General features: G+C 43.1%; 1 protein-coding gene across 1 annotated transcript; it reads left to right on the forward strand.

The window, feature by feature from the left end:
* Positions 1-24434: 24434 nt before the first annotated feature.
* Positions 24435-51873, forward strand: PXDC1 (PX domain containing 1). The gene is made up of 5 exons (XM_065629646.1): positions 24435-25131; positions 38227-38318; positions 38599-38716; positions 42186-42297; positions 49137-51873. Exons 1-5 carry the CDS (start codon positions 24876-24878, stop codon positions 49252-49254), a joined length of 696 nt encoding a protein of 231 aa, XP_065485718.1. The 5' UTR covers positions 24435-24875; the 3' UTR covers positions 49255-51873.
* Positions 51874-71734: the final 19861 nt, after the last annotated feature.

Genomic DNA, 71734 nt, shown 5'->3' on the forward strand with positions numbered 1-71734 from the left:
ACAAGAACCACCTCAGCAAGCCCAAAGTAAAGAATTTGAGAATGGTATAATCTTGTCTGCCTGATCAGAGACTTATGACAGAGGACAAATGCCAAAGGCTGCTGGTTGCAAGACACTGCAATGCATATTTCTTTTGGCTTTCTCTCTGGAACTTGCTGGAGAGCCATGTTGCAGCTTTTGAACCAAGGGATGATAATAATGAAATTACCTGAGCAAGCTGGCTGCAAGCCAGAGGAGGAGGAGAAGGGAAAGAAACCTGCGGCGATGTAAAACCTGCAAAGAGGAAAAGCTAGTACAACAAAGACAAATGCTGGTGCAGGCACTAGTGCTATTTCAGAGACTCCAAACTAGGATCTGAAGTGAAACCTGGAAGCTTCTCTTTCCTTTTCTGTCTCAGTGCAGGAAAGCTCCAGGGGAGCTATGCAAGCAATGGTTTTTCTGATGGAGGCTTATTAAAGAGATGATGTTGCCTGAGGAAGGCTGAAAGGCTATTTTAGACCATGAAGGGCCCAAGTGGAATTGAGCCCAGAGACAGAGGGAAGGCTTCTTGTGAACTTTGCAGGTTGTCTTGAAAGGCAGACCTTTTGGGTTGGAGAGATGAAGACAGAAAATAGTGGCTTTCTCAAAAGACAGTAAGCATGCAGCTGTGGGTAAAGAGGCATGGTGCTAAAGAGGGTTTCAGGAGGGCAGTGGGTCTATACCGATGGATGCTGCTTCCTTCACTACAAGGTTCCTTTAGTTTGCAGTCACAGAAAGAGAGCTGCATATTCTAGTTGCATAGAGTTGAGGCTTGAAATGAACACAGTTATTTTTGTAGCATCTATTTGGTTCTGTTTTGAGGGTTTCCACATCATGTAAATGTAGATTGGGCATGGGTTTGGGAGAGCAGCTGTCCTTGATATTAGTGCCTGTGCTGTATTCTGTAACATTTAATTGTTCTAATGAAATGTGCTGTCTTTGTCTTCTGTCCCAGACTCCAGTGCAGCATAGTGAATTTGACATGAGGTGTTTGGAAATCAATCTTTAACAGAGACTGAGGTTTCCAGGTAATATGTTGCAGCAGGAACAAACTCCATGAGGAACTGTCAACACAAGCGAGACATCCACTGAGGTTATTAGGCCGAAGTTAACCCTGGTGTGAATACTGTTCCAGCAGGTGCAGGGGAAGTTACATAAAACCTGTGATTCACCCTGGCATATGCAAAGTCCCCATTGTTCTTTATTCAGTAAACTTGAAAATGTCTCAAGGGAGGGAAAGAAAGGAAATTCAACACTTTCCTTTGCAGCTCAAGGAAATTACCATAGCTTGCCATAAAGAAACCTGCAGCAAAGGCTTGACTGCACTGAAATCAGTGGCAAAACTCACATGATTTTGTGAGCTGGTGCTTCACATCTGGTGTTTTCCTTCTTGGCAATTAACCTCTCTGACTTTCTCTGTTATGCGTCGAATCTTGTTCATGACATCTCTTTATTTTTCTTGCCACCTGTTATTTTCTTTTCCCCTGGAGAGAAATTAAAGTTGCACATTGTGCTTCTCCCCTGTTGCATATATGCATGTATTTTCCAGATGTCTGTCCCCAGATGCAGATGGTGTTTCTAGGTAGAATCTGAAACTCTATGAAGATGGTCCACTTTCTCTTGGAGCTGGCATCTGACCTGAGAGGAGCCTTGACACAGCCCTGGAAGTCTTTGCACAGTGGCTATTGAGGCTATTGCCACCTCAGAAGAGTTTTCTGGAAGTTTTTCTCAAAAATGATCTAGAACCACGTTCAGATTTAATCTTTGGTTTCCAGCTCTACAGCTCTGTGGCCTTTATAAGATTAGATGGACTGCAACAGCTTACCCTAAAAGCTTGTTAATCTAAACCTTATCTGAAACAAATGCCTTATTTCAAAAAGACTTGTCATTTTATATCTGATCACTGGTGCTGGCTCTTCCTTTGCACACAACTGTCTCATCTTGTTATGCATGCGTATGTACATCTAAGAGGTCGCCTACTAAGAAATGGCATAACTTGGTTTTGTATTTGAACTACAAGGTTACACATTTTGTGGCTCCCGTAGGCTGTATTTCATGGCACTTAGGAGGTTTTTTCACTGCAGACTACGAACTTTCTGTGTGTCTTACCATCCTCTTTCTCAGTGTGCGTGTCCTGCAGCTGCCTGGCAGGGCTTGTGAGTGCTGCCCTTTGCTGTACAGCAGCCTCCTCTCTGCTCTCTTGGAGGAAAATGTTTCTGTCTCTCACTGTTCCTTTCCTCCCTTCTCTGCTGCATCCTGCCAGGGGTTTCTGATGTCCCCCAAACTCTGCAGTTGTCCCCATGCCATCTGGCCTTGCAGGGTGTCACCTTTTAAAACATGCTGGGAGACAAGCAGAGCTGAGGTAAGGGTGGGAGCGCTGGCAAACTGGAGTGTTAGTGCCTGCCACTGTGTGACCTGCACAACTGCAGTTGTGGCTCGGACTGCCAACAAGGTACTAGCCATTCTTCATCTGACCGTCTTGTTGGGAGGGGACCCTAAACCCATCCCAACTCAAACTGATAGGTTTCTGCTCACAAATATCTCCAGCTTTCCTTACAGTGTTAGGGCTGATCACATTCATCAGTGAAGGAAGTTACGGAGTGCCCAAGGACATCAGCTTGAACATGAGCAGATTGTTTCTGTGGGCCCTTCTGCATCAGTAGCACTTAGTCAGTCTCCGTTATTTAAGGTATCCAGGGCCTTCACGGAGACCCTTTTGGTTTTAAAGCAGGAATAAGAATGTAATGCATATGGGTCATAGATCTTAAAAGGACGTGCTGAAAGTATTAGAATAAATGCTTTGCTGTTAGTAAAGTTTTCAGGGAAGACATTTCTATGGTCTTCTTCTTGTATCCTACAACTAAACTGTCCCATTTATGTTTGCAACAAAAGTGTAGGTCAATGTTCAGGTACCAAAAATGCCTTTTAATTGGCTTGCATTGACCTTCTGTGTCTTGTGTTCTAGGAGTCTTCTCTTTCCTACGTTGTAAGCTCTGATGCTGCTTTGCTTTACTAAGTTCACCAAAGCCAGGTTTGCAATTGGTGGAGTTTGCAGTCCTGTGGCTTGCTGAACTGCCCAAAAGCAGTAGGCCAATATCCAGCAGTATGAAGAAATCTTTTTTATCTGTCTTCGTTGTTCTGGTTCCCAAATGTACTGACCAGCAAGCCCAGTGCACAGTATTGTGCAGTATTTCCTATTAAAAAAAAGCTTAAGATTATAACTACAAATGGTCTTTACATGATGGTATAGCAGTAGTGTCCTCTACCATTAGAGTCAGATTTTCAGAAGAACTGACCTGAAAATAAGCTCTTTTTGAATCAAGTGTCCAGAGCTGAAAGCTAAGTCTGCCACTGTTGCAAGCCCCAGAGCACCAACTGTCTTTGGTGGCAGCAAGTTTGAGCTGAAATTGTAAAAGGTTGTTCTTAAAAACTCCAAACTTTCTACATTATTTTATTTTTATGCTGTTTTAAATTGTATGGTATGTGATGGCTGGATAGGAATTATCCCAGTTGTGAGTATGAGTTTGTCAAAAAGCATCAATTCATCTTTTACTAGACAAGAAGGAAGTGACATAGCAGCTATCAAAAAAACCTCCCAAACCTGTACTTGTGGAGTGTCCTGAGAAGAACCCTTTTCAAACGATAAAAATCTTGTTTGTATATGTGCAAAGAATTTCCTTTCACTCTCCCCCTCACAGAGGCATTCATTATGTCTCGTTGCACCCACGCTGATTCCGTACCGGACTCCTGATGTACCCAGATACCTCTCTTGTCCCCAGTAACCAAGATTCAACTTGGGAATAGTTTTATTGATGTACGCAGACTAAATCCTGTTATCCAGCATGGGATGTTAATGTGATTCCAGGGATAAATGGCATTCCTCTGGATTTGCATCCATGAGTTAAAGGCTGCACCTGACTTTGAAGGTGTCCCAGGCTACTTTCTGATGTGGGCAACTATCACACTTGGCGAGGGTGGAGACACCTCCTTGCTGCTGAAGGCAGAAGTCACCCACTAGTCATGGACGTACACAAACCAACCCTTGAAATTTCAACCCTTCAGTTAATTTTATTGAAGAAAGAAGTAATGGGCAAAGTTGAATCTCTCATTATGGAGCTGCCTACAGAGCAGGGTCACGCTGTGCGTGGGACTGCTGTCTGACTCCTCTGCACAGGAGCAACTTCTGATAAGGTGTTCTACTGAAGGAGCTCTTAAAATGCTCATGGTCTTACGGAGTGCCGACTGAAAATAGACTTCATTTTCTGCAAGTGTGAATAAAATCATGAAGAGAAGTGAATAGGGCAATAAAATGTTCTTAAATGTCCTAGATTTCTAAAGGAGAAGATAAAAGAATCAGTGTATATATGTGTGTAAAGAGACCATCATTTTTTTTCCTCTTTTTTTTCTTTTTTCCTTTTTTCTTTTTCTTTTTTTTTAAATTCCTGATGGAGAGAAGAGAAGCTAGTATTGCTTTCTATTACTTTTTGTGATCTTTTTCCTGGAAAACATTTTGGATATGACATGGAGGAGAAAAAACTCAATGGATTTCAAAAAAACCAACCAAATAGAGAAACTTGTTTTTCTGCTCCTTTTTTTTTAGACACATTTCAAAATGAAAATGTAGGCAAATGAAAGTGGGAAGAGTTTCAGTGAAAACTAATTTTTCAACATTTTTCTTTGGGTCTACAAAGTGAAGGGAGGGCTACTTCTTTGTGGGGAAAATACTCGCTTTTATCTTCCTTTCCATTTTTGAAGGGCAAGGTCTTTGTAGCATTTACCACACAGAAGGGAGTTATTATCCAGACCTGAGCACAACTGAGAAAATAATTTTGACCTGATATATACAAGTAGTGTCTAGACAGAGAGCATTTGAAGTGCTTAAGGGGAAACTCAGAGTAGGAACCACTTATGACAAACTGAGCTTTTGAAGTGACAAATAGAAGCAAACATATAAACGTAAGATCTGATAAAGTAAATGTGAGATTTGCTGCTGACTAAAATGAAACTAGAATACAGGACTAGCTAAATTAGAGTGTGGTTTGTTTCTGCTGCCGTCCTCTTCCAAACAGGAGCCAGAGCAATTGCTCATGGAGCCCTGCTATGCAACCAGAAAGGTGAAACCACCTTTTCTTTTAGAAATCTAGGGCTTTCTTCTTCTATCTGGTCCAGTCTGCAGTCTGGATTGGTCTCACAAGGAGTTTCATCAGGACGACCTATAGGCATTCAGGTTTGGCCTCTGCTAATGAGTGAAGAGCCTATGGCACTGACAAAAAAAACCCAGGGAAAATTACTGAAATTCTGGAGTTTCTTAGACTAGAGACAATAATTTCTCAGATAATGCTTATTAGAAGAGACAAAATCTTCAGGAGAAACTTCTGTTGCTTGGGAGAATTGGAGGTGGATCTCCTTGATCCTAGTTCAGTGTTTTATTCTGAATTAAACTTTTGGAGTGTCTGTGTTATACTTGAACTACTTAGTGGGTAGGAACACTTGTCACTGCTAAACTACATTATTACATTTGCTTCCCAAGTATCTTCCCTCATATTTAAACAGATGTCTTCTAATTCCTTGAATGGTTTTACAAGAATATAATATGATTATTGGTATATGTGTAATTGTTAACCATTATTTATCTATTTCAATTTCCTTCTGTCCGAATCAATAACATAACGATGCTTTTATGAAATCACGATCAGCTACTGTGGAAGTGAATCAGATGTCATCTTCCATGCCAGCATTTATGACTCTGTTAGGAAGAACAAATAAGCTGACTAGAGTCAATACGTGAGATAAAGAAAAGCTCTGCTATTCCCATGATCTAAAAATACTGTTCCTATTTGTATTTGCAGGGGGCACACCACAGTGAAGGTCCAAGGTGGCACCAAGAGGTTTTTGGGGCTCCAGAGCACCTTCAGCCTTGCTGCTGTTCTCTCCTTTTCTCTTGTTTCCTTAACCACAAAATGCTGATAATCCTGTCATTCTGCTTTAGCCCTCAGTTTTGCCTTTTGAGTTATTTAGTCCCCAATTAGGAAAGTGTTTTCTTCAAGCAGGATTTTAAAAGCGCATAAGCCAAAGTCCAGGGATGTCAGAAAGATGAGGAAAGAGCATGTGTAAGCAGGGGTTTTGATTATTTATCTTTAAATAGACACACCAAATCACAACTTTTTTTTCTTTCTTACTTTAGGCCCTGATGTTTTTATTACTATTTTTTTCCTAGAATCTCTAAACATACAGTAAGACAAATAATAAATCCTCATGATCTTAATAAAAATGAAAACACGGAGCATGCAGTAGATACTGTTCTTCCCTACCTTCTTTTGGACCACATTTTTCTGCTGCCACGTGGTATAAGGACAATTTAATTTTGAACTACGGTAGATTATTGATGTTTTTGAATTCTGACGCTTTGTCCAATATAAACTTTAAGACTATGTGGATACATTCTACATAGTGGAATATCATGCATCTAAGCTTTTTGGTCCCTTCTAAGGGAACTGGAGCAGCAACAGGACAGATCAGCACGAGTCTTGAAGAATTAGGTGATCCAGTGCAACATACTGTAATAATATTATATTGTGCTTGTGCTTGTCTAAAAGAATTTTTTCTTTTTTCTTTTTCTTTTTTTCTTTTTTTTTTTTTGAGAAGAGATGCCAGGGAAAGATCTTACTTAATTTATTAGTCCAAATGACCCTGGAAGAGTTAACATCGTCTATAAATAGGACTTATTGCCACTTTAATGACTACTTTGTTACTCACAGTCAATGACCATGAGAGTTATGCATCATTTAAAGCATGGCGGTAGTTCAACAGAACCTGTTTCCTTCTATACTGTCCCAGCCTGGCTTTCGGGGCAATGACTCCACCAAGTATCACAGGACAGGGAATGACCATAAACATGCAGAAGAGAAGATGATGATATTACAGGCTTTAGCATTTCCTGTACATTTAATTTTCTTTGGGTACATCAAGGACATTTGAGGCTTAATCCTTGAAAGCAGATTGAAATGGAGGTAAATTATGGGGCTTGAGAACTACCTAAGGAGAATGTCTTTGGGAATAAATCTAAAATTGAAATATTGGTTGTGTCTTGCTGAGATGTACTCAAGGCACAATAGAACATAACAACAACATAATATTGCCTGTTGCATAACAGTGGGTAAGCTACATGCCAACTGCAACGTACTGTATTAACAATATAACATTTCCCAATAAGTGTTCTTGGGTTCTAGCAGTAGTCCTATGCCAGAAGTGATGATACATAAGAAGGAATGACCTAAGAGACTTCTAAAACAGCTCTCACAAAACTATATTGCTTCTGGGCAGGTTTTGGTAACAATCTGTGGCAGATGATCTGATCCAACCAGAATTACAGGGTCACGGGCATGATGCAAAACATAATTTGCAAGCAAGATATGAGTGCTTAATAAAACATATGTGATAAGACTAGATAGCTGTTAAAATGCACTTCCTTTTGAACCAAGAGGTAAATATTTACCATGTCTGACCTGGATCATTGATCTTCAGTGTATCACTATGCTTGCCTGTACAGCATGACACATGCTACTGCACAGGTATGACAGTATGTTGTAATGAGACGCTGTTTATCCAAGCTTTCACCCATCATGAATCAGTGTAGTGATGGTGAAATTGCTCCTAAATGCAGTTAAGAGCTGCTATTATTGTGCTTCAGGACAGTATGCAAGGGCTTGCCAGCAAATACACCAAAGGTTTCCTTCTGCTTCCCACCACAAGAGAAACTGTCGCCTTCTCTTTCGACTTCCTTTGTCTTCCTTTGCATGCAATACATTTCTTGCAGACAAGCAAAACCAAGCAATGGGATTTCCCTTTTAAAAATGTTGTTCCTTATTCTTCTTTCTGACACTGATTGTTAGCAGGAGCGCCAAAAATTCACACTGGAAACATCACAAGAAAGGGAAGCATTAAACCCCCTGAGTGCTAACAGTTCCTTCTTATATTTGCTAGCATGTGTGTGCCATGTAAAAATACTATTTTTAATATTTGTTTTACACGATCTTTTGTGATCATTTGTCTTCTTCCTCATCTAATAAACACTTGATTGGTTTCTGGGACATCTTTCCCTGAGTAGAGAGGTATGTCAGAAACATGCAGCTTCCTCCTGACAAAAAATGCAGGCCATGCACATAACAAAATTTATTACTTTGGTTATAGTAAATTATATCATATTTGCTTTGAAGGAAAAAGTCTAATTATCCCTTGTGTTTTGCAAGAAAATACTTTGTAAACTTCTAATTACAGGCTTCTGAATATTACCTAGAATGGAAATTTTTGTGTGTGTGAGGCAGAGGAAAAGAAGAATTTCGTACCCAGGCTTTTTCTCTTTGAAATGTGGGAGTTGTACTTCATTGCAGTCCATCTTTAAAACAAGACCTACACCAGCACAAGACCGGGTTCAGGCTCTTGGAGTGGAATCCTAAGGATGAAATCTTACAGTAGAGCCCTTGTCAACTTCAGCAAAAGTGGAATTTTTTCCTGAGGCTTTACTGTCTCCTTCATGGTCATGACCATTACAGCTTTAGGACTCAAGGAAGCATGTGCTTTTTATTCCCCCTTATTTTGAATGATGGGGTATAATTACAGTTCCTATGCTCCAGATCCCATTTTTCCTATTTTGCAAAAGTGCTAGGACTTCAAAGCAGAGAAGATTCATGGGCAGGGCTTTCTACCACAGAACTTCCAAAGAAAATGCCACTTTTTGAAAAGCTGGTTTCTGAAAAGGCATTATATGATTTTAGTATTTTATTTTGTGTGTTGTTGTTAAAGCTCTAGTCCTCCTATAAATTCCCAAAAGCCTTTTTCTTGCAGGGTGGAGGGAGTTCATTCTGGAATGCTTTTTAAAATACAGATGTATATGAAGGAGTATTTAAACTTGTGTTACCCAAGCAGGAATGGGAGTTAATTCGAAAACAGAATGTAGCATTTCAAAGCATAGAATGAGGTATATTTTCAGCACCGAGATTACTCTTCACCCTTTAAATTGCCATATAGATGGCCTTTCCAGATCAAAATCCTATGATACACCTAGGATCCAGTTAAAAACGCTTCTTCACGTGGAACTTGATCCTGCACATCTTTCTCAAGTTGGTTATCGCCAATCTACGTCATTTTGAAGAATGAAGCCAGGCCCATGGTTTTTGACGTTAAAAGAGCGAATGCAGCAGCATGAGCTGCAAGTGGTTTCCAGCTCCTTTCATTTCTGTGAGAAGGTGGTATTCTGTCTGGCCCTTTAATGGGATGTACAATAACAACTCTGGATATTTCATGCTTATCCCTGTATAGCTGAGAGGACTTTAGAAGTCCTGGTGCAGATGTGGGGGCAGCCTTCCCTGCTCAGGTCCCACAGGCCCCTTTGACCAACTTAGATGGCATGTAAATTTAGGAGCTGGGAGTGTTAATGCAGCTTCCTACCTTTGCAAACAAAGAATGATACGTACCAACTGCTTTCTTTTGGTGTCTTTTCATTCTTCTTAAGCAATATCCAGCTTGATTGATTTTTCTCCTGTACAATCATTAATGCTGAGATTCAGCGGGGTGTGCATTTCTCGGTCCCCATGCTGTAGATCAGGAGGGATTTCTTTCTTGGGAAGCTGTTCAGACTCAGGCCAGTGTAAACAGGATAAAAATCTCCCTGGGTGACACTAGTGGCTCTAGTCTGGTTTTATGTTTGTATAGCAGGGGAGCAGGGATTTTCTTGGAAGAAACAGGCGAAAGTCCTATTTCAAAAGCTTCAACAGCAGTTAAGCTTTAATAATACACTCCCTTCTTTGCTTTGCTAAAAATACCTGCCAGAAGAAAGAATTTCTTTTTTCCAAATCCCAAATGCATTCATCTCTGAATTGACTGGTCAGAACAAAGTCTAAGTGTCAAATAATGTTATGTGGAGTAGATTTCAGCATAATGGCTCAATATTACATGTTGTTGAGGAAGTGGGGAGGTGTTTGGTATTGGTTTTGTACATTGCATCTGAAAAATCCTGTTTTGGAAAACTTTGCAGTTCTACTGTGACAAGGGGTGATTTTTTTTTTTTTTTGCATAGATATCTTGCAACTTTTATTGCTTTGTGATTTTTATAAAACCATTTAGGTTAGAAGGGACCTCAGGGGCACTGAAGTCCAACCTCCTGCCCAGAGTAGGATTAGTGAGGAGATCAGACCACATTGCTCAGGGCTTTATCCAGTCTGGTCCTGAAATCCTCCAAGGATGGAGGTTGCACAATATCTCTGGGTCACCTGAGCTACTGCCTGACTGTACCTCTTCTATCCCTGTTTCAATTTGTGGCCATTGTATCTCCACTGTGTACCTCCCTCCTTATCTCTTCTCAAATGGATGTCTGCTGTCAGGTCCCTGCAGTCATCTCTTCTTGGGGCTGAAGAAGCCCTGGTCCCTCAGCCTCTGCTCGCAGACCTGTGTACCAGCCCCTGGACCTCCCCTGGACTTGTCCTGCGTGGCAGTCCTTGTTCTCGCCCTGGGGGCCAGAACTGGATGCTGCATTCTAGGCGAAGTCTCAAGAGTGCCAAGTAAAAAGAAATAATCTCTGCCCTCAATCTGCTGCCCATGACATTGTTGGCACAGCCTGGGATACTGGTGGCCTTCCTGGTTGCCAGGCAGGCTGTGGCTGGTGCCCAGGTCACTGCTCACCACCACCCCCAGGTCCTTCTCAGCAGCGCTGCTGCCCAGCCAGGCAGCCCCCAGATGGCACTGAAGCCAGGTGTTATTCCTCAGAGTATCCCTCCCTGGCACAGAAGCAAGCCCTTGATCTTTCTGAAGACCATTTCTTTAAGGAGTTAAGAGCTCCATGACCTTTTCTGAGCACAAGAAACCTGTGGCCTAATAACTGTGATGAATTCCTTCCAGCGGTCTTTCCTCTCCTTGGGAACAGAAAGGTGGTGACGGCACTTCCGTTGAACACGTGTGACCCAGTAATGATCTCTGTGTGAAACTGAGATGCACAACAGGGGTTTCTACTGCACACCGTGCTTCTTGAATCCTATTAGGGAAAGCAAAGCAAAGTGTTGCTTCTATTTCTAAAAGGGTCATTAGTTGTCACAGCCACTGTTTCTTTTCAGAAATACCATGGTGCTATTAATAAGGCAAAAATTACTGCAAAAAGACCCCTTCTATTTACTGACGTGTAGATGAACTCTTAATTCTGTAACTGGCATCTACACTTTAATTTGAAGTGGGGAGGAGGCTGCGTGGAGGGGAATGAAGAAGAATGAAAGTCTGAATACCGACCTCAGTTATGCCAGCCAGTATGCAGGGCAGCTTGGGTCCAAATCTGTTTTAGGAAGGACTTTAAGATTTAACTTGTTAAATCTGTACAAAGTGAATTACTTTAACAAAGGAAGAAAGCAAGCCTTGTAATGATAGGACAATAAGGGTTTTATTCCTGTTTTTCACAGAATTTCCTTGGTGATCTTGACATTTTTAGGCTGTGTGACTTGGTCAAGCTTCACCGCCTGTGGGTAGGCACCAGACATTCATATGCAGAGATGCTTCTAGTAAGCAGTCTGATTTTGAGAGAGTTTGATCATCAAACCTCCCAGTTCTCAACAGCACAGAGAATGTTGTGCTCTGCTTGGCTTCTTAATTTATCTGATGCACTGTGGTCTGACTGGATCTCCCCGAGTAACCTGCTGGTGGTTACACAACCACATCTATGCTTCTTGCTTTCTAGCAGAAAAAAGGACCGATTGAATGTGCAGTTCTGCCTTAAAGCCAGACAAATGGGATTTGGGGCTCCTGTCCCGTTCTCTGTTTTCAGAACTGATTTTTCAAGTTTCTGAATCAGTGGGAACAGCTGATATCTTGAATGTTTCCAGTGCTGAATGGGAGACTCAGCTGAGTGTCAGTAACGTGAGAGAAAAATAAGAGATGACACTTCACCTTCTCAAACAAGTCAGCCTCAAATCTACTACTTTTTTTTTTTTTTTTTTAATGTCTTCTGCTATCAGAGGAAATTGGAGCAGGATTTGAAGAGGAAGACATTTATAGGAGAGATCTTATCATGGGTATTGAAGCAACCTGAAAAGCATTATGTATTTTCAATAGTTTTACTCTGACAATGGTGGGAAGTAGGCTGGAGACAATAGCAACTTTATAGAAGGACGTAGCCTGTTATTTCTTTTGATATTTATTTCCCTTGGTCACGTGCTGGGGTCTCTTCTCTGGTAGTGGCAACCATGTGAAGGGCTAGCTCCTTAGGATCTGTCTTCCATTCTGACTAACTCTGTCATTGCTCTAGCAGGCAAAAAAGGGTTGCTTTTTCTGGGAAAATTAGGCCAACTCATCTGAGTAACAAATATGGCTCTGGAAAACTTCTATGAGATAAATGGCTTTTGGGCTTCTACCGTAAGAAATTGCTTATCAGTTTTGAAGGTTGTGATATAGTATTGAGAAGGATATGAAGATATGAAGAATAATGACTCTAGGGCCACCTTGTTTCACGATCTCAGGTGTTATGGCATCACCAATCCTTGGAACTGAAATCAAGATGAAAAATTGTGGCATTGGGGAAAAATGAGCTCTTCTGTTTTAAACCACACTATGTCATGGTTTTGGGTTGTACTGTGGTAAGTTTCTTTGTAGACCTTTTTATTCCATCCATTTGGTTTTCTTTTTAAAGGGAGATAATTCTTGCTAGCAATCATCAGAGAAACTAAAAGATAAATTAGTTGGTGATTTTCAGCACTTATGATTACTGATACTTTTCTGCTGTGATGGCTATGTGCTGCTGTTATGTACTGGCACTTCTCAGGAGAAGACAGCAATGCAAACATGGATTTTGACAAGTCTCTGCTGCAGCACCATTGACTGCAGCCAGCTTTTGCTCTCCCGAGTCCTGCCTCAGACAGGGAGTGAGAAGTTTCCTGGGATTTAGGTCCAGAGCTTTTTGACGGGAAGCTGGGGAACAATGAGGGGCCAGTTGAATCTCTCTCCCTCGCCCCACACACACTTTTTAAAAATGAAAACTGTGGAGAAGAGGAAGTAGAGTTTCCCTTTTTTTACTCATCTGCTGCACAAGGGGCTGGCTATATATAAAATAGTTATATTCTTAACTACTTTGGAGACAGAGTTTTTTTCTGGCATGTGGTGGAATCAAACCACTCTGAAGAGAGAAGTTGCTCAACTTCTTGCTCGAAAGAAGGTGGCATTTGTGAGCTGAGACAAGGCAGGAACAAAAGCTTGTTGCTGCCCCACCTGCCAGAAGGACAGGTTTGCATCTGTCCATCACCTCTTGGAAACCGTGCAACTGGCAGCTCCCCCAAAGCAGATGGCTGATATTTATGCTCTTTTGCCTTTGTGTTTCTTGTTTCCTTTCAGGACAGGAGAACACAGGGCCCTAGCACTGATTTTTCTGTGCAGTTAAAAAGACAAGAAAGCTGCTGTGCTTTTGAAGTTTTACACTGTTGGGTTTCTTATTCCCTGTAGGTCTTCTCAAGATTCCCTACCTCTTTTTCATCTATGCAGATGCCTCTATCTTCTCTAGATACTTCCTGGTGACTCCTTTTAGGAAGGAAAAGAAAACTGAAATCCTGGTCTCATTGAAGCACTTTGCTATGCAGCTCTGATTCTGTGCTTAATTCTACATGGGCTTAATTGGCATCTGTGTTTAATTGTGCTGACACATAGTTGTACATGGGAGCACTCAGAGCTCCTAGTGATTTGCACTGATTAAGATATGTTTGTGTAGTTATGTCAGTCCAAAATGTTCAGACACAGAAAATCTTCCAATTCTTATGGGGAATATCTTCAGGGCTGAGGGAGAAGGCATCTCCCATTGTCTTTAGCCCTCACAAAGACTCTTTCCCCTCTATTCCCATCCAGTCTTGCAAGCTGAATTATTAGAAATTTCTTGCTTTGCATTTGGGACTCTGTGAGCAAACAGCATCCTTATAATGTTAACGGTGCTTTTAATTCCAGATCTTTTTGTTCAGAAAGTTCACTGCACAAGCAGCATCATGGGTTTTTGGTCACAAATGCTATGAGAAAGCAACTGAAATGCAAAGAAAACAGATCTTCAAAAGGCCATTACCATATATATATATATTAGTCTTTGTTTATTTAAACTGAGCACGCACTGGAAATAGACACTGTCAAATGGGTTTCCAAAAGTAAATTAAAAAAAAAATTGCACATAAGAGTGGAATGTGCTCTTGTTTGGCAAAGAAACGTCTAGCTAGCTCTGTGTACCTCTCATTTAATCTTAACTTTTTTTAGTAGGCCGAAGTGCAGTAGTTACCATGAGATAACATAAGAACTAACATTGGGTGTTCACTAAAGATTGGAGGAGAAAAAATATAAGTACTAGTTTAGCAGCTACAAGTAACCATTCTAGGCAGTTTTTGTCACCTCAGCTTGAGTTAGAGTAATGGGAAATAAGACAACTGAGAAACCTAAGAAGGAAAACAAGCCTTAGTATTTTGCAAGCAACAACTGATGAGAAGCAGCTTTATCAATCAACTATCCAGTAGATGCAATTTTTACCATACTTAGATTAAGATAAGGTTGCATTATCTTGTCTCTTTGCCTTATATAATTAAATCATTTAATGTTAGTAATGACAGTGTTAGGGTTTGACATAAAAGAAGAGTCTGGCTCCAAGATGGTGTTCCTGCAGTTCATGCAGAGGTTCCTATCTATAGAGGTTGTGAAAATCTCTCTGATGGTTAGTCCCTGAATTGAAGTTAAGTAAGGTTTTCAGCTCTCATTGATAAATTCCCGACTCGAGTTCTTCAGAAACCTTCTTCTTCTATCTTTAGTATCTATGATTTCTTCTTTTTTTGATTTTTGGTTCTACTTAGACAATAGGTGTTTTCCATAAGAAGTCTGTATTGGACCATTCTTTGCTTACTCATTATATTGCATCTTAAATTTTTTTAAGTCAAATTTTTAAAACTATTTCCATTAAAACCTAGTTCTTCTAGGGCAGGGCTCCCTGAACTCTTAATTTCCAGTTGTTTTTTGGAGACAGTGATTGTATGCACAACTGCCAACTTCCAATATAACTAATTTTTCTTTGTATAAGTTTCACTGAAGCAGCAGAAGAGATGGTCTTGGACTAAGGACTGCATTGGGCTCATATAATGAAGACTAGGGGTAAAACTGTGCTGGGGAGGCCTAAAGCAAGCATGCATTTCATTTACAGTAGCCTTGCTGTAGGGTATTGCAGCAATTTCTGCTCCGTAGCCTCCACTTGCAGCAGAAATTGAAGACTTGTACTGACAACAGCTGTAAAGACCCTTCCTCTCCCACAAGATAGGTTGGTGCACCACGTTGCAGTGTTTGTTGGCTCTGTCCCATGGGATGTGACAACATTATGTGCTGAAACCAGGAGGCTCCTGTAGAATTTTTAGCTGGTCTAATTTGGGCCTGACTGTGCTTGAAACTTAAGCTGGTGTGCAGTGGGTTGAGCACAGGAATACAATGAGCTTTTTACCTGAACGATACGGAAGCAAGAACCAGACAACTCCTGCTGGCTTTTCATCCCATTTTCTCCCAAATAAAGCAAACAAAATGTCATTAATGCTGAAACCCAATGGATTTTTGTGCTTGGAGCATCTTTGCAATCAAGCCCAAAGGTTTTTAACATGAGTAGAGGCTGCTTTTCCAGCAATCTGTTCTAAAACCACTGTAGGTCTTTTTCTTCATTCTTCATGTTCCTCTGAGGCTTCATAGTGTGTTGAGTTGACAGTCAACTGTTGGTTGAGGTAACTGACCGTATTTCTCCTATGCAAACAAAAACATTTTGGAGGTTCTTTGTTAACCCGCTCATATTGAGAATGATAAGCGTTGTCCATCAGATCTTGTCCTTTATTTATAAGGAGAAGGTGCTGTGTTACCTTTCATGACCTTTTTCAGTGTGTGCTAAGTATACATGAACCAAACCATATTTATGTTTAAGGTAATCTGGTCTTTATAATATGACAAATAATAAAAAGGGCTTTAGGGAAAATACTTATCATATGTCTGACTGGAAGGGAAAAAATGCATAAGGCAAACACAGTAATTGACTTAGAACATTATAAAGAGAAATATCTTTTCTCATAGAGAAAAGAGCCTCAATTCACACATGAGCTGCACCAAGTAGAACTGACGAATATAGCACAATAATCCTAATAGATTCACTACAAGCCCTGTTCTGAATAAGAAAAAAAAGAAACAAAGAGAAAGGGGGCAGGGAAATGGTTTCTTTCTTGCTCTTAGGAAGAGGCAGAAAAATAGAGTGCTGAGCAATATAGGAAAAAAAAAAGAAACATAGTCACATATTATTCACGCTTCACTCGTATTTGGTACATTCACACAGGCATATTAGGCATGAAAAGAACTCTGAAATGTAAATAGAGACATTCATTGTGTGGTTTTACTTTATGCTTTAAGAAGGAAGGGAACAGAACGAATGGACTCCCCACTCTGCTGTTTCTCAGAAGGAATCCCTTCTGAAGCCATTCTGACGAAAGAATAATTAACCTCGTTTTCGTTAATGGGTCCTTCCTTTGTGGCTCAGATAATGAAAAATGGGGAAGAACATGGGCCACCCTGGCGATCAAGGAAACATCATAAAAATTGACGATGAGGTGGTTGTGCACAAACTGAACTACCAAAGTTATGATGGGCTTGAATTTAATTCCCATAATTATACTGATGATGCAGAATGTAGCCAGACTGAAATATCTCAGGTAATTAGTTAGCATACTGCTCTAGTTTCTGCAATGACAGTCATTGTTTACATCTCTAATTATGCCATGTAGACACATCAAATCACTCACGCTTGTTTTGACTTGAAGTATTTGAAGCAACAAACACTGATGAGCTGTATCTTATGGGTGCTGCTACGCGAGGGAATGCAATTCAGTAATACTTGTTCATCAGGCTTAGGGTCCATCCTGCATGTCTTTCATATTCGGCATTCCTGTTGCTGTGACTTCCTGATGCGTTTCTTTCACTGACCGCTTCTCCTTGCCTTGAGCAGATGTTGAAAGGAGCCTTTCACAAAGCTAAGCGCTTGGTGTGCCCTTAATTTTAAGCGCAAGAGTAGTCTACTGTGGGCCAGCTGGACTGCTTGTATGTTTTAAGGGAGGGTTACCACTGATGAGGATACAGCCAGAGTTTTCAGCATCTAAAACAAGGCCAGCTGCTTATCATGGGGTAGTGCAGGGAGAGCAAAGGAAAAATTAGTTCCAATTACTAGCAACAGTAGCAAAAAAAATGACCAACTTGAAGTTATTATCTTCAGCCAACCATTTTTGAACTGGGTGATTTTTCTTCACAATAATGAGAAAAAAAAATAACATTAGAGAAGCTTCATCAGAAGGAGAGGAGAGGAGAGGAGAGGAGAGGAGAGGAGAGGAGAGGAGAGGAGAGGAGAGGAGAGGAGAGGAGAAGAGAAGAGAAGAGAAGAGAAGAGAAGAGAAGAGAAGAGAAGAGAAGAGAGAAGAGAAGAGAAGAGAAGAGAAGAGAAGAGAAGAGAAGAGAAGAGAAGAGAAGAGAAGAGAAGAGAAGAGAAGAGAAGAGAAGAGAAGAGAAGAGAAGAGAAGAGAAGAGAAGAGAAGAGGAGAAGGGGAAAGGGAATGGAAGGGAAGGGAAAGGAAAGGAAGGGAAGGGAAGGGAAGGGAAGGGAAGGGAAGGGAAGGGAAGGGAAGGGAAGGGAAGGGAAGGGAAGGGAAGGAAAGGAAAGGAAAGGAAAGGAAAGGAAAGGAAAGGAAAGGAAAGGAAAGGAAAGGAAAGGAAAGGAAAGGAAAGGAAAGGAAAGGAAAGGAAAGGAAAGATTTCTTAGCATGTGCAAATGGTTCTGTCGTGCCTTTACGGATATAGTGGATATATGCAATGTGATTTTTTTTTTTCCTTCTCCAAAACAGTATGTTCCCTTATGGCTGTATACAAGTCCTTGTGCCAGGTGCCACAAATATTTCAACCTTTAGGACAGCCTCTTTCTGTAATCCTAGGCAAGCTGCTTTCTCTACTCTGTGGCTCTGTCTCCCCTTCTGCAGACTCAGAATAATAATGCTTGTATTTGAATACTTTAGGGCTTTCTCTTTCAATGTGCAATACAAATTTGCAGTTTTAGACCATACAAGGGTTCATTACAAACCATACTGAAGGCCAGTAGTGTGGACCTTTTATTGCCCAACTGGTTGGTTAGACTAAGAGTCTGAAAATGCAAATAAATTTTGTCTTGCATATTTTTATGCCTTTTTAAAAAAAGTTATTTTAGTAACCTACAGGTATATTTAATTTATTTTGATCTGCTGGAAACATAGTGAAGATGTGCTTTCTATGTTGTCTCCAGGAAAAAGGCTTATAAAGGGTAAATTGTTCCACTAGAAATACTCTCCTATTAGATGAAGCTAGTTTACCCTTTGGCAGGAATATACCTAGCTTTCAACTGCAGTTACAGCTCTTTGAGCATTCATAACACACTTTTTAATGGAAAGAATTTCAGGCTCTTCTATTAAATCAAATTCAATGTCAACTCTAAGGGAGTAGAAGGGGTCTTTCAAGCAGTTTTTTTTACCCCCAAAACATGTTACAGATTCTAAAAATAGGCTGTGCATACATTAATGACTATATTATGAGGTAGCCAAAGCTGGAAGGATATAGAACACTTTTTAAACTCCCACTGGCTCCAGGAGGGCTTAGTACATCACAGAATCAGCCTGGGGGAGAGAGGAGGAGAACAAAGTGGTAATACACAGTCTCAGCAGTGCTCTGGCTGTGCATGCAAACGTTTTGCAGTCAAACCGCCCCACAGGAGCATGAAATAATGTTTTTCAGTCAGTGGCTCATCTAATCAAGGGCTTCCTCTCACCAGAGGTGTTCAGAAGGAATAATCTTGTCATATGAACTAAAGACTAAAGCACGAGGAGCTGCTTTGCCTTTGGATTGCACATTAAAAAAAACCCCTTTTAACAGAAGGGTGCACATCATGGGAGAACAGAAAAAGTACCCACTCCATGTTGTTTGCAGGCATCACAGGGATGTGGGCTGCTTTTTAAAGGTCATTATCTATCTTCCTTTCACTGTTTGTGTAAGTGGATAAAGCTTCAATGCCTCTTGCTTTCCAAATTATTTTTGGTACTGTTGAGCAATAGGTGAGCATTCTGTTTATTCCAGCACCACACTGGCAACAGAGCAGAATGAGCTGAGTGTCTTTGCAAAGGCTCTGGGCCCCCATTTGACAAATCTGCTAGCTGAGGCTGGAAATGTGAATCTGTCCTTCAGTGTGGAGTGCTGGTGGTCTGTGTTTTCACTGCAGGAATGATTTTTTAAAGTCACCTGGCAAGAGGCCTTTGGTGACTCCAGGCTTGGGAGCTGTGACTGCTTTTTGACTTGTTAAGTGGCTTGCTGCAATCTATGAACCTCTAACACTTGTTCCAGGAGCCAGGCACCTTGGATGCAGTTTTTGCTTATATACAAGAATGTAGAAAGTCAGCTTCCTTGAGCAAAGGAAGACTTGAACAACCAGAGCACCTCTTCCCCCAGGACAGGCGTTTATCCCCCTCCTGCCCCTCTCAGACTCTTTCCAGAGTGATGCACCAAAGCTATTCAGGCTCCTTCCTCAGATCAGCATTTTCCAACACTCGAGTTTTGGTGGCAGTATCAGCTAAAGGAAATACCTTCCCTCGCTACCCCTGGCTGGTTCTTCCTGCTCTATGCCACAATACTGTGGTTTTTGCCCAGATCGCCTGGCAGTTCCTCCGCAGGGGTAGTCACTGTGGTGCAGAAAACTCAACCTCCTTCAGATCACATCCTGCCTCTGTCCTCCAGCTCCAACTTGGCTCTTCCATGAGAACCATCACCTTTACGTGTGCCTGCCCCAGAGGGGCTCCGCGACACCTCTCACCTCTGTTTCAGCTGAGGATGCGTGTTGGCTGGTTAGTGACGGCTTCTATTTCAATAATCCATTTCCTTTAAAGAGGTTAATGATCTAAACTGAGGTAGTGAAACCTGCCAGTTTCACTGGTCACACTCAAAAAGATACGATGTATTTTTTCTTTAAGATGAAAACTATTTTCTGTATCCCTTATTTGCAGTAGTGGATACTCCTTGTTACTTACGGTAAAGCCTACTGCCAAAAATGGGGACTTTAACTATGAATATAGTATGGAAGCCTCTTCCCTATTCTGTGAAGCATATAGTCCATGGATGTGAGCAGAAAAAGGGTGAGTCATTGTGCCTCTCTGCTAAGGGAGTTGAAGCCATAATGGCAAAAGGGAGCCCTAAAATTAGTTTCAAACAATAACAGTGAGAGATCTCCAAAGGTGTTTAGATGAACTTCCTCCCAAATGCAGATGCAGTCTGGGAGGTTATAATTATTAGGGACTATGACTGGCATGGACAAAAGAAGGTGCTGCAGTGGACTGGAGAGTGTAGGACGCATAGAGAAAATGTAGATAGTATGGAGATGGTTTTCAGAAGTCTTCATAGACTGCTGGTATATGACAGAAGATAAGTATCCCTGTCATTTCTACTACACCAATGAAGAAACCAGAAATAACAGGGCTGACAGGTGTCATGACATAGCACAAGGTTAGAAACACAGACTCATTCATCTTCATTTGTGTTTCTAGCCGTGGTTCACATCGCACGTGTGAGAGGCCAGAGTTACCTGCCCTTGGACTTCTTAAACTCTGTGATTTGGCTCTGGCCTATTCTCAAATTCAGGCAATTTTGCTGCATCACTTTGGTTGCATTTCCTTCAGTTGAAGACCTGAGATTGAATTTTTGGCCAGAGTAGCCATCACAAGGCTGAGGTCCTTTCAGCAAGCTGATTAACAATATGTGATAGGTATTCTGCATGTATTTTAAATGAATTAAATTGATTACCAGTTTGTGAAAGTAAAATGCAAGACTGGAAAATTGTTAGGTAGAAATCAAACTAATAACTGGCCAAGAAAATAAATGCATTCCTGGAGTATTTTTTTACTCCAATGAGACAGTAATATCACAAAAATGCAAGGGGATAAAATACATACTCAGCCAATGTCTTTATTCTCTAAGGTGCGATTGCCAATAATTACTTTTGTCTCAAAACTTAAATGCAGAAAATAGTAACCCTACATGTCACACAAGAAGGAATAAAACGTGTTTCAATAAAAGCCTTTCTTTAAAGGAAGACAAATACATTTCCCATTCTCTGCTGAAGAGCAGTTGCTGTGCAGTGCCTCTGCCTATGCTGCATACACACAAAAAGCTTGTCAAATGCAGATGCCCCCACTTCTATGTACTTTAAAAAGTGCATTACAATTTGTAGAGCAACAATAAAAGGTGCTGATAGTAAAAAATACTTTCATCGGGAAGATGTCTGTGTCCTTCGGGGACTATCTGTCCTTCCTGCACATCCATTTTACATTCCACGCTGCAGATAATCTTGCAAGTCCTGCCGTCCTCCTTGGCACACCACTAGTCTAATGCAAACATTTACTTTCTGTGCACGAGCGTTTTCTGGCAAAACTTTTCTGGAGCCACACAGTAACAGATGACTACTACTAACCCAACTTCCATGAACAGCAATTGTGCTCAGATTTAATGGCTGGCTCACATTACCCTGCTGTAATAGGTATGCTCAGCAGCATACCCGGGTGGTGAGAGGGCACATATACACACATTCTGCAGCCTAGGCTGAAAACAAGATTAAATTGTGGTGGGCTACTGACTCGCCCACAGGCAATGAGTGGCCATACCAGAAGTGCTCAGTGGCAGGATTTAAAGCTGTGCCACATTTTTACTTTTCACTCCAAAAAGGGGATGTTGTACTTCTGTACTTACTGGATTAAGATTGCTTTTTCTGTAACAGGCTCATACTCATGGTGGAATAATGAACTGATCCTGCATGTGCAGCATTAGGCATAGGAGTACTCCTAAACTGCAGGATCTGGCATCAGAATGTCAGCTTCAAGCCCTTTAGATATAGAATTTTCAGCATAGGCTCATTTTCCTTGAGCAGGCAGTAACAGGCACATAGGGGTTTGCGTGCTTTGAATATTTTAATTAAGTTGGAAGTGTGGCACCAGTCAGACTGAAAGAACAAAATAGAACCAAACATTTAATACCCGAGCCTACAGGATGGTGCATGCCAGCCTTAGCCCAGCAGAAGTTGAGGACTCCCAACCAAGACTTTGCAGAATCCAGCTGAAGCCAGAGCTCTGACAAGGTGCTGAGAGCCTTGGAGGTCTATTGAGTGACATGCAGTTTGTGGGCAGGTCGACAATGGCAAACATCATTCTATTGCAAAGGCAGAAAATACCAGTAGGAATGAGAAAATGTCAAGCACTTCCCTTGCCTAAATAATTAGAAGCAACTCAAGGCTGACATCTTTAAAAAAAAGGGGGGAGTTACTCTCACAGTTCTCTTCCTAGAAGTTTCACTTCCTTAGGATATGTGGTTCTTCTGGGTTACCACAGCAACTGTCAGAAGAAAAGGCATTTTATTTTCTTGTTTTGTTCTTACACGGAAGAACTGGGAAGACCACCATGTACTGGAACAAGAGGAGGGATTACAAAAGCCTGCCCTGAACAAAAAGAGCTGTGTGGAGGTCTTCCTACAGTACAAAGGTTCACAACAATTCCTTTCCTGTGAAGCCACACTGAATACTCTGAACAGCTAATATGGGGCACTCAGGAGAGATGTCTAGCCTGACAGTGATGTGAAAACACTTTTCGTGATGATCCAAGGTGAAGCAAGTGGGCCTCTGCTGCACGCTTTGTTTCCTTGGAAAGCGTGTGCCTTCGAATTGTTTGCTTTGTCTGGTTTTGGATCACAGATACGGGCCCAGCGCTGTTCTCAGTAAAGACATTTTCGGTAGGAATCAGTGCTGAGCACCTCAGGATCCACTCCAAGATCTTTAGCATCACCCGTCCCATCTTGAAAAACACAGATTTCTCTAAAGAAATGTCTGCAGGTGCTGTGGAGTGAGACTGCAGTAAACAGGCATGAGCCTTTCTGTTTGGAGAAATGGGGCTCAGTCGTTTGCATTCTTTACATATAACTGTGCTTTGGAGTGAACTAGAACCAGTTTTGTTACGTAAAAGTTAAATCGAGAAAATATACCATTAGATATTTGAATAGGGAGATTGGGACATCATTGCTTTTGTCAGTTTGGAGTTGGTTTACCATAAAGGCATGTGGCACCTGAATGATTTCAGCAGTTACTAGCAACATGTTATCTATTGAAGAGTGTGATTTAGTTACTTAATTATGCACTTAACAGAAAACTATTAATCATCTTTCACCTCTGTGCCCCCCCCGCCACCATTCTTATTTGCACTGCCCCAAGCTGATCCAGCTGCAGTGCTCTCCAAGCACCACTTTTTGGCTGATACCCGTAGCAGCGGTCTTGTCTCTGGGTTTTGCTGATTTTTCTGAGCAGTTGAACAGCACAAGGATTGTTACTGTGTGAATTCCTGACCTCCTGAGCCACAGATGTCACACTGGCAGAAACTGGCTTGTATTTGATAATTCGTAGTGTGAGTGCAACGACCTCTGACCTCCCCAAATTATACAGACAGGAAGGGTCTCTCTTGCCCCAGGCCATGGCATGACCCCAGGAATTTACCCAATGCCTCCCTCAGCAGCAGAAAGCCGGTGCCGGAGGCCACTGCCTTCAAGCAGAGGCATCTCACGTCACAGCGCTGTCATTCGCTTCACCTTCAGCATGTATATTTCAACCCTGCAGCTTCTAGGCATTTTCAGACATCCAGGTGTCTCCCACACACTTCCTTGCTTTACAGTTCATCTCCAGTTTTGACAGATGACTGCATCTGACTGTTCCAGCCCCCGCCAGCTCTCCCAGTGCCCCCTGCTCTCCTGTGCCTCAAGACAGTGCTTAAGGTCCCTAGTGGGAAGGAGAGGCTATATTTGCAAGCCTAGATGTCCCCATCTCCCTCCTATAAGAGACGCTGCTGGAGGTTCTCCCAGGGGTGGCATCCCACCAGACTATTAAGAAAAGGCTGAAGGACTCCCCGACGCCAGCTGCCTACACCCTTTCTCCTGCTTGTCTTCTCTGTAATGGACTCCCTCTCCCTGGAGATGCCGGCACGGCTGCCGAGGTCTCCGTTTAGGCTGCCCAGGGCACAGAGGGTCGCTTTTTCACCTTGTGTGCTGCTGGGGGCTGGCAGCCTCACATGCCGCAGCTGGAGACGGTGTAAGCAATTTCCCCTCTTCCTCCCTCATCTGCCTGGGCTGGAAGTTTTTGGTTTTTTTTTTTCTTAAAAAAAAGAAAAAGAAAAAGAAAAAGAAGCCACCACTACCAACAAAGAACTTCTGGGGTCACTGGGAGAGGAAAAAATTTCCTCGTCCTATCTGTGGCGTCTGCGAAATCGTCCCGAGAAGGAAGAGGAGGATCCCTCCGTGGGGAGCGCGGGTGTTTGGGGGAGGGAGCTGGCGCTGGCTGCGGGACCGGGGGCGTCACAGCAGCCGCGGGCAGCCCCACTCCCTCCCGCCGTGGACGGGAGAGGCTCTGCCTTCCTGCAGCGCTGGGGAAGAAGAGGCCGAGCCACCCCGCTCCCCGCCCCGGGAGGGGTGAGAGCCGCCCTGCTCGGTGCCGGGGGCTCAGCGGAGCAGGGGCTGGGGTGCCCGGGCCGGCCTCTCGCTGCGGGCCACCGTCTATGAGGCGCCGGCGAGCCCTCCCTCCAGCGCCGGGAGGAGGCTCAGCCCCGGCGGGCAGCGCAGGGCCGGACCAGAGCGGGGGCCGTGCGGCGGGTGGCACCCCCCTTCTCTCTTCTTCTTCCTCCTCCTCTTCCTCCTCCTCATAACTTGGCCGCGGCGGCGCGGAGCGCTGCGCTTCGCCCTCCGCCGGCGGCGGGGGATGCGGTGGCGGGATGGCCTCGGCCGTGTTTGAGGGCACCTCGCTGGTGAACATGTACGTGCGGGGCTGCTGGGTGAACGGGATCCGTCGGCTCATCATCAGCCGGCGGGGCGACGAAGAGGAGTTTTACGAGATTCGCACCGAGTGGTCGGACCGCAACATCCTCTACCTGCACCGCAGCTACTCCGACCTCGGCCGCCTCTTCAAGCGGCTCCTCGACTCCTTCCCCGAGGACCGGCCCGAGCTGTCCCGCTCCCCCTTGCTCCAAGGTCTGAGCAGCCTCCGCGGGCGCGGCGCTCGCTGCTCGGCAGGCGGGCGGGCGTTCAGCCGCTGCCGCTTCCCCCGGGGTGGCGGTGGCGGTGGCGGGGCGGGCGGTTCCCCCGGGCGGAGAGAAGGGGTGAGGAGCCCGAGCCGCTATGCGACCGGACGGGGCGGGGGGGCTGGGAAGCTGCGGGGGCGTTTTGCGGTCGGAAACTCCGCCCGGGCTGTTGATTTCTGGGGTTTTGGGGGTTTTTTTTTGTAAATATACGGAGTTGGGGGAGGCGAAGGGCCGTCCCGCAGCCCGGGCTGGGGCGAGCGCCGCGGACTCTGGGCTCCTGCAGGAGGGAGGTCCCAGCGCCGCCGCTGTCCCCAGCTCCGCGGGGACGGGGACTCCGGGCTGGGCTGAGCGTCAAAGGGGTCCTGTTCGCGCTGCCCTTCACCGCTGCCTCCGGCCTCCCCGAGGCTTCCCGAGGGAGGGTTGGGAGGGTTGTTGGCAGGAGAAGGGCTGTAGCTGAGAAATCTCCGCATGTTGGTATGTTGTTTGCCACAGGGAGAGCGGAAAAAAATAAGAGGCTGCAGCGCTTGCCAGTGGATGGAGTGAGTCTGGGAGCTGGCATAATTCCTTGCATAACTTCTGCAAAACAGGGGAATTGCACCAGTGGTTAGAGCCGGGTTTTCTCTTTTCGTTTCTGAAGTGGATTAACCCAACTCGAGAGATGTTGCCCGTGCTCAGGCCTCTCTGTACAGAAGCCGCATGTATGTGTTGAGCTCTCTTGGGGGTTGGTTTTAATTTGTTTAACTTTTGGGGTATTTTTTTAGATACAGTTATGTGTTTACTCTAAAATATTTCAAGTGTGCAGAGTTGTGTGGGGCAATCTGCTCATCTGAAAATGGACATGTCTGGAGAACTTCCAGTCTACCCAGTTGTTTGAGTAACCACATAAATTATTCGATTGAACGGAAATGGGAAGAAGCCAGTATTTTGTGTATGTTTTCCTCTGTGAGAGGATAGGGAAGGACTCGGTGATCCTGAGGGTCTCTTTCAACTGAAATGATTCTACGAAGCTCTCCCCTGCTCTTGCTTTGCCTCACCTTGCTAGTGTGACCCCCTTTGCAGAAGGTCTACGTTTTGCCATTCTGGGGGCTGGTTCTCCACCCTGCATACCAGTGTAAATCCACCGCATTTATTTCTCCACCCTACCTGTGTGACAGCGGACTCTTTTCACACGGAGGGGAGGCAGCACCAGCGGGTACTTCCCGGGCTGACTCTCCAAGGATGTTTTCTGACGGGTGTTTAAAGTGAGACATGGCTTTTTCTACTGCCCTGCCTGATCACTAACCTCTGGTGGTGGGGCGGAGGGGTTGTGCCTCCTTTAAAAAATGCTTATACCTTTCCCTCTTCTTCTTTCCGCCTCGGCGGCGGGAGCCAGAGCCCGCTCCCCGGCCGGTGTCCCCCGGCTCCGGGCTCTTCCCCATCCCGCTGCCGGGAGGTGGCAGCTCGGTCCCGCCGGCGCCGGGGCAGCTCCGCCGCCACTCGCAGGTCCCGAGTGCCCTCTGCAGACGGCGGGGCTGAGCGCAACCCGCCAGCCCCGCCAGCCCCTTGCTCTCCGCCCCGGGGTGCGGGCTGGGAGATGCTTGCGGGAGCTGGGTGCCGGAGGGCGGCTATCGCCCCCCACTTGGGTGCGGGCTGGGAACGGGGGAGTCTTCCGGCTGTTGCTGCAGATCGCTACACCCCCACCTTTCAGCCCTGCTGTGTGCCCGACACAGTGTGCTTATACCGTGTCTCACACGATTAGGTTGCTGATCGAGGATCTAAAATATTGTGAACATGTATTATCCATTGCGGGTGATTCTTAGTAGTGCTGAGTGGCAGTAAATTCGAAGTAACACAGCCTATAAGTGTATATGGCACCTGGGCCCCAGCTTTTGAGGATGCCAGGTAGCAAGCCTGCCTGTGTCTTGTAGGGCACAGCACCTCCCAGAGTCACTGTGACTAAAATTTCACTTCCCAGGTAGTCCTTGTACTTGTCGGCTTTATGGGGCTCTGAAGAGTAGCTTGGCAGCTGGACCGGGACGTGTGCTGGCCCTGGCCACAGAGAGACTCGATCTGTGCTGGCCCTGGCCTCGTGCCCGTGGCATTGTGCTCCCTCCCCATCACTTCAGGGACAGGAGCTCCTGCATGTTCTAAAGCCATTCTCGTTCCTCAATGCCTCTCTCAAGTGAGGGTGGTTCCTCTTCTGTCTGAAGACCTGCCAGAGCTTTTGCAAAATATTAAACTGTTTTCACATCTCTCTGAGGCATCATTTGTGCAGTTGGAGCCAGATGGGATTATAGTCCCATGCACTGGCTTCACTTGACAGTCCCAGGTAACATACACCATTAGTGCATGAACAGCTAAGAAAGAGTAAGCATCCTCAGTCTGCGACACTCAGTTCCTGCCTAAGACCTGGAGCCAGCAACCTTCACTTACCCTTATCTCAGGAAAAGGCGTACTGACTGCAGTAGAATTGGGAATGAGCAAAGCATCAGCCCAGGATTTAAAAAATCGAAACCCAATATAAGCAGACCATGATCTTTTCAGCTTGGTGAGGGAGTGGGGGTTTACTTTGCAGCAGAGACAGAATAAAAATGAGGAATAGTTTCTAAGCAATCACAGCGCACTTCACAATTTCAGTAATACTCTGTTTAAAATTATGCTGCTCCTGCTCTAAAGAAAATTACTTTGCAGACTGTGCTTCTCTGCATAGAGAACACTTCATCATACCAGCATTTTAAAGTGACTGCCCACAAGCTTGTGTAACTTTACAAAATTGAAACATAAAAATCTCTCTTAACTAAGTGACACTGATGCAAAGCTTTGGATGTAAGAATAGATTGCATGGGACATGTCTGGTCTTTACAAAACTCTGGGGGTGAGCATGGTTTCTTAATGTCCTGTTTAAAAGTAGACATCCTGCTACCTACAGTGAAGCTCAACGTATTAAACCCAACAAAAACACCTGAAAAAAGCACATTCTTGTGTGTGTTTGTCATATACATTTGTGTGTATTTTTATATACAAACAAATGTATGTGCATATGTATGTGGGTTTGTATATGCGTGTGTGTTTATCTTAGTCTTTCTGAAATGAGGTGAATATTAGCTGTGCCTTTTATCTGGAGGAAGTGGTAAAGTGTTGCAAACCAAATTTGCGTTTCATTGAAGGACTCCAAAGTCCCTACAGATTTGCCTAAATAGCATTAAAAGGACTAACATTATCCTACAGCTCAGTCAAGCTGCAGTACGTTACTTTTAAGGGATATAGTTGAGCTCGAGCTATTTGATGTTACTAACTTTTAAAAAGAAGATTTATTTTTTTTAAACATCAGCAATATTAGAAAGAGTTGGTTGTTACCATTATTGCTGATTTCAGCAAACAGCTCATGCTGAACAGGAGTGTTCCCCTTTTCTTGCTCAGCAACAGCAAACTATCCTCTCCCTTCCTTTCTCCACCCCTCATGCCCTTGGACTGACTTCCACAATGCTTTCCCTCTCTGTATATGTTGGAGCTGCTGAGTGCTTTGAGATGACAGAGGAGAGGATGTGAGGTACAGTTTTCTGCCATGGCTGTTCATCTCATCCTTTATTTGATACGAGAAGAGGGGAGGTCCCAGGGGGGAGTATGGCATTCACACAATCTGGCCTTGTCTTTGATAACTAATAAGAACATGTGGCAAAGTGCACTCTCTGCATCTGGAGTGTGCTATGATGTTAAGGGCCAAGGACATTCAACAACAAAAGGCATCTTACTGGTAAGCTGGTAGACAGGGTTAGATATGTGCATACCTGCAGGGTGACTAAATATGATTCACTGTGATGTTACCAGTAACTTGCTAGTATTTTATTTGTGTCTGAGATGTGCCCATCCCTTGCTCTAGGCAAGTGCACAAAAGAGGATCACAGAAAAACGTGGGCTAGTCCACACTTAAGAGAGCCAGAAAATGGCTTAATGTTACTAAACTGTCTGTTTCTATATGCAAAATAAACAGCCTTTGTATTTAAATCAGTCTTCATGAGAAAGGCTACACTATGGACTTAGAAGGTGACTTGAAACTGATGATTTAGAAATAGTAGCAAGAGACCAAATAGACACTGGAAGTGAGGTATAAACCCAGAAAAGTACTCTTCTCTTTTTTTTTTTATCCCCCTCCTTTTTTCTCTAAGTATTACTTCTGAGAGGTTTTCATCTAAGATTTATCCTAGAACTTGATCCATCTTCAGTGCAGTCAGCAGTCAGACACCTGTCTCTGACTTCAGTGTGGGCAGGATCGGCCCCTGAAGTGCTGGACCAGGATGCCAGAAGAGCGTGTTAGCAGCCTTTCAAAGCTGGGATTTGTTTTGCCCTTGCAGTGGCAGGGTAGTTTCTGGCAATCCTCCTCTGCCACTGTTTTGTCACCTTTGTCATCAGAACAGAGGCTCAGATGCTCTTCCCATCTCACTGTATCACACCTATGTGTCGTGCCTGGTCCTGCTCTGTTACTCTGAGCTGTCAAGTCAGAAACTCTATTCAGTCTTACAGATTTTTTTTTTACTAGATGGGCCATCTCTTCCCAAAGTGCTCATTTTCCTCCCCCTTCCTTCTTTCCATGCCTCCTCTGACTCATTCTGCTCTGTCATGGCCTTTCTGTTATTTTCTCTCTGCATCTCCAAGTTTCTTCCCCTGAGCTGCTTTCTGTTCCCTTTCGTTGCCCCTAGATTTCCCTCACCAGCTTCCTGCCATCCGTGGTTATCTGTGGCTCTCCAGAACTTTTCCCTTCTGCCTTTCTGGTACTCAGCCTCTGTCCATCCACAGAAGTTCTCCAGTAGTGGTGGAGATTTCCTATAGAAACTTAGCATCTGTAGCTTGCCTCGCAGTGTAGAGCCTGAGCAGTCCCTCCCAGATGACTAAGGCTGAGGTCTAGCTCTGAGGCTTGTGCTCACCCCTGGCATGGCTGCCTCATGTGGGAAGCAGGTGGTGGACTGTTTTCCATGTCCAAGTGTCTGTGCACCAGGAAACACAGGGGAAGCTCCTCCAGGGCTGCCCTTGGAAGGACTTGCACAAAGCAGAAAGCAGTTCCTGAAGAGCTGGCCCAGGAACATCATGTTTGCTTGCAAATGTCGCGTTCGTAACTTATGGTTTTCTATATACTGCATGATAGTGTTGTTGTTGTTTACAAGACCATCTGGGAGTGTGATTTATGGGAAGAGGGAGCGCTACAGAAGCAGCATAGTGCTTTCCACAGACAGCAGCTGTTTTGGTGCTGTGACAATACAGATAAATACACTGCATCTATTGTGCTCTTTTCATTGTTGACATTGTCAACAGTTCATTAGTGGAGCTTGCTCAGAGCTTCTGTCTTGCAGACAAAGGATGCAGCTCTTAGTTATCAGGCTCTAGCAGCTCTGTATAACCAAAATTAAGTTTGAGGCTTTTGGGTTTGTTTTCTATTAGCTGAATTTCATGGTTCATCAGTAATGATGGAGATAACGGAAGCTTGCTGTGTCATTATAAAGCTAGGCACAAGTTGCTTTTTTTGTGGTGGATGCAGGCAATGTGTCTGAGAGGCTTTTGGTGGCATGAAATGGAAATGAGGTTGTTTTTTCATGACAGTTCTCACCTGATAAGAAACCAGTGTCAAAAACTGGTTGTAGGAGCTTGCATTGTTCATCACACTTTGACTGCTTTGCTTGCTTTTATCTCATGCTTCTTTGACATCTTTTTGTTTCTTGTGGCTCATCAGGCATCAAAACAGGGAGCTCTGTGGGGAAAGCCGGTCTGCTGAGTTCTGTCACCAGGAGGTGCCGTCTTCCCTGCAGAGGTCCTGGGAGATCCCATAACTAATAATACATGTGTGGAAAACCCATTCAGCTGGAGGGTCTGAACTTCTCAGCTTTTAACTTGCCTCCTTGCTTTGCGTGGCTGTTTGAGTGTGCCAGGGTCCTCAGGTGGTCACGGTCACAGCCCCTGCTCTGGGAGAGTTCAGTTGAACAATTGTTTGGATAGGACTTTGACCACATTTTTACATTTGCATATGAGCTGCAAAAGAAGAAATAGCCTATGTTAGAGCCAGGTGTGTGCAGTGCGGGCAGGCTTTTGGAAGCTTTCTGTCTTTCTGCATCTGTATCTTCAACATGCTCTTTGCTACCTGGTGGGACTTCTAAAAGTATGGAGTGAGTTACATGTCGTTTGTGTACTCATACCCCTTAAAAAACCTGTCCCTATTTTGTTCCTCAACATCATATTTAAGAAGGGCAGCATAACATGTAACACATTTTAAAAATCCACCCCCTGCACCCCTCTTTTCAACTCCATCATATCCTTTTAGCTGCTCCCTGAGTAATACCACCAAGATGGATCACATCAGTGATATTGCATAAATAATAAACCTTTTGTAAAGGCTTTAGATACTGTAGTGACTCTTGTCATATGAGATGGATGAATTTCCCCATGAGGGTAAGGGGCAAGTGTGTCTGCCCCAAGGGTGGGGTGTTGTAGAGTTAGGCAAGAGGCATCGAAGAGGGCTTGCCAGAGCTGCCAGCCTAAGTCAGACCAGTGCTGTAGCCAGCTCTGGGATCCTGTCCCTAGTGATGAGAACCAGATGCTGCAGAAGACAGCATAAAAAACTGGCAGAGAACAGAAAAATGACAGTCCTGGTCTCTAATAATTGGAGATATGATATCCCTGATTGCCTGTAATTATCTCCCCTTCTCTGGATCTTATCAAGTCTTTGGACTTGAAGCATTCCTGTGGTGTTATTTCTACGGAGTTATTGAAGAAAAATTGTGTTAAACAAGCTTTCCCATCTGCTTTTTTTTTTAAATTTCCTGCCCTTACATACCACTAAGTATTCCTTTGTCCTTCTAACAACTTTATGTCCTATTCTCCTCTGCCAGAGAGGAGACAGCTGTAAGTGGGAGCTGGTTTGGCCTCCTCAGAGTCCAGTCTAAGATGGATAATGCCGTGGTTCCCAGGCAGTGAGGTTTAGGGAATGTGTGTCTGCAAGGAGAAGGAATGTTACCAGGGCAGCTGCTGGTGGGGAAGAGGCATCATGACTGTGAAACAGGGAAAGATGCCAGCTTAAGTGGTATTGAGTTCAACAGAGGGAGAAAATGGGAAGCAATGCAAAGGAGGAAAACAGCAGAAATCATTGGGCTGAGTTGCCACCTCTCAGCCCTGGTCCGCATCACAGCTGAGTGGCTTCAGTTCCTGCATGATTCTGTGGAATATCAGTCCTCAGGGATATTCAGAAGTCACCTTGACATGGTGACATGACAGATTAGCAGCCTGGTCTGACTTTGGACTTGGTCCTTCTTTGGATGAACTGAATGACTGCCTGAAATCTCTTCCATTGGATATTATTCTGTGCTTTTGTACACCTCCTCTTGTGGCTGTGGCCCTCCTGCTATTGCCCCATCTGCATCCTGAATTGTGTGTATGTGTGCTAATGGGTTAGAACATATCTGAGGGAAAGAAGGAAGAAGGAGGGTAAAAGATAAAAAAGATTGAGCACTACATGTTAATTAATACTGTAACTGTTGAAGTCATACAGTCTGGTCAGGAGAGAGAGCAGAGTAGCAGTCTTCTGTACAAGACAGCTCATGTGTCTTCACTAAATATCTGAAATCCCTAGCTGCTGCTCATGGGTTTGTCCAAAGAGATAAGGATGGGCTTAAGATCTGAGTCTATAGGCCTTAAATCTTTCTTGCAGTGCGGGTTAACAGAACACAGTAAGATTTCTCCTTGGATTTATTTGCTGCTTCTTTTTTCACATTGATATCTACTCTGCAGTCTTCCTATAGGGGATGGAGAGAAGATTAGGTGAGGAGGGCTCAATGCAATATTTTAATCTTCATGTACCTACTAAAATACACAGCATTTAGGAGTATCGCCGTTCCATCTCGCACACATTGTCAGAAAGTACACCTTGGCTTCTGCTCTTGTTCAACCTTCTTTACATATGGAACTGATTTTGAGAAAGCAGGAGATCTCTTGGGCATTCTTTATTCCTCTCCTGACCACAACCCTGAAGTGGAGTCCTTCAAACTGGAGAAACAGGGCTTGCCCACAGTTTGAGATCAGGTACACATAGTGACTTGTACATAGCAACGCATCTCCAGAAAAACAGACGTCTCTGTGTCATCATTGAGAGATGACATGAGACATACTTGACTTAGGCATGAACTCACTCTTCCTTGAAAGGCAGTGGAGAATTGGTGAGACAATGTGCTCATTGTGGACATCAATAGTCAGGACTGCGTAGTGATTTCATTATGACCTTCGGAGCACATGCTGCAATTCCTGTCCCACTTCGTTTGGTAGAATCACGCAGCGTGTTATCTGCGGTTGTCAAAATATTGTTAGTCTCAGATTTGGTGGCTCACGTGGCAGTAATAGGACAGGCCTACCAAGGCTTGTGTGTTGACATCAGGAATTGGCTCCCCGTTCCTTCTCCTCCTCCGCTGAGCTCGTTTCCTGCTCCTTTGCAGCCCTGGGCCCCCTCCCACGCCGCGAGCCAGCGTGCCGGGTACGAAGCCGCTGGCCTGCTCGCTCAGCCTCCTGCAGCTGCTCCGGCACCGGGGTCCCAGGGCAGGCAGGATGCTGCAGGCCTCGGGGGCTGTTTGGGCCGTGTTTCTTTCCAAAGATGTGTTGCTGTGCTTAAGGTTGCTACGTACCCGTGGTCTCCAACTGCAGGCAAATCCTTTTCATCCAGTCTTAAGGGGTCTGCCTGGGGATTTTGGTCTGCGAAGGGGCAAAAAAGATGTCTCCTCCTTTCTTAAGAGGAGATCGATGACCACGGGGGTTGTGCACACAGCAGAACCCTGCTAAAAGCACATATCCCAGGTACAGGCGAGTGCCACCCTGGGTTAGGAGGTGTGCCTGTATCGTCCCCCCTGTCACCCAGCATGTGAGCTCCCCTGTGTGAAGGGCGAAGAAATGTTAGAGGTTTGTGGTATTTGGCAACAGAGTTTGTGGTAAACAAGGAGCCAGTGGGGTTCCAGTTTACCTCAAGCCCTATAAACATAGGTGTTTATAGCATTTAAATCATTTGAAGTGATAGTTAATTATCTAAGCACAGTTTGGGTAACGAGACAGAGAGCAAAGTTTTCCTGGGAAGAGTTTGCACATGTTTTCCATTAGCAGTCAGGCAGGGGCCAGGGCAGAGGAAAAGGCATGAGAACAGGCTTTCACCATGACCTCACGAAGAGATTTCCAAGCTCTGAGCTCAGCTCTGTTGCATGACTGAACAAGTGAAAGAGGATGCAACTGGTTCCAGGCTACTGGCTGCTTTACTGCTGTCTTATTTTTATTTTATAGCAAACTGTCTGAATAAGGATTCTTGGGGTCTGGAAGTCCCAGATGGAAAGACGGGCATGTATTTATGGTCTGTGGGCAGAGAGACAACAGCCTCAGGGCAGGCTGTAGCTGCAGGACGGATGCTGCATACGTGGCCAGCGAGTCCCGTGCACTCCAGCTGCATCCAGCTTGTGGTGCATTTGTGTCAGGGTTAATGAATGGTGGAAGTGCTGGGCTCTGTCTGCAGAGTCAGCTGGCATGTGTGTCTGTCTGTTTGTTCAGGTGTTTCCAGCATCTGGAGATTCTACGCCAGTCTGTCCTTTTTCTTTTTTTTTTTTTTTTTTAATCTGCCTCATCGAAAGTTCTGAACAAAAAAAAAAAAAAAAAGACAAGCAGGTGAGAAACACGCACAAAATGAAAAATAGAGATGGAAAACTTGGGTGCAGTTCTGCGACCCTTCTTTCCACAAGTCCTGATTCCTGCTCAAACTCGGTATAGTGCCTGGGTGAGAAAGGAGCTTGAATGTGGCATCCTAGCCTGCAGCCTCTTTCTTCTTCTGTGAAGGCTGGGGTTTCCTGAGGTGAAGCCTTAGACAAGAGCAAGGTGTTCCCTGCCGCTCACCTAATTGTGCTGGCGAAGCAGAGGCAGCCCTGTGTTGCGGTGTGGGAGAGGAAATGAGTTGCAGGAGAGGGTGAGAGCACCCTAAACCAGTGTTGCCACCACCGGAGGCTTCACCTCACGAAACCGCAGCGTTTCTCATGCACGGATGTGCTGTAGTTGATGACAGCAGCCAGTTAGCGAGTGCTGAAAGGGAGCAAAGGAGGGAACGGGGCCCCGCTCCTCCCGGCTGCTTGGCAGGCAGTGCCTCGCTCCACGTAACGTGGCTGTGGGGTTGTAAGCGGTCCCTCAGATTGTGGGATCAGAGGCTGTGATGGACAAGAAAACCATGAGGGAATCTGGTAACTCCTAAAACCAGACTTGTAGAGTTAAGATAAATGAGGGCCTTACGAACTTCATGGCTATTGCAGAAGAAATTGCAGGGTTCAATACATATAGCCAATCAAGTGATTTCTGTGTATTTGGGCGGAAGACATATGAAAAGGAAGGCTTTAGCCCAGCCAAACTGTATTTCCTGTGTGGAGGATTCATGTAAGGTCAGCAGCTTTACACCCCAAAGCTGTGCATCTGTAACCATTAAGCACATATATAGGAAGCTGTCCAGGCAGATGTGTCACTTACACTCCTTCCTACGCTGTCTGCCTTTTGGTTTTGATATTACTAAAAGCTTCAGTAAGGAACAGCTTTTATAATGTCAGATGTTTCAAGTCGTCTGTGCCAGTTTCCAAGTTGGAGTGTGGGTTTGCATGGCTGGTACCTTTCCAAGAGCTGGAAGGACGAATATACCCGGGCTGGAAATTCCTGGTGGATGCAAGAAGCTGTAAAACCTCCCACTGGGTGATCTGTGACAGTGTGACAGGCTGACGGCTGTATCTGACTTCTCTTGCTGAAGCATAAAAAGGCTGTGCGGAATTGCAGATGCTTTCCCTGATTACTAATGAGGGAAAATCCTAACTATTTGGCTGATTTTCCTCACAGAACGAATGCTCAGTGTTGATGATGAGGTGCTTTTTTTTTTTTCTTTTCCCCTGGCCTGAAAGTCTTAATTTATTTGAAAGTAACCCTTTTCCTGGGAAAATACTAGTTTCAACAGTGAATGCTTACTTGGGAAAGGGTCTGACGTTGGTAGTGGATTTGAGAGAGGGCAGCTGAATGCCACATCCCGAGTGGCTCAGCAATGAGGTGTTTGCCTCCGAGGTGGGAGCTGCAGTCACGCCATCTCTGCTCTGAACGTGTCAGTATTTATGTAGACAGGAGCAAGACCAGCAGGAGAAGTGGAAGCATCCCATGGTAGCCGGCACCACGGTGGCTAGCTTGGTTTTCTCTGATGTGGGCTATGGCAGGGCGACAGCGTGTTTCTAATATCACTGATGGTGGTGTCTGAACTGTGGGGCCGTAGGCAGCTTTTTTTTTTTTTTTTTTTTTTTAGGGAAGATGAAAACACTTTTTTTGAAAGGTTTGAGCTTGGTTCAGATGTGGGATGGGGACATATTTGTGGAGGGGCAAAGCAGATCCACCCGGGCCTTCTCACACCCAGTAGTTAGCAAGATGAAGGATGCTGGTCTGCAATTCAGGTCTGTAACGTCAAGCACAACCCAGCTAACACACAGTCTATGGACCCATGCCGATGAGTTAATTCACGTTTACAGCCTTTTAGTGAATTTCCATGCAAAGCTACCCAATTGCAGCGTATGTCAGTCAAAGCAGGATATGCTGCTGCCTTCTATGCCTGCTGGTGTGCTCTGCTCTGGGGTGAGGTGGTAGAGATGCGGACAAAAGAGGCAAGATGAGGGACAGTCGAGCAATAGAAAGGCTTATGCAACCAGGTTGCTTCTGTGGGACAACTGTCTAGTAAACCTGGTTGCTCCAGAGACAATCTCTGCTCTATTTAGAACTGTAATTGGAGGAGAGCTGACAGCTTCTAAGTCACACTTTTGTCTGGAAAGTTTGTATGGGATCAGATCAGGTAACAAACAACAAGGTCTGATGCAGATTGAAACTGTGGATGTTGTCCCCATGCTGTTCATGTTTGATGGCCATTTTTTCTACATTTTGGCTAGGGAGATGGAGATGTGCTTAATTTGTCACAATTTTAATATATTGAAGTGTTTTCTCACAGACTGCTTTACAGAGTTTTAGTTTTGATTTATTTGGTCTTTTTCTGCCCCAGCTTTGTGGCTTTTTTGTTTGTTTGTTTTTATCAGCAGAGCTTGTTAAATTTAATAATCTCTTAGTTATTTCATTTTCATGTGTATATTCTGCTCCTTGGAAAAAACCACACAACTATGGGGACAAAACAATGACTGGGTTAGAAAAAGTAGGTTACAAAGATCAGAAATAAAAGGATTGCTAGAGGGATGCAAGATTTTGGGGCTTACTTCTCATATTCCCTGTACATGCATATAACCTGTGCTGTATTTCCCTGAGTCTACTAGAGTAGGGGGAATTTAGAGGTGCCTTGCATGTTATATATACAAAATATGGTATTACAGTTGAAGATCCCCATACTGAGCAATTCAAAATTAGAAGCATTGTAATGCATCATTCTGGACAGTGGACAGCAAAATTTCCATTTTAATCCCTTCTGCAGAACTGTGATAATTCAGTTATTAAAAAAAAATCAAAAATTTGTCTTGCACTTGAAGAACATGATACTGAGAAATCTTCCTTGGGCTGCTCACAGAGGCTTACATTCAGAGAAATACAAGACTGACCTCAAAGCTTTTTGTTTAGCTTGTGTTTAGTTTTTTCCTCTTATCTATGGGTTGTGGGTTTTGTTTTCTTGAGTTTTCTTTTGCTTTTTATTGTCAGAAAAAAAAGATGAATCATAGTTCTTGGAAGCAGAAAACAGGCTGTTTGATTATCACTGCTGGGAATGCTGTATAGTGAAACTGTGGGTGAAGGAGTAGGCAGTTCTGCTTGTCTTGCAACTCCTAAATATGATCATAAACAGCTGATTTTGTGTCAGACTTGTAACTCTGGTGGTAACTACACCGACCTCAGTTTAGGGTATATACTTTATGATCAGTGTGGCTTAGAAGACATTTCTGGGAGGCATGATGTTTAAGGTTGTTCCTCATCTTCTGGAGCAACTGCTTTTGGCTGCTGAAGCATATATACACATGAAAGTGTGCTTTTGTCTATGCTCACGATCTGTTTACTTTGTTTCTAGGGCTCATCACAATAAAAGAAGCCCATGATATAGAAGCCAGACTTAATGAAGTGGAAAAGCTTCTGAAGACTATTATAAACATGCCCTGGAAAGTAAGTAAGCCAAGTTTCACATTTAGCCCAGCTTGACTCCTCCTTCATGGTGACATGCACTCTCGTGCAGATTAGAAAGTGATGGGCTTTGCCAAACTCTCAAAGAAACAGCAAATTTTTTTGGTATCTTGGAGAAGTGCTGAGTGCCAGAACTGTGTAATTATATCTCCAAGCTGCTGCTTGTAATAAGTCTTTCTGTTGTACCATGAAGGGGTGGAAAGGGAGAAAAGGGACAAAGCAAACTACTGGTAAAAAACAGACGTCTGTTTCTTTTTCTAAGTATTCAAGATCTGAAGTTGTCCTCACGTTCTTCGAGAGATCTCCTTTGGACCAAGTTCTAAAAAATGACAATGTCCATAAAATTCAGCCAAGCTTTCAAAGTCCAGTTAAAATATCAGGTAAGAGTTGTTAGCTTCCTACAGTCGACACAAGAATTACAGAATGAAAATGACATTATTTGCTGTTCCCCTTATTCTTTCTCCCTCAGCAATTCAAAATGTAGTTCTCCATAGTCTGCTTTATAATAAAGACATATAATTAGCCTCGACATACTATGCAATATGCATGCAGGCAAGTAAAACTGAAAGCTGAAAAATGCAAAGAAGTGAATGTGAGGAAAATGCAGTCCTCGCTATCATCACATATGATAGTGCTGTTACCACCAGGAAGGAGTTTTTGAGGTTATTGATACAGTTTTGTATCAGTGCCAAGTGGTGAGCAAAACCAGTGGTGACAATATTAAATATTATTAGGAAAGGAAAGGAGAACCGAAGAAAGGAGCAGAATCCTGTCTTGAATACAGTATGTGCAATTCTGGTCTCTCCATCTCAGAAAGGATATAATGGAATTATAACCATATGAGTAAAGGACAAGGATTCAAATTGTTGAACAGCTTCTCTAAGAAAAAGGTCAAATAAAGAAGGACACTTCAACTTTGAGAACAGATGACAGAGTGGGGATATGGTGGAAGTCTACAAAGCTGTGAATAGAAGGAGGTCGATTACCCTGTATTTCTACTGAAATGAGAACTATAGGTTATCCAGTAATGTTGACAGAAAACAGGCTTTAAACAAACAAAAGAAAGGTTATGATATTGTTTTGTTTCCATTCGGAGAACAGTTAAGCAGTGGAACTTATTGTCATAGAATATGGTAGAACTGAAAGTATAAATGACTTCAAAAAGGAATTAGACAAGCAAGGGCAGGAAAAGTACATTGAGACCTGTCACAGGTGGAGACATAGGAAGCTTCTAAAACACAGATGCTGGTGTGTAAAATGGACAGCATATCACTCTGTCCTTGCCTGTTCTTTCAGCCTTTCCCCTCTTCATCTGCTACTGACTATTGTTAAAAAGTTTGTGAACTTTTGATATGCCTGGTTTTGTATATCCATACTGAAACATGTTGTTTGAGTCTAATGGCAACTGCTGGTTTTGTGCTACTAGGAGAGTTTATTTCAGATAATGAAATAAAGTGAAATACTACATAGTCCTTCAAGTTACACGAAGTGTTTAGCATTAAACTGGTATCGGTTTTCTTAGGTACTAACAGTATATCGGTTAATGGCCAGTCAGCATGTCAACATGCTAAAGGTGTAAGCAGTGTCTTAAGGATTGATCTTATACACAAGGTAGACCTTTTGTAATTGATCCTGAGCTCTGATTCTAAGTGAACTAGTCCTCTGTTAAATAAATATTCTTTTAATTAAATGGTAAATGGTTTATGAGCCCACCAATAACTCTGTAGAAGGGTGCAGCGTCATACAGAGCCTCAGTGAGAAGCGTGGTCTTGCCAGCCTGTCTGGGCTGGTGCCTTGTGGAGCCCCCAGCCCAGGCTGCAGTGTGGCATGGGGACTGCAAAGAAGAGCCCCCAGGGTCATGCTGCAAAGTGGGGTGACGCAGGTCTGGCTTTCTGGGGGCCAGAGACAGGAGCCAACATGTGTGTCTCATGCCCCATCTGTGGCCAGGGAGGTTTGGATGACGTCTTGACTCGATGTGGAGGCCTCAGGTGAAATTCCTCATGTCCATGTTCCCAGCATTAGTCATCTTCCAAAGACCGAATGTGGTTACTCGCTTTGCTCCTGAACACTAAGATATATTCTCAGCACTGACCTTTGAGAGCATATTCCCTGTTTTCTTCTGAAAGAGGTTGCTACTCCATGGGACCAAGCTGCGAAGTGGGTCCTAGGACGTGCTCATTATGAAATGAAGGATCCCCAAAGTATGTGCTGTGAAAATCTTTCAAAGAGTGGCTGCTGTCAGTGATAGCTTGTTCTTTTTGCAAACAGGCAAATATCAAGAATAAATGTATTTGGAATTGCATTGGTTAGAAACTGTAGCATTGCTTTAGGTTGGGGCTTTTTGCTGTTTGGAAGGGTTTCATGTAATTTTTATGAGGATGTGTACCCCCTTAGGACACACATACTCTGTGTGTCCATGACTCAATATGTCACATGGTGGGTACAACAGAGAGAAGAAGATGGTCAAGATGAATCTAAATTCAGAGCAGGGATGCCTGGCTGATGGACAGTGGCCAGCAGCAAAGGGAACCCTCCTGCCAGCCTCTATGTAAAGGAGCTATGGAAACTGTGTTAGCTGAATAACAACGTTGGGTTTTAATTCTAAATTAATTGTGGTAGAGATGAGTCATACCTAATTAATTGAAGAAAGGTTTTTCCTACCTGTGCAGCTATTAGAAAGCATCTTGTGGTAATCAGATTTATCGTTTAATTGATTGCTGCAAAGAATTTAAGAACATAGGTGGAAATTTGATAATAATTGATATTTGCCTCGTCTGAATGTTGCACACTGGAACTGGTTTCAGTGTCTGGCAGTGTTGTCAGTAGATGGCAGTAAAGGTTAACATTTAAAGCAGCTCACACAGTAGTGAAATGCTGTAACTCTTTGGTCACGTCAAGGACACTGGGAAAATGCTGTGGCGTTCAGGTCAGTCATAATGCAGGTTTCTACATGGCTTGCAGACCTAGAAAAGCAGGCAAAAATGGTTTGTGTTCTCTGAAAAAAAGAAAACTGTCCCCCATGTGGTCTTGTCCAGAGTGGTAGGTGATACGGAAGAGACAAAGGGCTGCCCTCTTAGATGAAAACTGAATTTGAATTTATGGTGTAAATCTTATTCTGCAGTACAGTGTTGGTTCAAGGTGAGTCATGAGTGAAATGTGATTCTGCAGAGATTCAGTGTTTTTACCACCCCCAAACAAATTCCTCTGAAGTCTGTTACAGTTACAGTAAAATACAGTCTGAAAGTCAAAGATTACTTTTTCAATAAAAATATGTGAGTTTTGGCTTTTCCTTAATGTAGGAACATGTAAATGTACACATCATAAAATTCCCTCTCTTCTTTCTCCTGTCTCTGCAGAGTTGAGGGCAGCATAGAGGATGGTATTGTTTTACTCTCCTTAAAGATGGTGGTTGAATTAACTTGGAAGGTCACTTTTTATTTCCTTTTTCTTGTCTTTTTGGGTTTTGCTTAATTTACTTAAGACTGAGATTATCTAGGCAAAATACAGTTATGTTTTGGTAGTGGTAGGTTGCAACAGATAGATGTGCTGCCATTCTGTTTAAGGGTGACAAGAATTTTACCACTGGTAATAACAGGGCTGAAATTGGGCCTTGCTTCACACACTTCCATATCATGAATGGATTACATGAATAAAATTGCTTAACCACTGACAGTTAGCAGATGTAAGAAGCTACAACAGCAACTCTTCATTCCTTCTTTCTTGTACAGATTTTCAACGTCACGCACACATCCCGGTGCGTAACCATGTCAATTCCATATGATATGCAGTTGTTTTCCAGATTTTTTTTTTTTTGTATTTTCATCTTGTTTTTCTTTCTTCTCCTGACAGAAATCATGCGATCAAATGGATTTTGTTTAGCCAACACCGAAACAATAGTCATTGACCACAGTATACCCAATGGAAAAGAGAAGCACCTGGATGTAGATTCAGCAGAACAGTTGTAAGTGCACTTTGTGCAGGAGTAATGCTGTCAACTTCGGATAAACTGTAGGTTTTTTTCCCCTTAGGAAAGAGTTATCCTCTGTCTAGGAGCAAGGCTGGTACAGCTGTCATTCTGACTGGTTAAAGATTACTGGGTGTGATTGCAAACACTTCACAGCTCTTTCTATGAAAATGGATAAAATGGCTGTCAGCGAGAATGATTGACCCCAAGGAGCTCAGCCCTCTGTGTATGAAAAAAAGCTGTAGTCCTTCCAGGGGTCCTTCCAGGTGAGAATAGAGGAGTTCTTTCTCTCATGACTGTGATGAGAGCTGGTTTGAGCCCAAATTTGGAAACCCAAACATCCTTACAAATAGAATATTCTGCTAGGAAGGGTATGCTTTATTTGAGAAGCAAAACACCATCCTCAGAGGAGGGGAACACACCCCTCCAGTGCTGCAGCATGCTGGGACTTGGTGAAGCACGTGGATTTCATCAGGGGAGAGGGAAGTTAGACTAGTCTCATTTATAAATTCTGCCTCCTAATGCATGTAAGATTCTGGGGTCAGAGACCTGTAACCAGAAGAGCTTTCAGGCAGGTCTTAGGCCAGTAACTGTATTGATAGATGGGTGTTGACGGAAATTTGTTCCTACAGATTTCTGTCATAGCAGGTGATTGATATCTCAATGAGCTTCAGGTAGTGAAGCATTTAAATATTTTTAATGAGAAACATTGACCTACTTTTTCATTAAAGCAATGATAATGATGGAAACAGAATACAAAAAGCCTTGTGGAGGCTTTACATTTGAACACGGCGCTATCTTGCCGCATTTGAAATGTGGTCATTGCCAGTTAGTGGAAAGGTTTAGAGCTTGACAAGACTTTTGTCAGGGGCTGGAGTGTATCTCTGGCTCTCATCTGATTTCTTGATGTCTTTCTATTCACTTATCACTTAGTGTTTTGAACCTTGACCTTGCTAACAGCATTTAGGCTTGTAAACTTGTATTAATGAGGGTAAAGATACACACCGGAGGTAATTCTGTAAGGCAAATGTCTGGAAATTACAGTGGTCATAGTTCATAGTATATCACTCTTCAGTAGTGGGAGTGACGAATAATAGGAGCAAATAACCAAAGAAAGCCTTTTCCTGCCTTATTTTGATGATTTTAAAAAAATGTTGATTGAAAAAAATATATATAGTTTTGATTTTAAAAATCTGCTGCAGCCCAAGCAAGACTTGCTGGTCTGGGATCAGAAACTGTCATCATCTGTCATCCCATTGAAGTCAGAGACTATTAAGGCCTGAAAATACAAATATAATAAAAACAGTACGGTACGCATCATTTCCCAGGAACTGTTGTGGAACAAACAAATCTAGGATAACAGCCTGGCTTTGTGCATTTGTGTTTTAACTTCCCTGAAGGAAGTTGAATCAAGAGTCAAGAAGTTAATACATTTCAAATGTCTGTTTTACGTGGTGCCCTAAATTTGCCCATCCTGTAGCTGTATTCTATAGCTGAGAAGTAATAGCTATGAGATAATAGCACTTGTGTAGCACAGCTGTTTTGTAAGAATTGAAATTTTTTTAAAAGCAGAAGTTTTCTATACTGTTGCTTTAAATGCAGGTTAGTAGCCCAGAAAGGAAGGTTTAAAGTCTTTCAAAAACCTTTGCAGTTCCTTTTTGGTCTCTGTAAAATTGGATTTATGGGATTTGTGTTTTCTGTTCTAAAATCAGAGTTAATTCCTTGTGGACTTGTATATCTTTGAATAAGAACTTTTTTCTTTCAGCAACATTAAAGTCTATATGACTTCTGGGTTTTGGCTGCTGATGTACTTGAATCAGACATTTTGCAAAGCAAATCTGTACTTTTTGAAGAGAAGCACTTGGAGCTTCAGCAGGTAACATTCATTCCCCAAGGTCCTGCTGCACTGGTTAGCTGTTATAGCCAGCAGTGTTACCTACCCAGCGATCCACCAGCTGAAAAGTCTCACACTTGTTTCAAAAGAAACTATAGCATTTTTTCAAGTTGGACTTGCTTACTCTGTTGTTCTGAAGTAGTTGCTTGCTGCTTCCTTCATTTTCTCTATAATTTTAGTTGGCAGTACGCCCTACTTTTGCAAAATGTGACGAACCCAGTGTGCTGAGCATCCATGTGGCATAGTCCTTTTATGCATGGATCTTGGAGTACTCTGCAGTCTTTTTGAAAGGAAAGGTGGTCAATAAATGCACTTAAAATTATGCTTTGTTTTGTTACAGAGGGGCTTGTCCCTGCCAGGACTTTCTGCACTTCTATCTTTTAGGCCAGCAGCAGAGGCTATGGCATTGGATATGCTGCCCTTTTGGCACATTCACTCCAGTACTAGATGTGCATTTTTCAGGATGGTGCTACTACTGTCAGAAGCATCTTGCAGTCAATGGAAGAGACTTTCACGTGTGGCGATGCAAAAGCAGCACAGAGATAGTGAAATTAGATACAGATTTTTTCTAAGAAAATGAAATCCTACTCTTGACAGGAAAAACAAATACTTCCCCTGTGCATTAAGGTTGGAAAAGACCCTTAAGATCATTGAGTCCAACCTAACATCGAGTAAACCTAATGCTGCTAAGTCCACCACTAAACCATATCCCTAAGTGCCACGTCTACACATCTTTTAATCACCTCCAGGGTTGGTGACTCCACCACTTCCCTGGGCAGCCTGTTCCAATGCCTGAACAACCCTTTCCATTAAGAAATTTTTCCTAATATCCAATCTAAACCTCCCCTGGGACAACCTGAGGCCATTTCCTCTTGTCCTATCACTTGCTACTTGGTAGAAGAGACCAACACTCTCCATGCTACAACTTCCTTTCAGGTAGTTGTAGAGAGGAAGAACGTCTCCCCTCAGCCTCCTTTTCTCCAGGCTAAACAGCCCCAGCTCCCTCAGCTGCTCCTTATCAGACTGTGCTCCAGGCCCCTCGCCAGTTTCGTCACCCTCCTCTGCACTCTCTCTAGTACCTCAATGTCTTTGTTGTTCATGAGGGGCCCAAAACTGAACTCAGGATTTGAGGTGGGGACTCACCAGCACCAAGTACAGGGGAACCATCACTTCCCTAGTCCTGCTGGCCACACCATTCCTGATACAAGCCAGGATGCTGTTGGCCTTTTTGGCCACCTGGGCACACTACTGGCTCATATTCAGCCAGCTGTCAACCAAGACCCTCAGGTCCTTTTCCTCCAGGCAGCTTTCCAGCCACTCTTCCCCAAGCCTGTAGTGCTGCCTGGGGTTGTTGTGACCAAAGTGCAGGACCCGGCATTTGACCTTGTTGAACCTCATACAATTGGCCTCAGCCCATCAATCCAGCTGGTCCAGATCCCGCTGCAGAGACTTCCTACCCTTCAGCAGATCAACACGCCTGTCCAACTTGCTGTTGTCTGCAAACTGGTTGAGGGTGCACTCAATCTTCTCGTCCAGATCATTGGTAAAGAGATTAAACAGAACTCACCCCAATACTGAGCCCTGGGGAACACCACTTGTGACCGGCTGCCAAACGGATTTAATTCCATTGACCACAAGTCTCTAGGCCCGGCGATCAAGCCAGTTTTTTACCTAGTGAAGAGTACACCCATCCAAGCCATTAACTTCTATATACCTTGTTTCTTCTTCCTGGAGAATGTTATCAGCAACTCTAATGCATTAACAGAGGCTAAAATGGTCAAAAAGGTTGTCTTATAGCACAAGAAGGAGGACTTTGTGAAGGGCCATGTGTCTGTCAATGTACTTTGGGGAAAAAAAAGCAAGGGCAGCAGTTTGGGCATTTAGGAATCTGCATGTCCATAGTAGCTTGAAGAGTTTATTTTGGGAAAAAGACCTGTTGGTAACAGCACAAAAGCATTTTAGCTGTTGGGTGTCCTATACAGCTGCTAGCTGTAGTTTAACAGTCCTGGTTTATTTGGTTTGGTTTCATATGAGCATTCTAGAGCCATGCTTTGCAAACCTGTGCCCACACTTCCTTTTTGGTGGCCAGGAAAGCTTTCTGCATAACCACAGCATATGAATCCCACTGCTTTGTACCTCACGTGCTACTTGTAGTACCCTATCAGTGAGGCTGAAGAACCACAACATCTGTGGGGCCTTCCACTTGTAGTAATCTAGTTTTATACAATTGACAAGAGAAGGAGAGCAGAATCTGGATAACCTCTTTGATTCCTCTTCTGCTTTGTTCATTCTGTCTGCCCCATTGGTATTTCATAATCTGTTGTTTCTGGATCACTAACAGTCTGCAAGACAGCACAACGTGATCTGCGAAGTGTTTGCAAGATACCAAGTCAACTCCCTTCTGCACATGTTCCCACACATACACCAAGCAAACAGCCTGGAGGGAGTAGGGGAATGAGGGTAATGAACGTTCAAAGTTCAGTCTCATTTCAGTTTCATTCTGAGTAAAGAGCATAGCAACAGCACTGCAAGAGAAAATCCATGATTTTCTGTTCAAAGGAATTGTGGTCCTCATCATTGAAGAAGAGGTGAGAAGGACCAGGTAGGAGTGTGGAAAAGACAGAACTATGTCCATACATTGCAGGATGTATAGACCATGCTATCCAATAACCTGTGATGCTTCTAGAGGAAGTTTTGGGGAGAGATGGGAGTGGGAGATTTGTCTGCTTGTTTACCCTCCCACTCTTCTTTCAGTCCTGTGAAATACGTGATTCTTAGGGCTCTTTAGGGTGAGGTTAGAGTTATGTCTGCGGTAGCCTCATTAGTCCAACTAGTTCATGTGTAGGTGAGATGCAGTTTTAAACCAAAACTTCATCTGTTTATCTGCTATTCAGAGAGCTGAAGTATGCCAGCCTGAAAAGGTGTTAGAGACTTGTCCTATAGTCAGAGCTAGGTTAGGATTTCTTTTTCCATCTTGTGCAATTTTTCAGTTTCTTTTTCATTTTTTTTTCACTCTATCAGAACGAATGCAAGTTCTTTCAAAATATTAAAGACAGTGTATGAGAAAAAGAAACCTGACAGTTCTGCAAGTCCCTTGCTTGAACAGAGATGAGATTTAATCCTCGGCTGGCAGTGACTGCCTTTAACTGCTAGGTTATCTGGGAAGAAGCAAAATGTTTTCTTACGGCAGAAATTCAAGCCTCCTTGGAATGGGAGCATGTGTTACCGAGTAAAGTGTAAGTTTTAATGAGCTGGCGCCTTCTGGCTCTGAGAACAGGTGTGAGACAGTGGGTAACCCTTGCAGAAGTTCAGGTTTTAACAGAGGAGTCAGGAAGTGGGAAGGAAAATACCAAAACCAGTGAAACTAAATTTGGGAATCTCTTTATATTTGGATGTTCTCTTCTTGTCAAAGCCTAAGTCTCGTGCCACAAGGAGGACAGCAAGCATCTGGAGGAAGGACACTGTAGTCATTGTTTCCTATTTGTGTTAGCGATTTGGCCTCGTACAAACACCAAACCCAGAGAAGGTACTTGTGAATTGAAAGGGTGAGAGTCCAAGTTCAGATGGGAAACAAAGGCAGTTTCCTTTCCATTCTTGTGTGTGAACTGAGGCATTTTGTGTCTCTGCCACATGCTGTGAGAACAAAATGGAAGGATGTGGATCTCAGCTACATGATTCACTCTTCCAGAGCTCACTTGCTGCTTCCTTCCTTCCTCACTAGTAGCTTTGAAAGTCACGGATGACAAGATGATTTGCTTGCATGCACCATGGTTATCATTGACTTATGGTTTATTCATATACACATGGGTGTGGGAAGGAGGAGGTGTACATGGGATCAGGTCTGAGTACTTTTGTGAAGATTTTCCCATACCACTGTGAAAGCTCTTCTAGACTCATAAAAATCACATCGTAGAGGTATCCAGAATTGCCTGACAAGAAATGATATGTCCCAGGAAATTATTCATTCCTTCGTAGGAGGGGAGCCCTGGGACATGAAAACAAATTAATGTTTTTGACCCATCTCACCCTAAACGCAATGTGGTAACCAGGGGTTGTGAGATATGGAGTTCAAGTATTATGATGACAAGTGCTGTGAAGAGTCAGAGTCATACTAGAGAGGAGTCATAGAAGTCCCTTTTACTGAAGACTGTCTCAAGAGATGAGAACTTGCTCTCCTTGTCTGCTGAACAGCTGTGTGTTAGCACAGTTTTAAAGGGGAATAGCCGTCCTGTTTTACTGAGAGCAAATTCTTCAGTCCATTCATTTCCATAGTTTATAAAGAAGCAGGCTTTCTGTTTATTTAAGGACATGGAGAGCAATGGTTTCCATTTACTACTCAGCTCTCTCTAGGAAGTGTTGAATCTTGTTTTATGAAAGTGACAGTAGATGCCATTGCTGGTGTCTCCAGTAGATTACACTAGCATAATGACACGTAGGCTGATGCCAGAGAAACTATAGCTTTGTGATTCATAGTTGATCTGCATGGACCTTCCTTGACAACGTCTAGTATGAATTCAAGTTTCAGGCTGGCAGGAGAGGGAGTGAGATACTGAAGCTTTGGAAAAAAGAGTTGAGACTCTAGATCTTTGTCTTTCAAACCAAGCTTCACAAACCTGAAGCTGCAAACCAGCATTAGAAATACTCCTACTGCAACACTGCTCTGGTGTGAAGCAAGTCCACAAGTTACATTTACTCAGAAATTTAACTTGCAGTGCCAGCAGAAGCATTCTTACCTGAAGCCCTTTTTCCAAATAGTCCCCTCACAAGTGTCTTTTCTCAAAATTTTCGGGTGTCAGTCTTCAGATATCCTAGCCTTTTCCCTCTCCCCCAGTACTTTCAATTCCTTTGACTTTGATTTTCTAAAAGAACATTAATGACTTAATGCCTTTTGTTGTTGTTGTTCTTTTTGTTTGCTTTTCTTTGTTTGTTTTTTTCTCCTTAGGTTTGAAAGTGTTAGTGACTTTACTTCAGAGCTAGAAGACAGTGATGATCCAACAGCTTATGTCACCAATTTGACATACTACCACCTGGTCCCATTTGAGACTGATATTCTGGACTGAGGCTGCTCGGTGACTCAGTCAGCCAGTATCCAGCCGACCTCTTCGTCCACAGGCTCTGCTATCTCTGGCGTTGCATCTCTGTGAATAAGGCTGTGCAGGCAAGACCAACAGCAGAGAAGTTGCAGCAAGTATGCCACAAAGCTGGTTTTGTAGTCTGGCCCTCCGTTGTGTGTTGTGGAGACATCTTGTAAGGAGCTAAATGCTTCGCTGTTGACAACAAACTCATTTTCTGTGAAAGCAAGGCAGCAGAGGCCTCTTGGGGCTCAAGGAAATCTCTGCGACGTCTGTGGGAGCTGCCACTTCGACACAGCCATGGGAAACTTGTGCTGTACTGTGCTGTCACCCATGCTCCTTGGCTTGCAGCGCAAGTTGAGGCTTCCTCTTTTAGAATACCACCAGAAACTTCCCCAGATGGCGTGACCACACTTTTTATGCTATGTAAGCGAGAAGGCAAGCAAACCAGCTGAATTTTGTCAATTCCCTCCGTGGTTGCTTAATGGAGGTCTCGTGGGTCACTTTTTGCGCAGCTACCGGATGACTGGTGCCTTACACGAGATGTCAGAAACACCATTGAGTGCCTCCTGGAAACAGAGCACATGAGCTGACTGCTTTACTTCTTTTAATCATGGGTTTTTATATATTCACTGAAGAGGCAACTACTCTTTCCTGGAACAGTAAAGCAGACAGCAGCTGGCATTGCAGTGGACTCTGCATGATGTTTGGGTACCTGTGTGATTTCAGAGATCTGGAAAACTGATGGGAATGCTGAGAGGCCCCCTGCTAAGAATGATCAAGGTTATGACAGGCACTTGGCTATGATTTTCTTTTCATGTGGACCAGCCAATGTGAATGGTGCTTACAGTTGTTTACATCAGAGAGATAATTCCCTATGCATATTTCTTCCCAGAGGATGGGGAGGAAGACAATGAGATTTACGTCACTGTGTTTGGACTGGAAAAAGAACGATAAGCTACAGTGTGTCTACAGTGGCAGGAAAAAAGCTCTCTCCCCTGCCAGCCTGGCTCAAGGAGTCTATCTGGCTTTCCAAGATCTGTCTGCGGGGCTGAGTACAGGCCTTCTTGTCCTGTAATGCTGTGGATTTCAGCAGAGGTAGGACAGCGGGAGCAAGAGCGGGGTTGGACCCTGCAGCCTCCTGACTACTGAGGAGTGACACGTGAAAATTTCCTCGGGGTCTCTCTCTTGCGGAGCACTTTGAAATCCTGGCTCTCACTGGGAGGGCTCAACACTCGACAACATGACCTTTTGTTGAGGTTTTTGCGATCTGTTTGCAAACATGATTTTGAAGGGATCAACATGGGAAGGAATGCATTTTGGACTGGTTTCTTGGTAAAAGGGCTTGCTTGGTCCTGAAGAAGTTGACACAACCTCCTTCTGCAGACTTTTGATTTATATCTATAGAATAACGGTCAAAAAGAATTTGCTAATGTAAATAATAAATTATTGAGAATCCTGATTCTTTTACATGTTATGTTTTTAAAATATATTTTAATGAAATAAAATATAACTCGCCCTCAGTACTATTCTGCAACTTAAAACAGCGGCTTCCTTTTCCTTTTTTTAAATTTTTTTTTTTTAAGGGCAGTTTCCTCTTTCTTTTTCTAGTAGTTTTGGAAACATGCTGAGATTTGGAAATTCTTTCTGTGCTGCATGCATTGCCCATACTGTAGATATAGCGTCTACCCATTTGAAAACTCTCCACCTAACTTCCGATCTTGTGTCTAGGTCTATGTGGTTTAATACCACTGAGTTTATTGCAGGAATTCTGTGTTTTCAGGACCATAAGTGAAGTCAAATCTGGCAGTTATTCTTTTTGATGATAAAGCAGATTCTTATATGTTAAATTTCTGGAATAGAAAGGGATATGTTCTCACTCATGCAAAGGCTTTCTGAGAAGCCTCTTGAATTACAATTGGGAGGGGTTTTTGTTTATTTGTTTTACTCTCATTAGTTCTAACTCTTCTGTCAGTGCTTTAAGTTTACCATGATGGGGTAGAAATAACATCTAGTAAACATGTGTATTGGATTGGGAGTTGGGATGTTTGATTTCAGTTCCTGGCCCTTCTGTCAGTCTACCATGTTGCTTTGAGTAATTCCACTTCATCTCCCTATCCCTGAGTTTTCCTTGAGTCATATTTTGAAAAGCATCAAGTGTCATTGGCTTTTGATGCAATATTGTGCCCTGATTCATTTGAATTTTCCTATGAATTTTTAACCACATGATAAGTACTTATCTTTTTTAAAGCACTTTAAAATATCTGTATTAAAAACAGACAAACAAAAACAAAACAGAGAAGTATTGTTAATTTTTAAAATGTACAACCACATGCCTCATATGAAAACCAGCTAAGCTGCATGCACAGCAAAGTCTTCAGGGAATGAGGAGTCTAATCCAAAGGAACTAATTTGCAAACAGAAGTTGCACCCATTTCACTTGGATTTTTCAAAAAGCCATTTTGATCAAGTGTTTTCCAGGGATGATGTCCTGTGATTTATTTGTCTTAGCTGAAATATGTTTATTTGATGAACCAAAGTCATGTGAATGATAATGTATATTCCTTTGTCTATAGTGCCAATTAAAAAAACCCCTTCTTTGGTTAAATCACTGCAACTTTCTCATGTGGATCAGGTCTCTACAACTGGAAAAGATTCAGAATATGAATTATACATATGGTCGATTCATGTGTACAGATACCTTACTGTTGATCAAAAAAAAAATCTTAGTTTTAACATGATTGAAAAGGAACACACAGATTTTTTTTTCTTTTGAAGCAGCTTTAATTGTAGACTAGTGACATCTTGCAAGGAGATAGTCTAAACTCATCATCCAGATATCATTCTGTTAAATTTCATCTTTTGATGTAGCAGAATGCTCAACTTTTCCAACTGTGCTTCAGTTTCCATTCTGTTTGGTAGCATGTTGTAGCAATGTTATAGAGACACCAATGCTTACAACAGCATGTAGGTTAATATAGTAATTCCGAACACTTTAGGTGTGGAATGGATGTTGAATCCAGAGGATAGGCCTGTAGTGTAGCAGTTTAAAGATAGGTAGTTTTGAAAAATCTGCTGTCAGAAAAGAATGTTTTGCTGTCAAGAGAGAATAAGGCAGTGGTGTAAAACTTATGGTTAAAAATGTCATTGTTTAGGCCAGTGCTGAAGAGTAAAGATATTCCTCAATCAATATAATGTGACAAAAGGCTAACAGGTATGAGGTAATAACATATGCACAGCTACAAATGCATGAGTTGTGAATAGCGTACTAAGATGTAACCTATTACTCATTCAAGATAAAATATCCCTAAGCTTATGTGTTAGTGATGAGACAGTGGACCTGGCCCTCTTAGAAAAGTTTTGTAGAGCAGAGAGCTAGTATGGGCATTTCTCATTCCGCTGAGGAAAGGAAAGCTCCAGCTGAAATGTTCACTCTTGCCATGCCCTGATATTGTCTCTCTTCTGGACCAGCGATTCTCTAGCTCAGATTTTATAATACCCTGAATTACTCTGTGGGGCTGGACTGGCACACGGTTTGCCCACAATGCCAAAGGACACAAGACCACTGTGGAGCAAAAACGTGCTTTTCTGCTGTGTGTATCTCAGGGGATGCGAAGTGCTGCCATCCATCTCTCATCCTAACAATGAACACGTAATTTTCAGCATTATTCATTAGCTAACCTACTGATGATTCTAACAGAAATGAATGGGACAAGGATTTTATCCCCAAACCCGTCTCTGCAATGCAAAGCCACTTCTTATGTAAGTGGAGCAGTTATAAAGCTGGCCTTTATTTTCTCTGTAACTTTGGCTTCTCCCTTTAGCAGGTTGCATGGGGAGTGTGTGTACCAGCCCTTTCTATTAGCTGCATGAGCAGAATAGAGTTGAAGTACACTGGTATCTAGTGAGGGAGCAGTAGGTATGTGTCTCTTGAGAGGAATCGTGATGGCAAAATAATTAGGTTTTTATTTTTCAAGTCGTGAAATATGCTGGCATTATAACATTGCCAGCATATTGGGAGAGTTAGGGTAGAGGAAGGATATCATGCTATGCTATGTCTTGTCCAGCAGTCTTTTTGTTATTTTTTTGTTATACTGAATGCTTTTTAAAAGCTCAGCCTTGGATTCCAAGGCCATTCTTTATAGCAGCAATAATCTGTAGCTCAGCATCAAAGTCTTTAAAAAAATATATGCATGTTTTCTAATTGCTTCCTATAATAATGTCCATTCCTGTTCCAGTCAGCCATCTCTGAATTCCCTTCCCCACACATACAAAAACTATTCAGGCTATTTTACCAGTCAGCTTTCATCAATGCTTTCTTATGAAAATATTCACACCCTGAAGTGCAGTTCCCAAGCTTTATAGCACACAGAGCATTCCCATTTTCAGTGTTGTCAAGTAATTTCTTCTTGCTCTAAAGCCGTTCTCATTATAATTAACATTGTCAGTAATATGTACATTGGGGGATTTAGGTAAGGGAAAAATAACAAAGTAATATTATACATAATATATCTAGATTTAATAAATGGAGAATTTGCATTCACCCAAAGGTCCATAGCAGCAGTGAAGATGTGGAAATTGTTTGGATGGATTTACAATTGAATTGTATGAATTCAGACTTTCTTGGGGTTTCCAAATCCCTCTTATTATGTCTTAGTTTCTTAAAATTAATGTGTATAACTCCACCATGATCTGGTGAGAGAGTGAACAGCTTGAACTTTCACATCACGCAAGGGGAGATGAGGCACCAATAGATGGCTGAGACAAGATTTTGCAGTGCTTAGTTTTTGTCCTAGGAGGACATCTATCAGGGAGATGCCTTGCACCGTAGGATGGAAGTTGCTACAGACGTTTTGATTGTTGTTCTTCACTTGAAAAGCTGCTATTAAGGGAACCTGCTCAGGTAAGGGTTTAGAGGAAAGGTCCTTGTTCTCTAAAGATGCTTTGTCAAACCTTGTGTAGCGGTAAAATTCATTTTCTTCTGTCTGATGAGGCCACCTGCATATCTGAACTGAAGAGCTGACTGGTTCCAGGTCAGCTCTCAGCTGCACAAGGGCCCACTGCTGCCGGAAGGGACTAGATTAGACCCCAGCTCCCGCCCAGGCTATGGAGATGCCTTCAATACCCGTCTTCTAGTCCCCAAATTCTACTAAACACTCTTCAGAAACTTTTAGGTAGAAATGACAGCTGATATACTGGCAAGAAAAACACTCAAATGTGAACACTGAATCTTGATTAAAAGCATCCCAGCATCAGCTCTGTGTATGGTTTTTTCACATGAACTTTAGAAAATAGAGGATTCTTCTCTAAAATCTTTTATAGTATGTGTTGGAGCTCCATATAAGACCTGGCATGTCCCTTTGGTACAGCTATTTCTGACACAACCTGGCAAAAATCAATACTTGGCCACAGTTAAATATGTGTGTTTATAAGGTCTGTGAGTCACTGAGCCTCCTTTGGCTCCCCTGGAATCTCAAGGGGGGCTCTCAACTCCTCAGAGGCACTGGTCTTCTTTACAAAGCTCTGTGTCATAACCTTAAAATGCCTCCAGCATTCTGGGGAGCCCCAAGCAGCTTTAGTAATTTCCATAAGTATGTTAGCTTCATTTTAGCATTGTGGTTTAATTTGGAAACCATCTGCAAGTAATCACAACCTCTTGTTTAGCTGTATCGCCTTGTACCGGGCAGACTGAAGGTAGAAATAATTACATGTACCAGAAGCCAACTTTGTTATGTAAGATGAAAAATGACCATCAGCACCACCACCAGCAAAACAACCATTGTCCATTATTTTCCCTTGTAGCTATTAAACTTAAGTTGAACAAAATCCATGATTTCTGAATGAATATACACTCTTTTCAAAACAGAAACTTCCAGAATTTTGCCAACTTTCCTTTTGTTTCATGCGAGCTGGCTTCAGTGTTTGAACGCAGTGATTATGACATGCTGCATTCAGCTGCCTTGAAGTGACCTTCAGATAGAAAAGCAAGCAGTGGGTGTGTGTGGAATGGGGGGCAGCAGGCACGGGGATGGCTTAGGAGGAGAGGGATGGAGAAATAAGGGAAGGATTGTAGTGCAAACAGAGATCTCCAGGGATAGAAAGTTTCAGTCTTGAAGCTGCAGTAAGTCATCTTTGTCACAGTGAGGGTGCCCTTGTGTGCTCTTGTACTGGTGGTATCTGGGTGCTCTGGTATCACAGTGTGCCTCACCCATTATCCTGCAAGGACTGGTATGAGCCCTGGTGGTTTTGTTGAAAGGAGAGGATGTCTGTGTCTGATCAGGAGCCCTTGCATAAAATGAGCGTGGTGATCTTTTTGGAAACAGACATTTTGCAGCAACAAAACTTACTGGGATTGTTCCTTTAAAGGACTGTACAACTCATGTAAAGGGCTTAGCAATTCAACTTCTATTTCAATTACTCGCCCATGCATCTTACACTGCATGCTTCATTTCTGCATTTTAGGACTAAAAATACACATGGCTGTGGGTATGAGGGCACTAACAAGCTTTGATTGCCCTGACCACCCTCACCTGGGACCTCACCCACACCCTCTCACCGGGGTCTCTACTTCAGCTCAGCCTGGGGGCTTTAGTCCTTTCCTAAGATGGGTTACAAGAGTGGTTCCCTTTAGTCCTGCTCCTGAGTTGTTGTGGGGATTTCCTGGGCCCTGTGACCTGGCGTGTATGTTGCCTGATGCTCGCTGGATGACTGATGGGAGCTGTTGCTGTCACCACCCTGCTTCGCTCACAGTGAGTTCCCCTATTTTGCTCATAATAAACCTCATCTTTACATGTCTTCCCTGACAGAACCATGAACTTTTCTGTTACGGGGAAGTGCTCCCCAGAGATATCTAAAGAGACTACATGCTTGGGAATGTATTATTTGTACGATGCATAAGTTAATAGTATAGTAGTTAGCTTGTTCTGGAGAACACAAGTGATTGATGGTTCAGTTGCCGGAAAACACTGAGGTGCCATTGATATTTATGATGAATTCATGATGCTGTAGGTTCTAGAATAAAATGACAAGATGTGTTCACTTGTAACTTCTAAAAATAATCAATTTACAGGCTTTGATGATTGGAAGCTTCTCTTCTGATTCCACCTTGTGTTGGTAGAAACTTGATCAATTGGCAGTTCAGCTGAAATGGCTTATTGGCACCTGTTCTCTGTAGAGTGAGAAAATACCTAATCCAGCAAACAACCTGGCATTATAGTAATCACAAGTTTGAACACATGTTGGTTATATAGTCTGTGACTCTAGGTGGTAAATGTGATAGTTGCAGGAGGAAGAGTGGAGGTGTCCCCTGGCAAGTGGTCCATAAAGGTCAGAGCTTTGATAGGTGTGACATCATTATGTAGTCTGCACGATCACTGTTGGTGCTGGTCATGTTGAATGTGCAAGCAATATACTTTTCAAAAAGAAGAATTTTTGTCTCCTTTTTGCTTAATCACTGCTGAAGTGCAGATGGGAAAGTATCAGAATGCCCTGGGGTTTGGTTGTGAATGGGTTAAGGAGTCTGGGAGTCCCACTCCTGGAGTCAAGGAGGCAATAAGGATATTTAACCAATCTGTACTGAAATGCACACAACTGCAGTTTCTAGGCTGTAAGAAGACTCGTGATTAAATTTGTCTCCTTTGTGCTTAACAACCTGAGAAATGATGAAGGAGGCAAGCCAGCTGCGGGGGATGGCTAATTAGATACATGACTGAGGGGAGCAAAATGGGTGTAAGTAGATGTTAGCTAAACAGGAGCAAGAATGCCAGTTGAGGAGTATAGTAACAGGTACTATAGCAATATATAGTGAATCTACTGGGCTTTGGATTAAGCTGTTTGAAGCATTTACATAGAAAACAGACATTATTTTCCATAGAGCTACAGTGCCAAACAGGATTTTTATGAAGTAAGCGACAGGGCAGAGAAATATAAAGCTCAGTGAGTCAGGAGAGATTTGCAGAGCAGTTGCAGGGCCATAACAAATAGAAAAGATGGAATTACCGCTTTAGGCGGCTTTGAGATTGCAGGTCCAGATTCAGGGGTTTAGCCTGACCAGGGAGTATCAGGCAGTGCAGTGCCTCCTAGAAGAATAGGTTTGTCACCAGTGGAGTGCTTCAGGTTAATAAGGGAAGCAGGGTGCAATTAGAATTTATGTGCAATCTTATTAGGCACCTAAATGGTGATTCATTAATAGCTGTGAAGGAAGATGGATATCTTTTGTATTTTATACAGCTAGATGCTCTCACTGGCGAACCTCCCCTGACACATTTAATTAGCCTGAAGAGGGAAAATATGCTCCCCGTGTATGGGACTGTTATCATTCCAGCTGGTGAAGCAGCCTCTGACATAAAACACATCAAATGGGACTTCAGCCTGCTGGGCTAAAAATATCTGCATGCTGCTTATGACTGCCACAGAGGCTACGGTTACATCCAGGAAACATAGACACCCATAGCATCTGTGAATGTTGAATTCTTGGTTAAAGAAGACATATGGGGCACACATTTGGAAGAAGTGTTGCTCTAAACAATTAGAACCTGCAGTGAGCTTTCTAGAGCATGAGAATAATTTCCCCAGGTGGGAGCAGCCAGCTACCCATCTGGCTGTTAACATACTTCAAAAAGTGGTGAAATTGAATTTCTGCTTAGATCAGGACTCGGATGTCTCTGTTCTGCACACTCCTGCATGGTATTTAGATAACCAAGCTATTCCCAGATAAGCCACCTCTAAATTAGTGTCAGCGCAAGGCTTGTAGCAGGATTTGCTCCTCGGTCACCCAGTGTAGATGTGCCACCTTGCATATTTAAGGTAAGGCCTGCTGTTCTCTCTGTTTAGGTTCAGTGCAACAATTTAAACCTTTTGAATGGCACGGGCCTGGGAGAAAGGATGTGACATGCAATGTGCAGTACTCATTCCTTAGGGCTCTTTCCTTTGACTGTGATCAGTTGCCTGACTTCATGTAGTAAATATCAAGCCCTTTCTGGGAGCATTTCGGACCAGGATTCCAAGTCCTTCTATCGCCTGATCTGCAGAGCTGAGAAGTGTCTTGTGGTCCATTGTAATTATTATTATCAATAACCTTTTCCAGGTAGATGCTGGATGGAATTCCCTGTTCTTAAGCTCAGTAGGTATACTCAAATGCATGACTAATGTTAAACATTAAAAGTGAGGAAATTCCTATGCTTGTTTTCATTTTACCCTGTTAACGCCAGTGCTGCTTAATCTTGGAGATGATGTTGGAATCTGATTTAAGATAAACATTTTGGGCAGATGAGCTAAGCATAAATAGATATGAATTTAGGTATGCAAACTTCTTTTGAGAAGCAAAATTTTTAGGGAGTTATGTTTTATTCAGAGCAACTGATATGAATGAGGGGTGGGGAAGGTGAAGTGTTTAAGCACAGACTTCCTTCAGAATCTTTACTGTGTTCCTGAAAACTTTACCAACTGTATCGATTGGTTTAAAACAAAACAAGGAAATAAAAAAAACAACCCACAAATATTGTTTTGACCTCCAGGCCTGGTTTTCTGTATATTCCTACACCATTATGGCAAGGCTTTTTGTAAGCAATTTTCACCCTGAACAGTTTTATTATAAGACATGTTCTAATTTTTCATTTTGCCTGCCCGTATTTGTTTTCCTGTTTTTCTTCTCTTTCCTTTTTTTTTTCTCCTCGCTTTACCACTAAGAAAAGTATAACAAAAAATAAAGGAGGAGAGAAGGGTAAAAACATATTAATTAAAATGCAGAACTTTGTAAAACTACCTTAGTTTTCTCAAATATGATCATGAAAAAATATGGGTATTATAAAATCACAGGTGGGTTTGGTGCCAACAAAACCTGGTGTTCTGACCTCCTGCCCTTCTGAGGACCTCCCTGTGCTTCTGCCTCCCCTTGCAGAAGTTCATATTTACAGCTTGCTGGAATATGACCGTACAGTCTAAGCTCAGTTTTATTTCTAACTTTGTGTACCTCAGCACAGAGTTATCAAAACTGCATTAGCAGTCCTTTTGAAGACCATATTGATAATTACCATTGCAGGAGTGATTTTTCTAAAATGTAGCAAGAGGAAGACTATGGGTCATCTCCTTTGTAGCTTGGCATAGAGAAATTGTTGCAAAAATACAGATTTTAAAAAGGAAAGCCTGCTAGCTGAGGCTGCAAGCCAGCTACATTGACACAAGCCATTTCATGCATGATACTCTCTAATAAAGATTATTCCTGGTGCTTCAGTATGAAAAGATGTTTTCTGCGAGTTTCTAATTGTATTTTTACAAGGCTTAGGAATGATATCTGATGCCCAGCCTTGTGTGTTATGCTGCACACGGAGGAGGACCAAGCTCTTCTCAGCAGTTCATCTTGTCCCTGCTCTGCAAACGAGGCCTCTTGCTGAACTTCCTCAAGTTAATGGCAAAGTTTCAAGTCTTTCCAGCTCCAGTCAGAGCTGCTGCTGTTGACATTTGTTACAGGGAGGGAGGAAGGAGTGTTCTTTTGTTCTCAGGAGAAAGTTTAATTCCTTTTTAGAGCAAGAGAAGTTAACACAGAGCAGTTAAGCAACCAGATCAAGGCTGTGCACAGGTAATGCCTATGAAGTATGCAGCTGCCAAGCCGCCTCCGTTAACGGCAGGATAAACTGGAAGCCCCCGTTTCTCCTTCTCTCCACATCTCTCTCTTCAAAGCTGTTCCTCAGGTTTAGTCTTCAAGAGTCTGAAATATATTGTGGTGATGTAATATGAATCCAGACCTGAGGACCGGTGAAGTAAAGAACCGCTCCTCCTCCCAGCCTGTCTGCCAGGCAGCAGCGAGGCTGCTCCACAGGGGAAGGGCAGCTGGGAGTGAAGGTGAAGCCAAGCAGGCAGGACAGTGTCCTCACATTGCGTCCCATCCCACAGTGCCCAGGCAGAGAGAGCAGAGAGGGTTGAGTGATGGTGACCTGGGGCAGCCATGAGTCCCGCTTGCCAGACAAGTCTGTAGTGACAAGCAGGTCCAAGGCTTGGAAGCCAAGTCGTTGGGTCAGGGTCTGGGTTGGTGAGGGGCAAGGATGGGCACAGGGCCGCCTACAGCATAGCTCAGGCAGGGACCAAGGCCAAGGGCTTGAACTTGAGTGCTGTGGAAAGAGCAGAGACCCCCAGCAAGGCTTCTCCCACCTCTGTTCCCAGCAGTAGTGTCCAAGGTCACACAGCTGCACTGTATCAGAGCTGGCATTGAGCAGTGGCTGTCAAGGCCACTTGGGAGGGGGAGGAGAAGCTGCAGGGCCTAACACAAAGAACAAAAAGTCCACCACATAGTTGGTGGGGCCGTATGAATGAGACTACTGCAGAGAATGTAATTATTTGTCTGCTTTTTATAGAAGAAGCTGGGGAGATTCCCTATGCCTTTCTTTTTAGGAGTGATCAGCCTAAAATTTGAGGTAATTATGGAACAGATTGAGGTACAGATAAATAAAATGAAAACTAACTGATTGCCAGGGCTGGTGCTAATCAGCCAAGTGTTCTGAAGGAGCTCAAGGCTAAACTGAAGAAGGATCTGCCGAATTTGAGAGATGGATGGTAAGACAGCAGATGAAATTCAGTGCAGGTAAATGTAACTCCTTGATAAAAGTAATACTGGCCTCACAAACAATAGAATGAGCTCTGACTTCATTACTGTCATTTAAGAGTGAGACTGTGGGTTTATACTAGATAGCTGCATGAAACCAACAGCTTAGAGCTCAGAAGCAGATGGAAAAATGATCAAATGTTATTAATTTCTGGGAAGAGAATAGAGTTTAAAAAGCCACTGTATGACTCAAAGGCATTCACCCTCTCCATGCAATTCTGGTCCTCTCAAGATGTATTAAAGCAGAAGAAAGTTTGAAGACAGGCAATGTGTGCAAGTAAAGGTATGAGGTGGTCTGTTCAAGGCACAGTTAAGCAGGCTGAACTTTCCATTCTTTGAAAAGGACAATGTATAGATGATAAAAGAGAGATCAAAAAAATCATGAGTGACATGGAAGGGGTGAATAGAGACTGATTGTTTGTCATTTTTTTTCTGGCACAAGAACGAGGGGGCGTCAAGTGACTCAGGAAGGAAGTGGGCTTAATGCAAATAGGAGGTGGTGGTTTGTGTGGAGTGAATGAGGCCAGTTATACTGCTTGCCAAAGGATGGTGTAGATGCAAGAAGCCGATATGTTTTGGAAAGGAGCCAGGAAAAGTGTTTGGAGTAGAGCTTCTTTGAGGTTTCTTGTCTAGACAAATCACAACAGGCTCAGGGAGTCCTCTGAAGCTGGGGAGAGCTGGAGGTGGGGAGAGTATTAGGGTGAAAGGGCCTCCCAAGTGGTACTTACTCTTCTTCATTTACAGACACCATTAGAGGCAGAAAACTGAATGAGGTGAACAAAGGTCTGCTCAGATATGACTCTTCCTTTGTTGTTATGATTTTACACAGGAATATACCTTTATTTTTTACTTTTGAAGACAAAAATATGTTACCTTTCTGGGTTTTTTTAGTTCAAAGTATGTTTGTCCTAGGCGTGATGCAAAGTTATCATAGACTGCCATGAAAATTTAGTGTTGAGTCCTTTGATCCACCAAATGTTCAGAAAAGCTTTGACACTGCATGCATGCAGGTCTTCACAGAGTACAACTGCGATGCTAAAGAACAGCCTTAGACAAAGTCCTCTGTTTTATTGTCCAGTGAGGAAGGTGGGCAGCGGCCCGACAACTGACCCTCCAGCATCAAGAAACTGGTTTTCCCCTGTCCTGCATATTTGTGAAGCCACTGGGAATGGTTCGATAAAGATAAGATGCTGTCTTTCTGTGTATGAGCTTATTGAAATGTTTGTTCCTTTCCATCATTTTGCTTTGGTGTTTTGAGGGAATTTGCCACGAGCAGTTTCCATGGTTACGAGGATACAGCTGCTCTTGGAGGGAGAAATCTGCGGTGAGCAAATACACAAAGCAGTGCATCCAGGACAGGGGAAATGTGCTTTGTATCCGTAATAGCCATTCCACCCTAGGTAAAAGCCAATATGAAACTGGAAAAATGGGTGTTATTCTTAACCCCCATGTCTTGCTGTGAAACGTAGCTCTCTTCTTTACCATTAGGTCTTTGTAGATTGCTGAAAGCACTCTGATTTCTGTGGTCTCTTGAGTATTAAAGGGCAGGAAACAGGCTATGTTGCAAAATACACTGCTAAACCAAGTTGTGCAATTCTGTTGTGTAAGAAAGAAAAGTGCTTTTTCCCCTCTTATTCAAGGTTGTTCCTTTTAATTTGGAGGAAAGAGCAAAATTGAGGCTTAAAGTCCAGAGTTCTGGGAGGGATGTAGTGGTTTTCTCCTTGCCTTTACACTGCTTGGTAGCATTAGCTAGTACTTGAGTACTTGACCAGCTCTGTATAGCATTTGGTTCTGTTGAATCCAGGGAGAGAACAAGTCACATGTTCAGGAATACAGGGCATGTTTTAAATGCGTTTGTTACTATGCACAAAAATCTTATGAAGAAACTGTGTTTTCACACGTTAAGTGGCTGCTGTAAACCTGAAGCAAGCCTTGGTCCCATGGCTGTCACTGAAGAGCTCATTGCCTTTGCTACAGAATTTGAGGGAACCTTCACTACAAAAGCAGAGGGTGAATTAGCAGGCATTTCTGAAAAAGCCAGCATAAAGCCTCTGCACACTTTTGTAGCCTGGAGTGATGACCTGGGCGATAACTAAGCCAGCCTTTACAAAAAGCTTTTAAACTGGAGTGTTAACTGCCAATCAGGTAACCTTGTTTAACGCTCTCTTCCAAGTCCTGACTATAGTGAAGAGAAAGGGGAAAGAAAAATCAATGAAGAAAAATCCTACAGTGGAAATTAAACTTGGTGACTTCTCTTATGTTCCTCCTCGACAGTTTTAACTGTAGTTCTTTACCACTTTAACACAGAACTGTTTATTTGAGCAAGCATCAATGAAATTTACAAGATGAGTGCAGCCACATATTGTGGATGCTAATCATAGAATAGTTTGGGTTGGAAGGGACATTCAAAGCTCATCTAGTGTAACCCCCCTGCCACGAGCAGGGACATCTCCAACTAGATCAGGTTGCTCAGAGCCCCGTCCAGCCTGGCCTGGGATGTCTGGAGGGATGGGGCATCTACCACCTCTCTGGGCAACCTGGGCCAGCATTTTACCACCCTCATTTTAAAAAATTTCTTCCTCATGTCTGGCCTCAATCTCTCCTCCTTTAGTTTAAAACCATTACCTCTTGTCCTATTGCAACAGGCCCTGCTAAAAAGTCTGTCCCCATCTTTCTTACAGGTGCCTTGTAAGTACTGAAAGGGGGCTTCAGTAAGGTCTCCCTGAAGCCTTATCTTCTCCAGGCTGAATGATCCCAACTCTCTCAGCCTGTCCTCACGGGAGAGCTGTTCCAGCCCTCTGATCGTCTTGGTGGCCTCCTCCGGCCCCTCTCCAGCAGGCTGATGTCTTTCCTGTACCGAGGGCTCCAGAGCTGAATACAGTACTCCAGATGGGGTCTCACCAGGGCGGAGTAGAGGGGCAGCTGGCCACGCTCCTTTTGATGAAGCCCAAGAAATGATTTGCCTTCTGGGCTACAAGTGCACATTGCTGGCTTGCATCAAGCCTCTCATCCACGAGTCCCTGAAGTCCTTCTCCGCAGGGCTGCTCTCAATCCCTTCATCCCCCAGCCTGTCTTGATACCGGGGGTTGCCCTGACCCAGGTGCAGGACCTTGCACTTGGCCTTGTTGAACCTCATGAGGTTTGCATGGACTCACTTCTCAAGCTTGTCCAGGTCTCTCTGGATGGCATCCTGTCCCTCAGGTGTGTCAACTGCACTCTCAGCTTGATGTCATCTGCAAACTTGCTGAGGGTGCACTCGATCCCACTGTCATTGATGAAGATATTAAACAGTACTGCTCCCACTACAGACCCCTGAGGGACACCACTTGTTACCAGTGTCTGTCCAGACACTGAGCCTTTGACCACTACCCTCTGGATGAGACCATCCAGCTAATTCCTCATCCACTGAACAGTCCACGCATCAAACTCCTATCTCTCCATTTTAGAGATACAAAAGCACTCGGGACTAACGGATGTTCCAGGCAAGACTATCAAAGGACTTATGTTAATTTGTTTTCTTTTCATTAATTGATATAAATCCTTCTTTTAACTACAGTTAAAAATTAACCTTTTGGAAAAAAACATCCAAAAAGCCACCCCATTTTCAAAACATGCTTTTCCTATAAAGCCCAAGTTGCAGATGTCTTTTTGTTTGCAACTTCTACAGTACAGCTGTACAGTACTCCAGAAAAATAAAATGAGTTTTTGATGGAAGAAGCGGCTAACCATTTAGGGGAGCTTACCAAGCAGTGGAACATTGCAAATGGCAAAAAATATTCAAATCCCAAAGCAAAATATTAACAGGCTTCCATATTTCAATAAAATGATTTAAATGAATGCCTTGCTATTTATAGCAGGTGGTAGTTTAATACCATAGGATATTCATATTTAACAGATTGCTCCTGTAATGTTGCCAGTGCTGAAGAGTTAAGGAACTACTTGCTGTGAGGAATTGGGTTTGGCAGTGTATGTGGCCAGGCACAGCTCACTGCTGCTGCTTGGCCACTACAAAAGACACCTGCCAGCTGTGAGGCTCTCCTGACAAGACAGCGGTCCTTTGATGGAGAGAATTTTTGGCAGATATGTATTGGTGTTCTTAATAAACTGACAGAGATGTCTACGGTGGTCACTTCTTACACTGCTGGCAGCCACAGGGCACAGCTCTGGTCAAACCAAATTTGGAGAGAATTTGGTCTGCTCTGTGATATGCAGTAGTAATTTTATGTGTGCCCCTGTCAATTAGTATTTGGCTGGCTCTGTGGGGTTTTATCCCTTTTACTTCAAGAAAATAACCTCTTACAGCTTTGCCTTTGTCTTTGAGAGACATGCAGCAGCCCTGGAAAGATGTGGGACTATGCTAGCCCTACAAAAATCAAGGTGGATCTCTAGGAATTTGTGATGGGGTGGGTGGGAAGCAGGTCAGCTAGTGACCTGGAACTGCTTCTCCAAAGGACAGTTTAGGTCCAAGCAGTATATGGTTGGTTCCTCTTTACCACCCTACTCTGTTGTGAGAGGAACCTCTGCCAGTTGCATGTTAAATGAGAAGACTAACAGCTGTCACATACTCATTAAAGATCACACATTTATGATACACAACTCTTGGCCCAATTTAGTGCTTATTAGGACCTGTAATGAGTGTTATTCTCCTCTTAATTAATACTAGCAGGGTAGAATTTTCAGTAACACCTTAGTGACTGAGGAGCTCACATCTGCTTTTCCAAAAGCAGCTTAGAGACAGAAGCATTCCATCAGACTGAAATGGCACAGAAAGAGCAGTAGCTGGGACACAGGCCTGGCTGCACTGGGGTTGTTGATGAGCTTAAGCATGTTATTCTGCTATAGTGAATTTTGTTAGCACTGGGGTAACACGATGGGGCTTCTTTCATCTCACTCTTTCTTCTGGCTAGTTGCCTTCCCCAAAACGCAGATGAGTCTATTCTGGACAAGTACTGCACTTGAAAACTGAGTCCACTCCCTATTTTCGTTTTATGGGAAAAAGATGCATCCAATATTGAGTATCAGGAAATCCATGGAAAATTGGTACTAGAACATGTACAGTTGTGATTTGGAGCATGATGTTGAATTAGAGCATACGAATCTTGATTTGTACAAACAAGAAGGACCTGCATCTTTTCTAGCTGGCCTAGTGTAAAAAAAAAAAAGAAGGAAGTTAATTTTGAAAAATTATTTATATTTCCATTTTACAGATTTTTTTTCAAATTTATATACATATGTGTGCAAGCTGAAAATTGTCCCAATCAAGATTCAAAGGCCCATAAAATCATAATTTCTTTTTTTCCTAATTTAAACACTTCAAAAATCACAGTTCCAAAAACAAATATGAAAAAGGATCTAGGTGTATAAAATAAACTGTAGAACTTAAAAATAAAGAACTGCTAGAATGAGAAAATGAATACATGACTGTTCTTTTTCCATCAATGTGCTCACCTTTCTCCCTTGAAACTTGGTTGCAAATCTTTGCAGGGTTGATTCAGCCTTTTTCCAGTTGCAGCAGATAAAAAGTTCTGAGCAGTTTTCAGTGTAGGGGTTCTTGGATGAAAGCCACGGTCTTGATCCTGCTCTTAGTGAAGCAAGTGGAAAGATGCCCATAAATGTGTGAAGAGGTTTAGATGTGATTTTAATGGAGCTTTTTGAAGTAGCTAGTTTTGCTCTGACTACTTTGTCTGTATAACAACTCTGTCTTCTACTGTATGCAGTTCACAGACTATCAACAGTGCCATTTTGGGGGGGATGGGGAAAGAGGAATTTTTAAAATAACTGCAGATATTTAGGGATTGAGAGTTCTGTGTGCACAAGTCCATAAAATGCAGTCTTCAGAGGGAAATAGTGGAGATGAGACTTCCGAAGGCACAGGTCAGACATGGCCTCAAGGAGCAGCTCTGAAATAATGAGAGAACCTGTTCTGTTAAAGCCATTAAGGATCAGTGCTATCAGTGCTGCAGGATACGGCTAATGATGCAGCTCAACAGCCAGAGATGTGAAGGTTTGACTTTGCCAGAACAAAGCTTGCCCCTGTTCACCTGCCAGAACCTGTCCTGGATCTCCCTTTCAAATGCACAGCCTCTGTGTCATGGCTCAAGTTAGGGAGAATGCATGTGTTCTGCAAGGTAACAGATGTCAACACGGTGTTGCTTAGAGCTCGTTTTCCTTTCACTGGCTCCAAGTTAAAGGGTCTAAGTCATACCTGAGAGCCAAGATCGTGTTGCTCAGGAGAAGCTAGCTTCTGTGGGACGAGACATCCTAGCTACTGCCGGAACCCTGCAAGTGGACATCCTCTTGCTTTACCCAGCTGCAAGGGACTTCCAGGTTCCTGCAGCTGCTACAGGTCAGACCGCCTCCTCTGCAAATCACTGCTCTGGTTGGTAGCACCTTGTCCCTGTGCAGGATGGTTTGGCATCTGCTGAGATCCTGCAGTTCCCATGTAATAGCTTAGCTGCTGTCCTGCAGTGAGAGGGAGCCCAGCATATGGTCCTCACCTCAAAGTGCTCTGCTGTGGTTGCCTGGTGGAATGAACTCCTGATCATCCCAGGGTATGTACTGAGAGAGGAATATATATTGCACAGACCACAGGCAGCTGCTGGGCAATGAAGGTAAATATTCTTCTGCAATACCTTAAAGGATATAAAGACTTTGAGCTGCAACCAGGTGCTGAAGCAGAGCTGAGCATGTCTTGTGCTGAGCTGCTAATAATCGCAGGAAGAATCACAAGGGTATTTCCTCCCACTGGGTTCAGGTTTATAATTTAAGTCAGTATATTTGATGAGGGTCTAACAGGCTTCAGAAGCAACAAGCAAACCCATAGAGGTAGAGCAGGGAACAAACATTTAAAAAATCAGATCAGCAGATCTGTCCTCGCCTGCTTTTTATTGGGTATTGTTGACAAGAGATAGCAATTGAGTTATTTGTAGAGGTATCACAGCCTGTTTCGAGAAAATAATGAGCTTTTGTTGCTGTAATATAGAAATACTTTTGGTAATAAGGATGACTGATTCTCAGATTAAGCGAGGCATCCCATCATATCTAGTGTTTCCATTTAGAAATAAATGTAAGTTTAAAAAAAAAGTGTCTTATTTTGAATGCAAAGGATATATCTCTGTTCAACGGAAGCATAGCTACAGTTTTCATTTGATCTACCAGCATTAGCTGAGTATATGTTCTCTAGAAAATGGGTCACAGCAAGAAAGACAGTTAAATTTAAAGAAAAGAAAGATGAGCAGTAGTGACTAGAGAGATTAAGTTTTGGTATTCAGTAGATGAATGGCACTAACTGACAAACAGCCCTCTTTCAGTTGGGCATAAATATTAATGCCTTCCACATTCATGCTAGACAGAGCCTTTTATTAAAACCTACTAAATAACTATATTACAACCTCTGTTTCTTAGGTTGGAGGGCTTTGAGCCTACTGTGGTTGCCTGGGAGGAAAAAATACAAAGCTGCTTTTATAAATGGTCACTCTTTGTCACTTGTGAGAGTGAGAAATTCCTAACCTGATTTCTGAGGTGACTTCCAAGATATGACACACTGCTTTTCAGGGCAGTAGCTAACTAAATAAATATAGAATAAATGCTGCCATTGGTTCCTTGCTGTGAATATCCACTTATTCTGTGGCTGTATTTCCCATCCTAGCTTGTCATAGAATCATACAGCAGTTTGGGTTGGAAGGGACCTTCAAAGCTCAGCTAGTCCAACCTCCCTGCAATGAGCAGGGACATCTTCAACTAGATCAGGTTGCTCAGAGCCCCGTCCAGCCTGGCCTTTAATGTTTCCAGCTTTGTTTATGTGCCCATGCTGTGAGAATAGCCAGGGCTCTTGCTTGAGTCCTGCCTTTTCCTGCTGTTGTGTTAATTACAGTCCCACACCCTTGCCTGCCCTAAAGCTCCTCATCCTGGCAGAAGCACATGCTCAAGTATGCAAATGGATCACCGCCTGCAAGTAAGATGTGGTGGGCCACCACATTTGTGTTAGTAAGGCAGTACAAGACTTGAATCCTCCTGTGTCCCTTCAGTTTTTGTGTAAAAGAAAACTGTCTGGTTTAGCATCACTCCCAAAAAACTTTGTTCACCTTCTCCAAGGTTGTTAGATGTGCTTTGGTCATAGCAAATACTTCTAGATGGGAGAGAAAGATGGCAAATGCAGTTTAAAAAAAACCCCTCTGTTTTCACCTGGGGTGAAGTTCTAGGACTTCAGAGGAAGGTCTGTGGACTGTGGCACATGGGAAGCAAGTGGGGGTGATGTTTTAAGTTCAGTATCTGTGTCCTGAGAGCCTGTGATTGCAGGGGCTGGTTTTGATGACCTTAGTGGTTTCTGATAGCTCTGTCCTTTGCTTCTCTGCTTAGCTCTTAATTATTTCAAACGTACACTTATGTGGTGCCAAAACTGAATGGGACTAAAAAAAGATTCCTTTTTTTAAAGGCATTGTTCCTGTGGAGTAGCGGTGCTGTTACTGAGTGGTGCAAGTAGCTGTGTTAGAGTCGGGGAGGTACCTCCACCGAGTGCAAAAGGAGCATGTTACAAGCCCTATGTGCACCTGGGGTCTCTCCTGCAGCCCTTAGACCCAACCTGTCCCCAGTACACCTGCTTTTCTGGTACCCTTCAATAAGAGGGTAGATTTTGCATGGCGTTAGACTCATGCTGTTCACTGCAGCTGTATTTGTTTTCTATGTCTGCCATAGTTGCAGCCGAATGGTTACAAGCTGAGCCCGGGCAGGACATTAACTGCTGGGCTGACTTATTGAGCTCTATTTTCTCATTTTTGTTATAGCTGTCATTATTTTCCTTGTCATATGAAAGGATTCTTATGGTATTGAATTACTGCCTAGCTAATACATTGTTATCTCAGCTGTTTAAGGAATACAGTTTCAAACATGTTAGGTGATATACTCAATATTGTAATTACTTGTTGTTCTTGTTTGAGATTACACCGTAATTATTACAATATGGCAATCTGGAAAGAGTCCACCATGTCATTCTTATCAGTGTAGGGCTGTCACTAGGGAAAATTTGCATTTAGGACTGCCCTTTTCTAGTGTGATTAAAGGAATGAAACTCTTCATAGAGTCAGATATAAATATTCGAGCTAAATATATGAACACAGTCATACATGTATATATGTGTATATCTATATACATATATATTTGAATATTCACAGTTATTTCTATATGTTAAAGCTTTACACTTTAAAGGAAGAATCTGAGAATTTACACCTAGATTCTGGGCCAGCACTGAAATTTCACTAACTCTGTCCCAACTATTCTGTTTCTTGGCTGCTTTTCACTTTGCATTTGTCCCTGTGGAAGGGAGCATAAGAATCAACCAATACACCTAACATGCTATTTTAAATATCAGGAATATTGAGGCATGGGTTTGATGGAATTTCTTAAAGATATTGCTTCTACTGACAGAGTTTGTGCTCTCAAATGAAGTAGCAGCAGGATGTGCTAAAAATTTACCTGTATTTACCCAGACAAAGCTCTGCTAGCTGAGTTCAGAGCCACAAAGTCCTGTCAACAGACTTAAGAAATCTGTAGTATGGCTTGCCCCTGAGAGCAATCTACAAGACCTTGAGTCTTGAACCAGCTATTATCTGTGGATTCTCTGTCCTTCCTATGACCCTTGATGAAGGCAATAGTTGATACTTCAGTGCATAAATTTCTATACAACTCTCCAAAAATCGAAATGCAAGGGCTGATTCAATCTTATTTGTTTACAAGAGTTTTGGGCTTCTGTAAGTGTGTTGGCTTTCAGAGAAGCAATTTTGTTGACTGTTGTGTTGCACTCCTAGCTGTTGTTGCTGTTGATGCCTCATCACGTAACTGCGCAGGTACTCAGGGCAACAGTGGGAAGACAGCTGTAAAGGAGGCAGTGAGGAGGTGAATCATACTCAGTACCACAGGAAGAAAATGATCTTGTCTATGTCCTGTGCTTTAGAGCTTCTGTTTAGAAACGTCAGTTGAATCACTGCAGTAGTTCTAGCTGGTTTTCTGTTACTTTTTGTCTGTCACAATTCCCAATAGATTTGGATTTAATTGCGAAAGTTAGAGGAAAATTGTAATCTTTCATCAAGCAACAAGCCTCTTTCTATAGTTCTCTGCTGGCTGATGGCTCTTCATTAATTTAGACTGGTAATGTTGTTAGTATGAAAGGGATCAGTCTTCGTGATAGTTTTAGGGGGCTGTGAATGTAAGGGCAGTTGTAAGAGGAGAAGCAATCATCTTGTGGCTTGAAGTAACCAATTAAATCATCCTTTTCATTCTAGCTGTTTCAATTTCATACATGTGACATCATTTTGTCCAAGATGTACCAGAAAGAGTTTGTTTTTTGTGAGCATTAGTCAGAGGCTTTGCAGTAGGTCATGCTTGTATGTTGATTACTGTTCACTCCAAAGCCTCACATACCCATGCAATAGCTGATTTTGGGTGGCAGGTTATAACAATGAGGAAATGCTTGCAGAAACTGTGCTTTTAAACTGATCAGGACTAGAGCTTCAGTGCTAAAAATCATTTGAATAACAATGAAGAACAATATCAAACTGAATGATTAAAAGATGTTTACAACTTCCAATAAGCAAGATAGCCACAGGATGATGGAAAGGTGAGCAAAAAGAGACAGCCTGGGAATCTTTTTTCTACCTCTCCAGCTAGAGAAGTTGGTAACAACTGCAATTGCTGTATGCTGGAATCTGAAACTGTGTTATTTACTTGTCCCCAAAGCTGCAATTGGCCTGAAAATGGGGAAGGCAGGCATAAGAATGATGATCTCGTATTCCTTTTTGTGTCCAGTGGACAAGTGCTTCATAGAGAAGACATAGAAGTACTGCAAGAAAGAATCTCTTCCTACAAAGTGCAAAGAAA

This window comes from Caloenas nicobarica, chromosome 2 (genome assembly GCF_036013445.1).
Source record: "Caloenas nicobarica isolate bCalNic1 chromosome 2, bCalNic1.hap1, whole genome shotgun sequence".
NCBI lineage: Eukaryota > Metazoa > Chordata > Aves > Columbiformes > Columbidae > Caloenas > Caloenas nicobarica.

What these genes read in the sequence shown, in the direction of transcription:
- PXDC1 (XM_065629646.1), top strand. Translation starts at nt 24,876, where the DNA reads ATGGCCTCGGCCGTGTTTGAGGGCACCTCGCTGGTGAACATGTACGTG. An exon ending in CCGCTCCCCCTTGCTCCAAG is followed by an intron (nt 25,132 to 38,226) that starts GTCTGAGCAGCC and finishes CTTTGTTTCTAG; the next exon opens with GGCTCATCACAATAAAAGAA. An exon ending in GTAGATTCAGCAGAACAGTT is followed by an intron (nt 42,298 to 49,136) that starts GTAAGTGCACTT and finishes TTTTCTCCTTAG; the next exon opens with GTTTGAAAGTGTTAGTGACT.